A 72,089-nucleotide genomic window follows, 5' to 3' on the forward strand; every position below is an offset into this window, starting at 1 on the left:
ACATGAAAGTTCAATATCTTGAAACTTGCTCAGGATGACCTTTGGGGAATGTGGAGGGTAGGGACAACTGAAAAGTGAGAGATTAATAGTTGGAAAAGCTTGACTCAGGGCAGTGTTTTTCCAGGTGACGTTACTAGGTGTGATCATCACCGACCACATGGGAAAGGTGACTTCTCGTCATCAGGGCTTCTCAGAGCATTTAGAAGGCGAATGTGTGCTGTGAGACACCATGAGCACACAGACCACAAGGGCTCCCTAAATGTACTGGACACGGGACTAAGCTTCACAGGACCAGTAGTGTGCACAGTTCATTTAGAACAGTTATCCCACAAGAGTGATTTTCGTTTGGATCTATCTGGGGAGCCTTTAAACCAACTAACTCCTGAGCCCCTAACCAGATCAAGTTGTAATATAGGTGGTGGGAAGAACACTGGTGTTTTGTAAGAAACTCTAAGGATTCTGATGCACAGCCAGGACTGAGAACAAGTGGTCCCGGACCAGGTCTTCAGGAACGTGGAGATCTACAGAATCCTGGTTTGTTCTTGTTCTTCTTTTTTTCAATCCTCACCCAAGGATATTTTTACATTTATCTTCAGACAGAGTGGGAGAGAGAGAGAGAAAGAAACATCGATGTGAAAGAGACACATCCATTGGTTGCCACCCATATGACCCCCCACCCCGGGGCTGGGGACTAACTGCCACCGAGGTACGTGCCCTGGGCCTGAATTGAACCCCGGACTCTCTGGTCCGCAGATCGATGTTCTAACTGTTTTTGCCTCTGACAAGAGTGATGGGCTAGAAAGCTGATGTCAGTGTCTTTATCAACATGACTCTAGTTAACTTTGCCTCTTGTTCGCTTCCACTGCCCGTTTCCCCCTCCCCCAAGTCTCCAAAACTGAGTCTGCGCAGCCCGTCTGGAACAGCTCCTCGTCACTCCTGCGTCAAGAGAACTCTGGCTTTGTCCACTAATTTCCTCCACTCGGCGTTGATTAGCATCGAATAACCACCTGTCCAGGGCAAGCCCAAATAGTTAAAACTCTGGAACGTAATACATCTGAGGTTTATATTGCACTATTATAACTTCCATTGTACTGTGTATATCAAGTCCTTTTCTTATACATTCCTTCGTCACTTGCCCTGGTTTGGACATTAGTTAACACAATTTTATGAAGTTTTTTTTAGATATTTGCACATGTACATCATATATGTCTATCATCAATTGAGATTCTATTATTTTACTTCTGATCAAATATGTTCGACAGCTCCTTTTTACGACCATCTGGTTATCTACTTCTGAGCTGTTGTTTTTCACCAAGACCCCTACCAAGTTGATTGAGCACTAAAATATATTCTTAGGGAAAGTTCTGTTTCCCTAATGTATGAATAATATTATGCTAATGGTCATCTTTAAACAAAGTCTGGAGGATAAAGGCAGGACACAGTGGAAAACAGAAAAATTTTTTTAAATCCTCACCCAAGGATATTTTTCCAGTAATTCTTAGAGTGGAAGGGAGGGAGAGAGGAAGAGAGAGAGAAATATTGATGTGAGAGAGACACATCAATTGATTGCCACTTGACGGGGGGGCGGGGGCTGGGGATTGAACCTGCAATCAGGTACATTCCCTTGATTGGGAATTGAATCCATGACCCTTCAGTCTGAAGGCTGATGCTTCAACCACTGAGCCAAACCTGCCAGGACAAAACAGGGATTTTTTAATACACTGTGTTATGCCAGGAACACATATCTGGGTCTGGAAGAATAATTTCAACACAGGACCTAATTTGAACCTGAACATCATGGAAGAGAAGAAAAAGGTTATGAAGACATCTTACAAAGTGCACCCCAAATTTCAGGCTCCGAAACATTCACTATAACAACAGCTTATGAAACCAGAACCAGGCCAAGACAGCACCTAAAAAAGAAACCCAGAAATGCATGTGAACTGCATTTGGGGAGTATTCTGGGATAACAGGGAGCCTACCAGGGGCAAATTATCAAGCACACTATCTGCGATCTTTGACTTCACCCATGAATTCAAAAATACAGGACAACCAAAGCTGGGATTTTCCTAAACGTGCGACTGAAGAGGGAGAAGTGAGCAAATCATTGTGTTTGTTAGATTCAGTTTGTTACAAGAGCCTTGGAAGAAATAAATTGAGTTCCTGGGGTATGCAATCATGTCAACCATAGGGATTGGACTGATGTTGGCTTCTAATGTCTCAAATAACCTAGAGTCACAGCAATAGAGAGAAACAAGGAGAAAGCAGAAGGACCGTGGCGGGAAAGGGCCAATGCATCACCTGGGCTGAGAATGGAAGCCCAGCACGAGGGAGCTGAGCAGGGTCATGGGAATCATGATCTGAATGAGAATCGTCTGACCATCGCCAGCTTTGAGAAAGGGTTTGCCCTGTAAAGGCCAGTTAAGAGATGGCCGGTTGTCAAATAGTTGAAAGCAAACTGGACTCAACTGAAATAAGCCCCAATTGCCCGATGTTATTTTTTTTAAATTTATTTTTATTACAGATGTTTCTCCTTTTTCTCCCACTGACACCCTCATCCCCATTCCCCCCACCCGCCCCGTCCCCAGCTTTGTCTATGTCCATCAGTTATGCATACATGCATATAAGTTCTGTGGTTTACCTCATCCCTCCCCCCACCACCCCTCTTCTGAGGGTTGTCAGTCTGTATCCTACTTCCACGTCTCTGGGTCTACCCTGTTCTTCAGACGATTATGTTCATTATATTCCACAAATAAGTGAGATCATGTGGTATTTGTCTTTTTCTGCTTGGCTTCTTTCACTTAGGATAATACTTTCCAGGTCCCTCCATGTCATCTCAAAGGATAAGAGATCTTTCTTTCTTACAGCTGCATAGTACTCCATTGTGTGTATGTACCACAGCTTTTTTATCCATTCATCTACTGATGGACACTTCGGCTGTTTCCAGATCTTAGCTATTGTAAATAGTGCTGCTATGAACATGGGGGTACATATATTCTTTCTAATTGGTGTTTCAGGCTTCTTAGGCTATATTCCTAGAAGTAGGATCACTGGGTCAAATGGCAATTCAATTTTTTTTTTTTTTTAATCCTCACCCGAGGACATTTTTCCATTTTTTGTTCAGGTAGAGTGGGAGGGAGAGAGAGGAACAGAGAGAGAGAGAGAAACATCGATGTGAAAGGAACACATCGAGTGGCTGCCACTCGCACAACCAACCAGGGCCGGGGACAAACTGCAACCGAGGTACTTGCCCTTAGCGGGAACCGAACCCGGGTCTCTCAGGACCGCAGGCCAACGCTCCAACCGCTGAGCCAAACTGGCCAGGGCGGCAATTCAATTTTTAATGTTTTGAGGTAACACCATATTGTTTTCTATAGTGGCTGCACCAGTCTGCATTCCCACCAGCAGTGTATTAGAGTCCCCTTTTCTCCACACCCTCGCCAACACTTGTTTGATGCTTTGTTGGTGGCGGCCATTCTGACAGGTGTGAGGTGATACCTCATTGTTGTTTTAATTTGCATCTCTCTGATGATTAGTGATGATGAGCATTTCTTCATATGCCTCTTGGCTATTTGTATGTCCTATTTGGAGAGGTGTCTCTTTAGCTCCTCTGCCCATTTTTTAATTGGGTTCTTTGTCTTCCTTTTGTTGAGTTGTGTGAGCACTCTATACATTTTGGAAATTAACCCCTTATCTGATGTATCATTGGCAGTTATGCTCTCCCATGTAGTGGGTTGCCTTTCCATTTTGATGGTTGTTTCTTTTGCTGTGCAGAAGCTTTTGAGTTTGATGTAGTCCCATGTGTTCATTTTTTCCTTTGTTTCTCTTGCCTTAGGTGTTGTATTAGTGAAAATTCTGCTGCGTATGATGTCCAAAATTTTGTTGCCTACATTTTCTTCTAGGATTTTTATGAATTCATGAGTCACATTTAAATGTTTTATCCATTTTGAGTTTATTTTTGTGTATGGTGTAAGTTGGTGGTCTACTGATGTTATTCTTGAAAAGAATCAGTTAAAAAAAAGCTGACTTGGAGAAATGAAGTGCAGAAGATGACATATGAAGGCTAAGTTAAAGTGATACCAAACATTTTCTCCTGGCCCCTCCGGTTGGCTAGTAAATAGGGAGGTGAGTGCAGGGGTAGGAAGTGGCCTGGAGGATGGACAGTACAGGAATCAGGCCAGAGGACTGAGGGAATTTCTGGAATGTTATATGAGCAAGGAAGGGACTGACTTTTCCATCTGTGTCGAATGAGTTGAATAGCATTCAGAGTTTTCAGTTCTTTGGTTCTACTGGGTCAATTGTGTCCTCCAACATGTATAGGTTGAAGTCCTAATCTCCAGTGCCTCAGAACATGACCTTAATTGACAGAGGGTTGTGGAAGGTGTAATTAGTTAAGATGAGGTCAGACTGGGTAGATCCCAATCTTACATAACTGGTGTCCTTTAAGAGGAGAAATTTGGACACAGAGACAGGCACCCAGGAAAACTGCCATGAGAGGACTGGAGTTGTGTGGCCATAAGCCAAGGAACGACCAGAAGCTATGAGGGAAGCCTGGAATAGACCTTTCCCTGGAGGCTTCAGAGGAAGTCTGGCCCTGCTGTCGTCTTGCTCTTGGACAGCTGGCCTCCAGAATAGTGACACAATGGATTTCTGTTGTTAAGTTATCCAGTTGTGGCATTTGTCATGGAAGACCTAGGATGCACACAGGCTTGCATGGAGCCTCCTTTTTGAGCCCAGTTCAGGCTTTTCTGCCTCACTGAGCAGAGACAGAAGACAGCAGGGTTCTGGAGCAGATGCACATTGGCTGGGGAGCTTACAGGCATTGTGGGGAGAATAAAACTGGTCAGCAGGATGCTAGTTTGGGGCAAAGACGGAAAAGGTTGTGTATGATTCCCATCAACCACAGAGTCTTGGAAAAGCTCTTCTGCAGCAAAACCTGGGGTTAGAAGCAAGGGGTGGGCCTTTGGGAAGACAACCCATCACTCACTGCAATGTCTTAGTGATGTGGAATGGACAGGGACAGTGAGAACTCTTGTCAGGGGATGTGGGAGCTAAAATACTCTGAATGGATTTTGGAGTTTCTGGAGTATCTTATCTCATTATTATTTATTTAAGTTAATGAAAGTCACAGAACATGATGAAGAGGTTTGACAATTACACATCAAAACCAGGGTGATGATATAAATTGAATAGGGGGAGAAGACTCAAATACTGACCCCCTCCCCAACCGTTCCATGAATTGGATATTCTTTGGAGTGTGACCCCAGATTTACATTCAGACCCATCCCTCCCCCTCTTCAGATGGTTTTCCTCCCTTGTTTCCTCCACTCTCCACCTATGTTATGACTGAGTCATGGGGTTTGCTTATGGTCAGGGAAGCTCTGTTACCTCATGCTAGAGAAGCTAATTTCTCGGATTTCATACTTCTTGCTATTTTGGAGAAAATCTTGAGATTTCCTTGAGGAATTAAATCTTTGCATATAAAACATGCTCTTTTATTGTTTCATGGATACCTTAGTGGCACATATGCTAAGATGTCAGAGAAATCATGTAAAAAAGAAGTGATAAGTGATCCCAAAGTAAAGTCCTAGGGTAAATAATACAATGCCACATTTCAGCATGGCTGCAAAAATTTAACTGCAAGAGATAAGAAGCAAAGACACGGGTAATTGGACAATTGACTCGCGTATGAAATATGCAAGTTTGTTCCGGAGTCTTGATAGATTGGAACGTTACACCTATTGAAGATCAGGATAAAAGAGAAAGAAATAAAAGATTAAGTGGAACTCTTTCCCCAGACATGAAAACATCAGTCAGTAGGTTGAAGATTAAAGAAGAATAAAGACCCCTTAAAACAAAATAAGAAAAAAAGACTACCTAGCAAAAAACAAATGCAATACTGAATTTTAACATAGTTGTCACTCTTGTTATTCCTATCACATGTATTTTGCCTATATTTGAAGATAGTATCAAGAAAATATGCATTTCCAGCATACACTTCAATAGCAGCTTTTTAATACCCACATGACAAGCGATGGGACTTGGGTTCTGCTGGTGTAGGTTACAGGGATGAGATTAAAGGACTTACCGAGAGCTCCTGACTCGTTAGGAAGCCCAGTGGTGGAAGAGTCAGAACTCCTCTCTTCCTGCCCTCCACTTTCTGTCCCACTTCCCATTTCATAGCCACATGGTGTGCCACATTTCCGTATGTTGAGGAAATAGGTCTGTTAATCGCGACACACCACACAAAGACAGAAAGGGTGTGTTTCAGTTTATTGTAATGCTTCAGACCAAAGTGGGTATTAGGCCCAGCTTCCCCACTTACTAGAAGTGTAACGTTGAGAAGTTAATTAGCCTCTATTACACCCTGCTAAAATTGGGGGTAATAATATGCATTTCACAAGACTGGTGTAAGGATTAGATGAGATCGTGTATATAAATCACCTGGTGCGTAGATCCACGAGTGATTGCTACAATTCTTAACCTTTTAGGTCTAATGTTAAGAGGTCAAGTAGGCCCAATTATAAAACTTCAAAGGAATGAAAATTCTAAATGTTAACATCAGCTATCAAATAGTCCCTCTTTTCCTGGCTTGGTCTTTGGTCTTGGTTTTGGTTAAGCTTCATTTAAAGCTGTATTTCTTTTATTGATTTATTTTTAATTTTATTTTTGTTACAGATGTTTCTCCTTTTTTTCCCCATTGACACCCTCCTCCCCATCACCTCCACCCCATCCCCAGCTTTGTTGTCCATGTCCATTTGTTATGCATACATGCATATAAGTTCTGTGGTTTACCTCTTCCCTCCCCCCACCACCCTCTCTTCTGAGGGTTGTCAGTCTGTACCCTACTTCCACGTCTCTGGGTCTACCCTGTTCCTCAGACTGTTATGTTCATTATATTCCACAAATAAGTGAGATCATGTGGTATTTGTCTTTTTCTGCTTGGCTTGTTTTGCTTAGGATAATACTTTCCAGGTCCCTCCATGTCATCTCAAAGGATAAGAGATCTTTCTTTCTTACAGCTGAATAGTACTCCATTGTGTATCTGTACTACAACTTTTTTTTTTTTTTTTTTTTTTTTTTTTTATCCTCACCTGAGGACATTTTTCTATTTTTTGTTCAGGTAGAGTGGGAGGGAGAGAGAGGAACAGAGAGAGAGAGAAACATCGATATGAAAGGAACACATCGAGTGGCTGCCACCCACACGACCGACCAGGGCCGGGGACAAACTGCAACCGAGGTACGCGCCCTTAGCGGGAACCAAACCTGGGTCTCTCCGGACCACAGGCTGACGCTCTAACCGCTGAGCCAAACCGGCCAGGGCTGTACTACAACTTTTATATCCATTTGTCTACTGATGGACACTTGGGCTGTTCCCAGACCTTACCTATTGTAAATAGTGCTGCTATGAACATGGGGGTACTTATATTCTTTGTAATTGGTGTTTCAGGCTTCATAGGGTATATTCCTAGAAGTAGGATCACTGGGTCAAATGGCAATTCAATTTTTAATTTTTTGAGGTAACACCATATTGTTTTCCATAGTGGCTGCACCAGTCTGCATTCCCACCAGCAGTGTACTAGAGTCCCCTTTTCTTCACACCCTCGCCAACACTTGTTGTTTGATGCTTTGTTGGTGGCGGCCATTTTGACAGGTGTGAGGTGATACCTCATTGTTGTTTTAATTTGCATCTCTCTGATGATTAGTGATGATGAGCATTTCTTCATATGCCTCTTGGCCATTTGTATGTCCTGTTTGGAGAGGTGTCTCTTTAGCTCCTCTGCCCATTTTTTAATTGGGTTCTTTGTCTTCCTTTTGTTGAATTGTGTGATCACTCTATACATTTTGGAAATTAACCCCTTATCTGATGTATCATTGGCAATGATGCTCTCTCATATAGTGGGTTGCCTTTCCATTTTGATGGTTATTTCTTTTGCTGTGCAGAAGCTTTTTAGTTTGATGTGGTTCCATGTGTTCATTTTCTCTTTTGTTTCTCTTGCCTTAGGTGTTGTATCAGTGAAAATTCTGCTGAGTATGATGTCCAAAATTTTGTTGCCTACATTTTCTTCTAGGATTTTTATAGATTCACGGGTCACATTTAAGTCTTTTACTTATTTTGAGTTTATTTTTGTGTATAGTGTAAATTGATGGTCTAGTTTCATTTTTTTGCACGTAGTGGTCTAATTTTCCCAACACCATTTATTAAAGAGGCTGTCTTTACCCCATTGTATGCTCTTGCCATCTTTGTCAAATATTAATTGAGCATAATGTCTTGGGTCCATTTCTGGGTTTTCTGTTCTGTTCCACTGGTCTATATGCCTGTTCTATATGCCAGTACCAGGCTGTTCTGATTACAGTGGCTTTGTAGTATAACCTGATATCTGGTATTGTGATCCCTCCTACTTTGTCCTTCTTTTTTAAGATTGCTGTGGCTATTCGGGGTCTTTTTGGGTTCCATAGGAACTTTTGAAGTATTTGTTCTAGTTCTGTGAAATACGTTGTTGGTATTTTGATGGGCTGTATTTCATTAAACCAATGAAGAAAATATTGAAGGAAAGAAAACCAGAAGAGCAGTTCTCAATTCTAGTTGTACATTGGAATCACCAAAAGTAGAGTGAGACTTTCAGCACCGCTGAAACTTTGGGTTGGTACTCTGATTGGTGGTGGCTGTATGTATTGTCAGGTGGTCAGCAGCGTCCTGGCCTCTACCTACTAGCTGCCAGTAGCATAGCCCTCTTCCTCAATGGTGACAATAACAGTATCTTCAGATATTGCCAAATATGCCCCCCTTGAGGAACAGAATTATCTACAGCTGAGAAACATTAAGGGGTTGTGATTTACATGCTTTGGGCAGGACATAGGCTTTGGTATTTTTAGAAACTCCCTAGATGAGTTCAATATGGAATCAGAATCAAATTTGGAATCAAATTTAGAATAACTTGCCAGAGAATTTATATTGTATTTTATATTAAGATATAATTGACATATGATATTAGTTTTAGTGTATGACATAATGACTCAATATATGTATATATTGCAAAATAAATCACCACAGTAAGTCCATTTGGCATTGATAACCACCCAGTCACATTTTTTTTTTCTTGTGATGAGAACATTTAAGGTTTACTCTCTTAGCAACTTTCAAATGTACAATACACTATTATCTGTAGTCACCATGCTACACATTACGTTCTCAGGACTTATTACTATTATTTTTTATAACTGGAAGCTTGTACCTTTGACCATGTTCACCAGTTTCATCCCCCTCACCTTTGGCAACCACCAATCTGTTCTTTGTATCTATGAGCTCGTTTTTGTTTTTTTAATTCCGCATATAAGTGAGATAATATATTTGTCTTTCACTGTCTCATTTCACTTAGCATAATGCCCTTATGGTCCATCCATATTGTTGCAAATGGCAGAAATGCCTACTTTTATATAGCAAAATCATATTCTGTGTGTGTGTGTGTGTGTGTAATATTTCCTTATCCATTCATCCATCAATAGACACACAGGAGGTTTCCATGTTTTAGTTATAATAAATAATGCTGCAGTGAACATGGGGATGCATATATCTTTTGAGTCAGTGTTCTAGTTTTCTTTAAATAAATACCCAGAAATGGAATTGCTAGGTCATATAGTAGTTTCATTTTTACTTTTTAAAGAATCATTCATACTGTTTTCCATTGTGGCTGCACCAATTTTTATTACCACCCAGAGTACAGAGGGTTTCTGTTTCTTTACAGCCTCACCAACATTTGTCATGACTTGTCTTCTTCATAATGACCATTCTAACAGGGGTGAAGTTATATCTCTGAGGTTTTGATTTGCATTTTTTGATAATTAGTGATGTTGAGCACTTTTGCACGTACCTATTGGCTATCGGTACGTCTTCTTTGGAAAAGAGTCTATTCAGATCTTCTGTGCATTTTAAAATTAGATTATTTGTCCTAGCCTGTGTGGCTCTGTGGATTGAGCGCTGTCCCATGGACTGAGAGGTCCTGGTTTGATTCCTGGTCAGGACACATGCCCGGGTTGCAGGCTCTATCCCCAATAGGGGGTGTGCAAGAGGCAGCCGATCGATGTTTCTCTCTCCCCCTAAAAAATCAATAAAAACATAAAGATATTAGATTATTTGTTTTTTGTGCTATTGAGATGTATGATTTCTTCATATACTTGGGATATTAATCTCTTATCAGCTATGTATGATTTGCAAATATTTTCTCCCATCAGGTAGGTTGCCTTTTTATTTTGTTGATAATTTCCTTTGCTGTGCAGAGCTTTTTAGTTTGATATAGTCCCAGTTGTTTTTTTTTTTTTTTTTATTTTTTATTTTTTATCCTCACCCGAGGATATTTTTCCATTTTTTGTACAGATAGAATGGGAGGGAGAGAGAGGAAGGGAGAGAGAGAGAGAAACATCGACGTGAAGGGACACATCGAGTGGCTGCCACCCGCACGACCAACCAGGGCCGGGGACAAACTGCAACCGAAGTACGTGCCCTTAGCGGGAACCGAACCCGGGTCTCTCTGGACCGCAGGCCGACGCTCTAACTGCTGAGCCAAACTGGCCAGGGCCAGTTGTTTGTTTTTGCTTTTGTTGCCTTTGTTTTTGTTGTCAAGTCCAAGAAATCATTGCCAAGACCAATGTCAAGGATCTTCCTGTCCATGTTTTCTTCTAGAAGTTTTATTGTTTCAGGTCTTACATTCAAGTCTTTAATCCATTTTGAATTAATTTTTTGTGTGGTATAGAATGGTGCTCCAGTTTCATTCTTTTGCATTGGCTGTCCAGTTTTCCCAGTACCATTTATTGAAGAGACTGTACTTTCCCCATTGTATATTCTTGGGGAATTTATATTTTAATTAATATGGCAATTAACTTCTCTGAAATTTAGAATTAGTTATAATTCTTTATTAAATGAGTGAAATTCTTAGAATTGAACAAAAACTGCTGAAGGTAAGAGTGGCCTGGAACTATTTTCACTGCTCCTCCCATTTGGATAGAAAATTTTCAGAAAATGTATATGAATTAAAAACAACCAAGACAGGGAAGTTTGGATATGTGGCAATCACTCTTTACTTAAGGTTAGTTTTAATTACTGGCTTAGTCAGCATTGGCGGCCATAAAAAATAGGTGGCTTAAACAGTGTAAATTTATTTCCTCATCGTTCTGAAGGTCAGAAGTCCAAGACCAAGGTGCCAGCATGGTTGGTATCCAGTGAGAGCTATCTTCCTGCCTATAGATGGCCACCTTCTTGCTTGCTGGGTACTTGTATGACAGGAATTGAAGGAGGGAAGGAGGGAGGGAGGACTAAAGGGAGGAGACAAAGAGGGAGGGGTGGAGGGAGGAAGAAAGGGAATGAGGAAAGAAAGGGGAACAGAGAGAGAGAGAGAGAGGAAGAGAAAGAGAGAGAGAGGTTTCTTCCCCTAAGGGCACTAATCCCATCACGGGAGTCCCATGCTTATGACCTAATCTAAACCTAGGTACCTAGCAAAGCTCTATCTCCAAATACTACCACACAGGGGGTTTAAGTTTCAACATAGGAATATGTGAATTTGGGGTGTGGGACACAATTTGGTCTATAGAAATTACCAAGAATTTTTGCACTTCTGTATAAGCATAGAACCAGAATAATGTTACCCCCAAAGATAACGTCCTACTCCTCAGAAACTGTGAATGTTACCTTTCATGGCAAAAGAGACTTTGCAAATATAATTGAGCTATAGATCTTGATATGGGGAAATTATCTGGGTGGTCTCAGTTTAATCATAAATATCCTTAAAAATGGAAGAAAAAGGCAGAAGAGAGTCAGTCACTAGTGCACAGAAATAATAAAGACCTCAACATTTGCCCTGGCCAGTTTGGCTCAGCGGTTAGAGCGTCGGCCTGCGGTCTGGAGAGACCCGGGTTCAGTTCCCACTAAGGGCCCGTACTTCGGTTGCAGTTTGTCCCTGGCCCTGGTTGGTCATGCGGGTGGCAGCCACTCGATGTGTCCCTTCACGTCGATGTTTCTCTCTCTCTCTCCCTTCCTCTCTCTCCTTCCCACTCTATCTGTACAAAAAATGGAAAAATGTCCTCGGGTGAGGATTAAAAAAAAAGACCTCAACATTTATAATCATATGTTAACTTTCTATATATTGCATTTAAAATCAAATAGCAGGTGTCATTTTAAATTTTCTTGTATTTTTCTCTATTATCAACTCATAACATCTTATTCACAAATATCCTTTACTATTCTTTCCTAAAGCTTTGTAAACCCTTTCTTCATTGGTTTCTGAGTTCAGGACCTGTTCTGTCTCTCAGGTAGACCTCCATCTTGTGATTGGACCTGCAGAGCATCTAGGCCAACTACAGTGTTAGAGGGACCACAATAGTCAGTATAAATTAGTACTGTAGTACACTAGCAAGAACAAATACCCTTAAGCTAAGTCATAGAAGGTGATATAAACTCCACTTGGTACCTTGGGACACATACTCTTGGAGCCCAGGCATCAGGACATGAGGAAGCCATGCAACCATAGAGAGTCCACCTGCTTGAGTCCCAGTCCCAGGTAAGGTTCAGCCAATGGCTAGTACCACCTACCAGACACGGGATTGAGTGAGCCTTCAGATAATTCCAATCCCCAGCCTTTGATGTGTCCCTGTTTACATCAACTGGAGCTAAAATGACCTGTCCAAAAAGTCCTGACCAAATTGCAGATGGATGAGAAAAACAAATGTCATTGTTTTAAGCAACTCATTCGGTTTTGATGTTGGTTGTCACACCATATAGCAAGTGTAAACTGTAATAACCTCTGCATCTCTACCAAGCCCAATATACATTCCTTTATCTCTCAGCACTCACTGACACCAGGCTTTAACCGACCTTCCCAGTCTCATCTATGATGCCCCGTTACTCATATGCTGCTACAACCTATTTAGCAATTGTTCCTTATACCCGTCTAGATACAGAGAATAGTAGTATTTTGTTCTATCTATGCTCATTGAAATCCTGCCTATTCTTCAAAGTCCATCATTTAGTTCATGCAGTACTCATCTGTTGTCTTATTTTCACCATATCCAAGACCACAGGTCTGGTGCCAGTAGCCTAATTTTCCTTTGGGGGAAACCGCCTCTTCTTAATATCCTATCCGGAGGCTTTAGGTAAGGTGGACTTTAGTTTCCAGACTAAGGCAGGCGAGGGGGCCAGACTTAGTCAGTTGGCATAGTTCATCTTTCTCACCAGTGTGATTAGTTCAAGAGTGAGCACATGCCTGAGTTGGTCCAAGGAGACCGAATCCTGGACTTTTCCCAGAACAATCTTTCAATAGTGCCTGATGAACCATGAGGCTGTCAGCCAAGGGCTGCCAGTGGCCAAACAGAGTGAAAGCCTATCTGAGAATGAAGCCAACTAGGAGAGACCAGAGCCAAGTGTCAGCTTTCTCAGGGCATCATTGGAGGATCTGGCTTCAGCCATTGTCTAAAGATCAATCCTCCCTCCACCCATGGCTTCTTCGTTTTGTGAGCCAAATAATTCCCTTTTTAGCTAAAAGCCAGATTGAGTTAGATTTCCAACACTTGGTAACTGTAGAGCCCTGGATAGTACAGACCGCATCTTCCTACCCAATATGGCAATTCCTAAGTGCCAATTGCAAATGTGATTCTATTTTGGAGTTGAGACATGAACATTTTGTAAGACAAGGTCCATGAGGCTTAACTTTATCCACTACCCCTTCCATCCCTTCAGCAGAGTTCCTCATGATGCCATTTAGTTACAGCACTTCTCACATTCTTCCGTGTAATTAGCTGTATGCATGTCATTATCAGCTTTGCTGTGAAGACAGGAAATGTTCACTCATCTTATAAGTATGCATGTATGAAAGTGCGGACATATAATATCGACTCAGTAGATACTATTTTTTCTTTCTTTCACATTGCACCTAGCACGGGTCTTGTTCGTGTTTGATAAATGATATGTCTATTAACCAATGTCTCTATGTAATATTAGATAGCATTTATGGAACAATTATTAGAGACCAGGCATAAGTACCATCCCAATTCTCACAATAACATGAAGAGATAATACTATTCTTCTTCCTTTTGTACAGGTGGGATAAAACCCAGCAAATTAAAGCTTGTAGAGTGAAAATCTTGTCCATAGTCTCACAGCTAGTAAGTGGCAGAGTGAGGACTCCAAGTCATGATTCTCTCATACCAAACACTTAGCTGATAGCCAGTAAACTGCATAAAATGCATGGGATTTCCTGCTTGGAAAACATTCTAAATACTTGTTCTAAATGAAGGTAAACTGGCAGGGTTAAAAGGCCTCGAGGCATGGGAAATCAGCCCTCGAATTAGTGCAGTGGTGCAGCCCACGTTCGAGAGCACCTCGGCATCGTTTGGGAGGCAGACAGGGTAAGCAGAAACGTAGAAGGCATTGCCATAAGCCAGAGAGCAGGAGCAAATTGCCTGAGCTTTGTTCTTCCCACATCAGCCACAGATGTGAAGAAAACGACAAGAGTAAAAATCGCAAGAACCTTTTCTAAAAAGTGTTGCAAATTTGATGGCTGCCAGCCAAGAAATTGTCGTGTCCCTGGTTGTCACAAGTGTATAACAGAACAAAGACTCTCAGGCTGCAGGGAAACATGATAGGGCTGGAAATGAAGAGCTTATGAGGAAGCAAAATATAAAAATCTAACCATGGGTAAATGGGGATAAAAGGTCCTTGAAGATTTCAGGAAGACCTGTGTAGAGTTTGAATGAGGACATGCAGGGAAATAAGGTATTCCTAGAGCTGCAAGCTGAGTTTCCCACCCCCATTCAAGGACTAGAACAGGCTCACTATTAGCATTCTGGTGATTCTTTGGGAGAAGAAAATGCATTCGTAGGCAAATTGAAAAGGGTGACCATAATGTGTGTGTGTGTGTTTTTTTAAATAGTTCAATAAAAAATTAAATATTTATTATAGATTTAAAAATACTCATGAAAAAGGCAGATTTTTTCATCTTAATTTCCTAGTAGGTGCTCTGCAGAGCCCCTTAGGAGAACTGGTCCCCTAAGTCTCTGTCCCTTCCCCAGTCAGTCCTGTGGTCAAACTGGGAGTTGAAGAGCTAAGGGGCCGACTGGAGGCGCATTGCTGCACTTTGAACTGGGGGGAGTGGGACCAAAGATGAACTTCTGTTACATTTGCATTTTGGATCCTCAGCTTTGACATCTGAAAAATAGTCCGTGAAGACACCTTTCTCACTTGGTCATTTTCAGGACTGAGTGGGTAATGCATCTACAGGCTCTGCCACCCCATCTCCTTCACTCCCGCACTTTCCCACTGGTCTGAGCGCCCCAGAAGGGCAGAGACCAGCTCTCGCTCCTTCACTGCTCTGCCCCAGTGATTGGCACAGAGTCGGAGCTGGACAAGTGTGTGCTCTAGATTGAATGGATGCCTGTGGGCTGTGTAATCAGGAAGAGGCAAAACCAGTTTTCTCTCCATTATGCTTGTTCTAAAGTAATTTATGTCACTACACTAAATTTATCCCTAAGTAACCTAAGAGATCCTGGTGGTGAATTAAAGTGGCCAGTAGTGTTTAATGACAGAAAGGACGATGGGGGACAATGGGCAGAGAAATCCTCCTACATACTATGGTCCTCTAATGAGCAAAGCACTCTTATCTAGAGACTATTGTCTTAATCAAAATGTACCTTAATAAAAAAGCACAATTTGCACATGGCCTTTGAAAGATGTCAAACAGCAAGAACAAATTCTTTGGACATTCTTTTTTTGTATCTGTCTCCAGAAGGAAAGAAAGTGACATAGAGGTGAAATTTGTTAAGCTCTGCTTAAAACCATTTTGCTGAATGCATTCGAGTTCCAATTTACGGGTACCTTTTCCAAAAAGTCTTCTTGGGCATGAATGATGTATAAATATATTAGAGAGGTATGAATAAGAGATACTGAAAGTATTAATAGATTAAAAAGAGATAAACTATATTGAAGGCTGTGATAACACCTATGAGAGCTAGGTCACAGGGCTGGGAGAGAAGGTTGTCAGGGAATTAATGGTGTGCAGGCAGAATCTTAATTATAGGTGAGTTAATGAACTCATTTAATTCTTTCTAAAGTCTGGTAATGAAATTATTGTTCCTATTTCATAGGTTGTACTCTCCAAAATTCAAACTCTTTCTACTATACCATTTTATAATGCTTTTGTCTTTGGTTAAGATTAAGTATTTGTGAGGCTACTAAGTATTTGTGAGGCTACTAAGTATTATTTTAATCATTCTACTGTCATTAGTATGTCTTAATCCCATCCCTTTATTTCACTCTGTCCCCAACAACCCTCCCCTGTAGTCCTTATCAATTTGTTATCTATAAGCTTGTTTCAATTTTGTTTATTTTGCTCTTTAGATTCCACATATATATGATATGATAGGTTATATCTGTCTTTCTCTGTCTGCCTTATTTCACTTATAATACCCTTTAGGTCCATTCGTGTTGTCACAAATGGTATGATTTCCTTTTTTATGGTCAAGTAATATTCCATTCCATATATGTACCGCCAATTTTTTATCCACTCGTCTATTGATGGGTACTTAGTTGCTTCCATATCTTGACTATTGTAAATAACATTTCAATGAACATAGGAGTGCATATATTTTTGAATTAGTGTTTTGGGCTTCTTCAGATATATACCCAGAAGTAGAATCACTGGGTTGTAAGGCAGTTCCATTTTGAATTTTTTGAGGGCCCTCCACACTTTTCCATAGAGGTTGCAGTACCACCAACAGTACTAGGGTTCCCTTTTCTCCATGTCCTCGCCAAAACTTGTCATTTGTTGACTAATTGATGATAGCTTTTCTGACAGATGTGAGGTTCATTTTGGTTTTAATATGCATTTCTCTGATAATTAATGATGTTGAGCATCTTTTCATGTCTTTTGGCATCTGTATATCCTCTTTGGAGAATGTCTACTCAGGTCCTCTGCCCACTTTCAATTGGGTTGTTTGCTTTTTTGCTGTTGAGTTTCTGAGTTCTTTTTAAATTTTGGAAATTAACTCCTTTTCAGATGTATTGTTGGAGATTCTCCCATTCAGTAGGTTGTCTTTTCATTTTGTTGATGAGTTTCCTTGCTGCGCATAGGTGAGTGTATTATTAATGGCCATATTATAGTGTTTACCTTAAATGTAATTTTTATAATCTTTGATTATATTTATAATATATGATAAACATTTGTCCACTTAATAAATATTACACAGTGTTTAATTTACTTAAAAATAAGAAAAATATGATTTGGCCATAAATAAAATAATAAATATTAGATTATCTTTGATTTAGAAATATAAACCATAATAAAATATAAATTTAGTTTACAGATTATGGCATAAACAATGGCCCCAAAATGCCTTCATTTAATGTTCAGAAGGTTTAAATTTTACATTTAAAAATCAATCAGTTAATTTTGAAAATTTTCATGTTTTATTTCTAAATTATAGAGTAGTCTGGAAGACAGGCTGCTATTTGTAATCATTTTTCCATAAGTAAGGCATTCCAGATGTTGGTCGCCTTTATTCTCAGTAAATGAAAGCTAAATCAGTTATAGTGTCACAGTGCCTTCTCTTTGCAGTGTTTTCTTTATTAGCGGAGACATCTTGCTGGCCTATGTTGTGAGTATATGCACCTGACCTACAGAGCTGATAGGCAGCATCTTTAGGCACATGTCTCAGCCAGCTCAGGCTGCTATAACGAAATACCACAGGCTGGGTGGCTTAAGCACAGACATTTACTTCTTACAGTCCTGAGATCAGGGTGCCAGGCAATGGCCCACTCCTGGCTTGCAAAGGGCTCCTTCCCACTGTGTCTTCACACGGTGAAGAGCAAAAGAGCTCCTGTCTCTCTTCTTCTTATTCTAAGGACACTGATCTAATTATGGGGCCCCCACCCCCATGACCTTATCTCTAAATACTATCACACTATGGGTCAAGGCTTCAACATAGAAATTGGGGGAGGGGGACACATCTTCAGTTCATAACACCACGTTTGTAAAAATGCTGTGGCCCAGACAAGAGGGGCCCCGCCTCAGGCTTTGGGACCTGCTCCGGCCCTTCTCCTATAAGAGTGAAGGATCTTCAGGACCAAGAAGATACACACACTCAGAGCCCACACCATCCCTTCCAGGTGACTGAGTGCCCAGGATCCCAGAATTTCCAGCCCTGCAAGGCCCTTTCCCCAGGTCACCCCCTGCCACCCTCTTCTGTGAACTGCCCCAACACTGCGGAACTCCTCTACCCAGGATGGCTAAGGGGTGGCTGTTAGGATTCAGGGGAAAATGGCTGGAACTTTAAAAGTGCTGGCTGGGAGTGCATAGGTATGAATACAAGATGGAATTAGGATGGAAAGTGCCATAGTGTTCTCGCACCAAACTGTGATTAGTACAGGAATTCTACACTCAAGCCTCAACTTCCAGGTTACTAAGCAGATGTAGTTGTGAAGGTAGGAGGATAGAACATTTTATTTCAGATGGCTGGGCTGATCTATTACATTGATTGATTTGCAAATGGTAAACCATCCTTGCATCCCAGGGATCGATCCTACTTGACCACGGTGAATGATCATTTTAATGAGTATCTTACTTGGTTTTCCAGTTCTTTGTTGAGAATTTTTGCATCTATATTCCTCAGGGATATTGGCCTGTAGTTTTCTAGTGGTGTCCTATCTGGTTTTGGTAACAGGATAAAGTTGACCTTGTAAAATGAGTTTAGGAGTCTTTCTTCCTCTTCAGTTATTTGGAAGAGTTTGGTAATTCACCAGGACACATTTTGGTCCTGGGCTTTTCTCATTATGAGATTTTTTATTACTTATTCAATCTCCTTACTAGTAATTGGTCCATTCAGTTTCTATTTCTTCCTGATTCAGTCTTGGTACATTGTATGTTTATAGGTCATATGTTCACAGTGGCCTCTTGTAATCCTCTTGTATTTCTGTGGTATCAGCTGTAATGTCTCAGTTTCATTTATAATTTTGTTGATTTTGGTCCTCTCTCTTTTTTCCTTGGTTTTTCTAGCTAAGGTTTTGCCAATTTTGTTTGTATTTTCAAAAAGCTAATGCTGAGTTTGATTAATCCTTTCTATTGTTTTCCTGTTCTCTATTTCATTTATTTCTGCTCTAATCTGTATGATTTCCTTTCTTCTGCTAACTTTGGGCTCAGCTTGTTTTCTCATAGTTTTTTAAGGCATAGAGGTAGGTTGTTTATTTGGGATCTTTATTCTTAATGTAGGCATTTATTGCTATGAACTTCTCTTCTTAGAACTGCTTTTACTGCATTTCATAAATTCTGGTATGTTTATTCCTATTTTTGTTTGTTTCAAGAAAAGTTTTTATATCCCCTTTAATTTAATTCTTTGGTATATTGGTTTTTCAGGAGAGTGTTGTTTAATTTCCATATATTCCTGGATTTCCCACTTTTCCCTTTGTTACTGATTTCTAGCTTCATGCAATTGTGGCCAGAGAAGATACATGTTACAGTTTCAGTCTTCTTGTATTTTCTAAGACCTCTTTTGTGGCCTAACATATGGTCTATCCTAGATGTTTCATGTGTGCTTGAGACAAAGGTGTATTGCCTTGTTGCCAGGTAGAATGTTCTGTATATGTCTGTTTGGTTCATTTAGTCTATAGTATTGTCCAACTCCACTGTTTCCTTGCTTCTCTGTCTAGATGATCTACTAATTATTGAAAATGGGGTATTAAAATCCCCAGCTAGTATTGTACTACTGTTTATTTCTCCTTTTAGCTGTTAGTTTTTGCTCTCTGTATTTAGATGCTCTAATGTTGGATGCATAGATACTTTAAATAGTTATAGCTTCCTGATGGACTGACCTCTTTATCATTATATATTTCTTCCTCTTTATTCCACTTTTAGTTTATAATCCATTTGTCTGACATACTTTAGCTACCATGCCTTTTCATTTTTAGTTACCTTTGCTTGAAATGTCTTTTCCATACCTTCACTCTCAGTCTCTATATATCTTTAAGGTCAAAATGAGTCTCTATATATCTTTAAGGTCAAAATGAGTCTCCTGTAGGCAGCATATCTTTGGATCTTTTTACATTTTTATGCATTCAGCTATTATATGTGTCTTGATCAGATAGTTTAATCCATTTACCTTTAAAGTAATTATTGACAGGTAAGGACTTACTATTGCCATTTTGTTGTTTTCTGGTTGTTTTGTAGCTCCATCGCTCCTTGTTTCTTATCCTGCTGTCCTTTTTGTGTGTGTGCTTTGATGTCTTTTGGTATCAGTAAGCTTTGGCTTCTTAATGATGTTCTTTCGTGTAATTGCTAAGGGTTTTTTCCTTGTTGCCATGAGGCTTACATAAATATCTTAGTATTATAATACCATATTTTAAGGTGATAACTTAACTTCAATAGAATCCTAGAAATTTGACACTTTTTGCTCCCCTCTCATATTTTATGTTATTGCTGTTACTATATATATACACACACACACACACACATACACATGGTATATATACACACACAGAGATATATTATGTAACTAATAACATTGTAGTTACATTCATTTTTTAACTTCAGAGTTGTATGTATATTATGTATCATCATTACTATATTGCAGAATTTAACTTTGACTATACATGTACCATCACCAGTGAGTTCATACTACCTTTTCATGTTGTTATGATGTTGGTTGGTGTCCTTTTACTCCCACTAAAAAAAGTCCTTTAGCATTTCTTGTAAAGCAGGTCAAGTGGTGAGCGGTGATGAACTCCTTCATTTCTAAAGGACAGCTTTGCCAAGTACAGAGATTTGGGTTCACAGTTGTTTGTTTGTTTCAATATTTTGACCATGTGATCCTATTCTCTCCTCGCCTGAAAAGTTTCTGTTGGGAAATCCATCAATGTTCCTATGGAGGTTCCTTTATATGTAACTTCTCTCTTTTCTCTTGTTGCCCTTAACATTCTTTCTTTGTCTTTGGCTTTTGATCATTGTAGTATAATGTGTCTCAGCATAAAGCCTTTTTCAAATTTAACCTATTTGGAGTCTTTTGGGCCTCATGGAACTGAATGTTGATTTCTTTTCCCAGATTTGGGGAGTTTTCTGGATTATTGTTTTGGATATACTCTCTATCCCTTTCTTTTTCTTCTGAAATTACCACAATGCAATTACTGTTTCTTTTCACTGTGTCTCATAATCCCTTAGGATTTGTTTACTCTTTTTCATTCTTTTTCTTTTTGCTCCTCTGACTAGATGATTTCAAATGCCTATCCTCCAGGTCACTGATTTTTATTCATGGTTGAGTCTGCTTTTGAAACTCTCTATTGAATCTTTCAGTTCCGTTATTGTATTTTTAATTACAGGGTTTCTATTTGTTCAAGGGCTTTTTAAAAAATGATTTCTATTTCTTTGTCAAATTTCTCATTTTGTTCGTGCATTATTTTCCTTATGTTATTTGGTTGTTTTTGTTTGTGTTCTTAGACTTTGCTACATTTCCTTAAGAGGGTTATTTTGAATTCTTTGACCATTTATAGATCTCCATCTCTTTTTTTTTTTTATTTTATGAATTTTTATTTTATTTTTTGTTACAGATATTTTACCTTTTTACCCCATTGGCACCCCCCACCCTACCCCCCCTCCACCCTGTCCCCGGCTTAGTTGTCCATGTCCATTGGTCATGCATACATGCATATAAGTTCTGTGGTTTATCTCTTCCCACCCCCCCACGCCCCATCCCCTCTTCTGAGGGATGTCAGTCTGTGCCCTACTTCCATGTGTCTGGGTCTACTGTATTCCTCAGACTGTTATGTTCATTATATTCCGTATATAAGTGAGATCATGTGGTATTTGTCTTTTTCTGCTTGGCTTCTTTCACTTAGGATAATACTTTCCAGGTCCCTCCATGTCGTCTCAAAGGATAAGAGATCTTTCTTTCTTACTGCTGCATAGTACTCCATTGTGTATATGTACCACTGCTTTTTTATCCATTCGTCTACTGGTGGACACTTGGGCTGTTTCCAGATCTTAGCTATTGTAAATAGTGCTGCTACGAACATGGGGGTACATATATTCTTCCTGATTGGTGTTTCAGGCTTCTTAGGGTATATTCCCAGCAGTGGGATCACTGGGTGAAATGGAAGTTCAATTTTTAATTTTTTGAGGTAGCACCATATTGTTTTCCATAGCGGCTGCACCAGTCTGCATTCCCACCAGCAGTGTATTAGAGTCCCCTTTTCTCCACACCCTCGCCAACACTTGTTGTTTGATGATTTGTTGATGGCGGCCATTCTGACAGGTGTGAGGTGATACCTCATTGTTTTAATTTGCATCTCTCTGATGATGAGTGATGTTGAGCATTTCTTCATATGTCTCTTGGCCATTTGTATGTCCTGTTTGGACAGGTGTCTACTCAGCTCCTCTGCCCATTTTTTAATTGGGTTCTTTGTCTTCCTTTTGTGGAGTTGTATGAGCACTCTATATATATTGGAAATTAACCCCTTTAGATCTCCATCTCTTTAGAGTCAGTTATTGGAGCTTGATTCATTTCCTTTGGTGGTGTCATATTTAACTGGTTTTCATGTTGATATTTGTACATTTATTTGCTTAACTGAGCTACTCTTCTAGACTTTACAGCTTTGCTCTGGCAGAGACACATTATTGCCAGTCAGCTCCGTTTGGGCTTCTAGATGTGCCTGCTGATAATGTCCTTGGGGAGGTGGCACCTGCTGTTAGGCTCTATTTTTGTGTGAAGCAGCTGTTCAAGCTCTGAGGTTGGCGGTGGCAGGAGTGCGCTGGCTGAAGAGAGTTAGATAAACTGTTGTCTTGGATCCGTCCCCAAGAGAGGCTGTGCAGCGGCTCCCTGAACGTTATTATTTTAATTTGTTTTGCTTTGCACTAACATTATTGACATTAAAGAATAAGTATTGTTCAGAATCACGCTTTCCTTTTCCATCATCATATTTGCTTCTGTCTGTTTTTGTATTTTCTCGTTCTCAGTGGATAATGTAAAATTATTCATTCATCTATTAGGTGCTAAGTATATAAAAGTAATTTGGCAATCTTATAAAATAGGAAGTGGTGGTGGTCGGTGGTATGTGTGTGTATTTAATTTACAAAAAGGGCACTGATTTCCCTATATTCTCTTTCCTGTTGTTCTTATTCCTTTACTTTTCTCCTACTTCCCTTCTCTCCTCCTCTTCCTCTCCCTCCTTGTTTTCTTCCTATCCTTTTCATGTTCTACTTAACAATATTTATTTTTTAAAAATTCATGTTGCTATGTGTACAATTACACCTGATTAATTTTTCAATTTTAATTTGAGTTTTTAAGCATCGCTTGAACTTTGCCAATGAGAGATTCTGCAGTTTAATTCCTTAGGGAAAAGTGGACTTATTGAATAAAAGGAAGCACATTAAAGTTAGTGGTGAAACAGTTCTAGGACCATTTTCGTTTAAAGGGAGACTATTTGGATGGTACTACTAGGAAAAATGTGTCTACAACCTGGTCCGTCACTTCTCACAGATCGGTAATCTCTCTGACACAAAAGATCAGTTTGATCGCTACCACAGAGCTTCAAGGTCGCAGCAGCATCTCTCTACCTCGTTTGAGGTAACACTGCCCTGGCATGTTCCCCAGGAAAAGGTTTGATGTTGAGTTGGAGAACTTGATGATGCAGTCAAATTGCACATCTGTGTTCATTTATGGTCAACTCTGGTTTTTCTTTCTTAATGTCCATGCCATGGGCCTTTAATTTGTATAATAAATATACATGGCTTGTGTGTGAGCTCGCGTGTGCATGTGCTATCTGCCTTTTATACTACTGCTGAGCCAGATGACTTCTAAGCTGTGTTTAGTTCTGAGAGTGGGTAGAGAAAGGGGATTTCAAAATTTCGCCAAGTATTGATCCATTTGTGAGTGGGCATGATATTGAAACCTATGACTATTCTGCAAGGCAAGATCCCATCTGGGGATAATCAGGACTTTGTGGGGGATTTTTTTTTTTTAATTTGAAATTGTGCTGCTAGAATAACATTTGCTTTCTGGATGTTTATTTTTATTTTTATTTTTTTTTATCCTCACCCGAGGACATTTTTCCATTTTTTGTTCAGATAGAGCGGGAGGGAGAGAGAGAGAGAGAGAAACATCGATGTGAAGGGACACATCGAGTGGCTGCCACCCGCACGACCAACCAGGGCCGGGGACAAACTGCAACCGAGGTACGCGCCCTTAGCGGGAACCGAACCCGGGTCTCTCTGTACCGCAGGCCGACGCTCCAACCGCTGAGACAAACCGGCCAGGGCTGTTTTCTGGATGTTTATAGAGCTCCTCGACTTTGAGAACAAGGTCGATTAACTTGGAAGTATCGTCTCCATTTCTTACTACGTATAACTATCTTTTTGCAATTGATGTAAACAGCTCTTTTACTTGTGGCCTCTCTTTTGTGCATCTTAGGGCTGCAGGGAGTAGAGCTTCACTTTACAATAGAGACGGAATGGTGGTCCCCAAAGAGCTACACTAACACTGGTGAAGTGATTCATGTACCATGATACGGAACCTTGTCTGTGCTGGGTAAGTTTGACTCCTGTGCTAAGTACTCTGCTAATTTCTTACTGCTGAATGGTAGTGCTCCACTAATAAGCAGATTTCTCCTTTTTCCCAGCGTGAGAACCCCAAAGGGGCCAGCCAAATCTAGAAATGGAAAAGTCGTTCTCGTAGGCAGAGAAGAATCTTAATTACAGCTGACATCGTACTGGATTTAGCATATTGTTTTGGTAGTCTTGGGATAAATCATTTGACTTAATATTTCTTTATAACTAGTTTGAAGAACTTAGTGCTTGAATGAAAACCTGCACGCTGGTTTTCTACGGTAACATCCACTTGTTTCTTCCGCCTCCCAGGCTGCCCTCACCTACTGTGAGCTGGGTGAAAACAGACGTCAGGGTTGCTTCAACAAATGCTTGTTTTCTCAAAGCTCTGCTCGGTAATAAACACTTTTAGAGAACAAACGAAAAACAGCCAAAAGAAGCAAAAAGGATAGTCAGTGTAGGCTCATCTCAAATCCAGTAAAAGAATATTTTTAATGTTAAATGAACATTTAGTAACACCTAACTATGCCTGGGCACTGCGCTGGAAACTTACACACTGTTTCGTGTTTTCCTCCCAACAGGATCACAACATTTAAGAATTTTATTCTAAAGATAAGGAACCTGTCTGTGGTCCAGCTTAATTAAGTTAATTAAGCCAGATTCTTGTTGAGAAGAACAGATTTCCATGATTGAAGCTGTGGGTGTCTATAATTCACATATTTCTAGCAATGAGAGCTTGGGGGCGGTCAGTAGACAGACCTGCAGCCAGAGTGCCTGGGTTTGTGTTCCTTAAGCATTCCGGACCTCATTTTTCTCTTTCTAATTGCATTTATTGGGGTGACATTGGTTAATAAAATTATATAGGCTTCTGGTGTACAATCCTATAATAAATCATCTGTATATTATATTGTGTGTTCACCACCCTAAGTCTCCTTCCATCACTATTTATTCCCCCTTCGTCCCCTTTCTCTCTGGTAATCACCATACTCTTGTTTATGAGGTTTTTTTTTTTTTCATTTAATCTCTTCACTTTTTTCACCCAGTCCCTCAAACCCCTCCTTGCCTCCCCTCAGACAGCTGTTCTCTGCATCTATGAGTCTGTCTCCATTTTGCTCATTAGATTCCGCATAGAAGTAAAATCATGTCCTGTTTCTCTCTGACTGGCTTATTTCATTTAGCAGAATGCTCTCCAGGTCCATCCATGCTGTTGCAAAAGGTAAGATTTCCTTCTGTTTTCACAGCTGCGTAGCGTTCCATTGCGTACATGTACCACCGCTTTTTTAACTGCTCATCTCTTGATGGGCACTTGGGCTGCTTCCAAACCTTGGCTATTGTAAACAATGCTGCAAAGAACACAGGGGTGCATGCATTCTTTTGAACTAGTGTTGTGGGTTTCTTCAGATAAATTCCCAGGAGTGGAATCACTGGGTCATAAGGCAGTTCCATTTTAAAAAATATGTTTTTATTGATGTTTTTAGAGATAGAGGAAGGGAGAGAGAGGGAAACATCTCTCGGCTGCCTCCTGAATGCACCCCACTGGGGACCGAGCCTGCAACCCAGGCATGTGCCCTGACTGGGAATCGAACTGGGACCTCTCAGTCCATGGACAACGCTGAGCCATGCCGGGCAAGGCAGTTCCATTTTTAATTTTTTGAGGTAACTCCATCATCTATCTGTGAGTTTATCTGCATGACTACTATGAATATATGATTTATCTTTCTGTTGGTAAGTCATGGTAGAAGCTCTTGGGTGTCTGAATGAATTAAGCAGGGCTTACCTTACTTTGCCTAAGGAACTTGCCTTCAGGTTGAGACTCAGGCTTCCTGTCCCCATCTTGTTAGCTGCTACATGAGATTTAGCAATTACAGTTCTCCTTTAGTAGAAAGGTGTTTATTGGACATGTTTTTGAGGGTGAGAAGGGGAAAGAGGGAGTGTACTGTACCAGGAGGATGGCAGACAGTCCTGCCTGCAGCCGGCACTCCGCTCCCTAACGGCCTGACGCTCCAACCTGCTCCTTTCTTACCAGGGGGTCTTGCAGTGGCCGGAAAGAAAGGGGGTTTCGAGTTTTCAAGTCCTGAACTCGTCCTGGCTCCGTCTGATGTTTCCTCTCTAGAAAAATGCGAAGAATAATCTTTACCTCAGTGTAGCGAAAGGTAATACTAATTATTATTAAGTTCACAACAATATTCCCTATGTTTAAAGTTTTCTCTTGGAAATGGTAATATTTTTGGCATGACACTGTCAACACCTCCTTGCTCCTCGGGATGCACCACAAGCCTCCCCACCCCCTGTCGGTGTTTTGACATAACTGGTTTGCTGTCCGACAGCTGAGAGAGCTTTCTTCTGACCGCTTGGCATGTCCACAGCACATTCCTGGCCCACATTAGCTTGTATGCGTTATTATCTAGAAGTGAGTAAGACATTCTTTCACTAAAACACTATATTGAGATATACCATATTTAGATGGACTTCTAGGAATGTAGGAGCATAGACTTTTTTCAATCCAGTTACAATTTGCATTTATTTTTTTTAATCCTCACCCGAGGATATTTTTTCATTGATTTTATTTTTTAGATAGAGTGGGAGGGAGAGACAGATCGAACCCACAACCAAGGTGTATGCCCTTGACTGGAAATTGATCCGGTGACTCTTTGGTCCATGAGTCTGACACTGTAACTACTGAGCTAAATCGGGCCAGAGCCCAGCTGTAATTTTTAAATACATCCATAATACCAGAAATCAGAAGTTATTTTAGGTCTAACTGACTTCCTATGATGTCCCCTGAGGCACAACTGGGATTGTTAAAATACTGTTCGTGTTTATAGAAAAGTACTAGCAAAATTCTGTTTCTTAGATGAAAGGTTTGTTTACATGTGTGAGCAGTTTATTAATAGTGTGGAAACTTATATTGTTGGTTTGGGAAACTCACATCCTTTTGACTGTCTGGTATAACCAGAGGTGGGTAGCAGTAACTAGACTTCCTAAAAGACTGACTTTCCTATTCATTAGAAATGTTTATATGCCAGCACCTGCATCAAATTACAGCCTGGCTTGCCTTAGTCCCTCTCCATTTAATGTGGTTTGAAATGCAGAATCCCAGGCCCACCCCAGACCTAATCTGAAGCCACATTTTAACCAGATGTGTGCTGGCCGGACATTCAAGTTCAAGAATGCTGCCACGGGAGACCTTACACTGCGTTCTTGCCTCCTTTTTAAAACTACTTGCTGCTCTTGTCATAGAAAAAATTCGAATCAGCAAAGCAGCTTAATTAGTAACTTGCACATCTGCAGAGACCAACACTAACCTAAAGAAATACGTGAGCTACATGTATATTCAATACACCCAAAGTATTATCTAAGGAGGTAATCAGTGAAAAAATACTCTGACATGTTCAACTTTTCCCCATAATAATGATACAATCTCATAATAAATACTTACGTGTATATTACTTCCCGCACCTCTCCATTTGGACTAGCCACATGTGGTGAGCGGCTGTCCTACCGGGACAGCAGTTGCAGATGGCGATGTTTCTATCATCCAACTCCAGGGTGCCTTGAATTGCCATCCCTGTGGTGGTGAAAGGTGGGGAGGGAGCTATGTGAACATTCCGTGCTTAATTTGTTTGTCTGTTATTAGATGCCTACTATGTGTCAGACTGTGTACTAGGTTGGAAGGAAGACACAGTGTCTCGTGATAAATGCAACAGGAGAGCATGAACCATTGTCCAGGGCAGGAAGACAGCAGCAGGCTCGACACCTGCTGGAGACAAACTGACCGTTTTTAAGGACTCACCTCAGTAACTCTGGGCTCGCAACAGGAGCTAATGACAAAACCAAAACCTTCTCATAGTGTTGTTATAAGGGCAACATGTTAATTGGATATAAAGTATCTAAAACATATGGATTAATAGTTATTATTAAAAGGAAGGTGATGGCAAATTTAAATGTTTATTGATGAGTGCGTATCAGTCAGGGTTCACCAGTTATTAACATCTGCCTTCTCTCTCTATAGATGACAGATACACACACACACACAGGGTGGGCAAAAGTAGGTTTACAGATGTTCGTATGGAAAAAGACATGAAGGTTACGATTACTACAATAGCTTTATTAACTCTGTGTTTGGTGTACACACAACTGTAAACGTATTTTTCCTATCCCGCATATACACATGCATATACGTATACATGTACTATTCCTAAACCATTAGAGAGTAATTTGTAAACATCAAGTCTGTTTATCCCTAAATATGTCAGTTCATAGTTCCTGAGAATAAAAACATTTTGTTACATAATTAGGATATAATTATCAAATTAGGACCTTTAAAACACCTTTTTTTTTTTTTTTTTTTCCTAATCCACAGCTCGTATTCCGGATTCAGTAAGGATCATATCACCCTCCACTGTGCTAGCTCTGTGGTCTCTTGTGACCTGGAACTTCCTTGGGAAGAGGGTAGACTGTAAAAGACCTTGACATTTTTAGAAAGAAAAGGCTATTTTGTAGAATTACCTCAGCTTGGGTTTATCTGGTGTTTCCTCACAATTAGATTCAGGTTATATATATTTTGGAAGGTTGGTTAGGATTTATAGATACTGTTTTTTTTTTATCCTCACCTGAGGGCATTTCTGCACTTATCTTCAGACAGAGTGGGGAGGAGAGAGGGGGGAAGAGAGAGAGAGAAACATCAACGTGAGAGAGACACATTGAGTGGTTGCCACCTGCACAACCCCAACCGAGGCCGGGGACAAACTGCAACTGAGATACATGCCCTTAGCGGGAACCGAACCCGGACTCTCTGGTCCATGAGCCGATGCTCTAACTGCTGGGCCAAACCAGCCAGGGCTATAGATACTTTTTAATGAAGGAACCAGAAAATCAACACCAGCCCCAGGCTTGAAGGAGAGGGGCAGGAAGGGTGTGCTCGGGTCCTGCTGCAGGTGAGGGGCACCTGAGCGCAGCTGGAATTATTCAGGGTGCCACCATGGCAAAGAGGGGGGCGGGAAGGGAGAGGAAAAAACTTCCTGACCTTGCTCTCTTTTTGCCTTTGGATCCCCTCCAATTGCTCTTAGTGGCTGAACTCAGCAAGAAGTGGACAAGCAAGGCAATGCAGGTAATTTAGTCTTTAGCAGCCCACCTCCTAGAACAGGGAGGTTGGTGCAATAGTACAGAGAATAGATCTCAGTGGGATTAGATAGAAGAAACCATCACCATCACACCTGTTGAGGAACATCCAGAATGTACTCAATGCATTTGTAAAGTTATTGTGTATCAAACTAAGGGCTTTTAAGCATCTCCTGCTGACAAAGATTTTTAAGTTGGGAGTCACATAGAGACTTGTGTTTCAGGAGAAGTAGCTATGGTAGCAGTGGGGAGAACTGCAAAAGAAATGGAAGTCAGGGAGTTACTGCAACAGTTCAGGGCAGAGAGAAAAGGGTCAAAGATGCTTGAGGCTTAACTAGTATGTAGCACTATTGATAATGATGGCTAACAGGTAGTGGGTACCTTTAGTCATGCGTTGCATAACTCTTCAGTCAACAATGGGCCACATACATTACAGTGGTCCCATAAGAGTATGATGAAGCTGAAAAACTCCTATTGCCCAGGGACGTTGTAGCCATCACAACGTCGTAGCGCAATGTATCATTCACGTGTTTGTGATGATGCTGGACACAGTGTTTATAAAGTCTTCAGTAGTGTCCTTAATGTCCCAGATCTTCACATTCACTACCCAGAGCCACTTCCAGTCCTGCGAGCTCCATTCATGGTAAGTGCCCTACACAGGTGTACCATTTAGGACATCTTTTATACTGCATTTTCCCTGTACCTTTTCCATGTTTCGATATGCAAATACCATGGTGAACAACGGCCTGCAGGACAGCGACAGGCTAGGCGGGCTGGTAGCCTAGGTGTGTATATGTGCACTCTACAATGTTCACACAATGGCAAAATCACCTGACAATGCAATTCTCAGAACATATCCCTGTCGTTAACTATATAAGAAATAGAAATGTTGGGGTGGGTGATAATGCCATGAATCGAGGTAGAATAAAGTTGCCAGTGGGACATACAGTCAGTTCTAACCAGTAAGCTCTTGGAAAATGGGATCTGGACTGGAACATGGGAAACATCACATTGTAAATGTGAGACTTACAGTCATAGAAGATATGAGACTGACCGGGATAGTTACTGAACCAGAAGAAACACCACCATGTGATAAGGAGCATTACAAAACACGAGCTAGGAAATGTCAGGTGTTTGGAGGGAAAGGAGAATACTACCTGTAGTGATTTTGGTGTTGAGATAGTCGACCTCTCCAGCTTCGGTCTCATTGTCAGTCCAGCTGGCCTGGACTCGTAAAGGACACAGTTCACTACTTTGAAAATAGAAGTTCTGATTCAACAAAGCGATGAAACAAGATCCTGAACTTACCTCCTCCTACGAATACACCAAATCTACAGTCATATATGGAACAGTTTCCTCTGAAAATAACCCACTTCAAAGCAGGTAGGAGACACAGTCTTGTCATGTGACTAACAATCGGGAGGGAACTCAAAACCTGAAGTTTCTTCCAGATGAGCAAAGGGTTTGAACCCCACATCGGGCACCCTGACTTTTAAGACCTGCACCTGAGAGACAAGCCCTCAAAACATCAAGTTTTGAAACCCAGTGGGGCTTGTTTCCACGAGATAAGCAAAGCTATAGCAACCTGAGAAACAGCTCTGCAAAGGCTGACGTGCTCAGACTCCCCTGCCCCAGTGCCCCGCAGCAGCCTATTGAGAGGTGCCCAGGCTTTACGTGTAAGAGGCTCACTTATCTTAAAACATTGGCCTGAAGGGCAGGCATCTAACCTAACGTACACGTAGGGCCCTTGCTGGGGTGCTCTCGGGGTTAGGGTTAGCTCTATACCTCGCTCAAGCCGGCAGGTTCCACCTCTGTGCTCCGTGTCTGCCATGCTCCACAGTATGTGAGTCTGGTGCCCTGGTCTTCGTGGCTGCTGCCAAGGGGATGCCTGGCTCTGCAGGCCAGTGTTCCGAGTCCCACAGAACTGGAACCATCAGAGGAGAATTGGCTGGCTAACACCCCAGGATATTGCACAGATAGACTGAGACACACGCCTAGTCATTCTGCTCTGCCTCACTCCAGCTCACTGGTGTCTCCCAGGAAGGCATTTACACCCTTGTCTAGAGCCTTGATTTTTGAAGTTGCTGCCAGGGGACAACTTCATATTACACAGCCCACCTCCCCAGGTTCCATAGGATCGTAACAGAGAAAGGGTTCTTAAATGGCTTCCACCCGTAAGGCAGAGGAATAGGCCTACTGTTGAGGGCTAGGATCTCCTGGAAGGGAGCTTTCGTAGGGGACTCCCCTTCATAGCCTGGTGGCTGGTGTTTTTGGGTCCCATAGGACTGAACTAATCAGAGGTAGGTTTTGGTAAGCTACACCCCCCCCCAAGTCACTACCTAGACAGCAGACTAAAGCACACCCTCATTCTTCCTGTGAAAGAGGCCTGTTTGCCTGCAGCTTCATTCTGAGGGCAGGGGCCAGGTTTGGCATACATCTAGAAGCCCGCAGCAGTACTCTCACAGAACAGAGGCTGGTGAGCACCAGCTCTGGGCACTCCCTCATTCAAGCTCACCAGTGTCTCAGAAAGGAGCTGTACACTTGTCTGACACCCTGAATTCTGCAACTGCCACAACTGACACCCCCAGATAGCCTGGCTGTGATAGCCAGTGGCGCTCATGCCTGTGGTCCCGCTGGACTGTATACATTTGCATACAGTTCTCACCCTCTATCTGCAGGACAAACATTCCAAGACCCTGAGTGGTTGCCTGAAACCATGGATAGTACCAAACCCTAAACATACTGTGTTTTTTCCTATGCATGAATACCTATGATAAAGTCTAATTTATAAGTTAGGGGCAGTAAGAGAAACAAGGGTTACTTGAACATAAATACTGTGATACCCTGATGGTCAATCATATAACTGAGGTGGCTACTAAGTGACTAATCGGCTGATGGAATATACAATGTGGATGTGCCAGACAAAGTGATGGTTCACATCCTGGGCAGGATGGAGTGTGATTTCATCACACTGTTCAGAATGGTGTGCAATTTAAAACTTATAAATGGAAAATTCCAGAAATAAGTAATATTTCCAGACTGCTGTTGACCACAGGTGACTGAGAAAGTGAAACCACAGATAAGGAGGGACAACTGTAGTTGAAAGTACAGTAAACCTGAGGGTCTGTCTACCAATCCACCTGAATCTAGGTGCTGACTGAGATCCACCCTATTTAGACACTAACAAGTGTTTTAACACCCTCAACAATTGGGAGCAACTGATAATAAAATTGGCTACTGGGACAATCGCAAAGGTTTGAGAGAGAGGGCAAAAATAATAAGGCTCATTTCCTCCTACACAAGGGCATTCCTTCAAGACAGGAAGAGTTGGCTGCTTTGTCTAGTGCATAGAAACCAACACAGAGTCACACAAAATGCAGACAAGTATGTTCCAACTAAAGATGAAAGTAAAACCTCAGAAAAAAAACTCTTCATGAAATGGAGATGACTGATTTTCTTGATCAAGGGTCCCAAATAATGGTGATAACTGAACTTGAGGAAAGAATGAATAAACACATGCGAACTTCAACAAAGAGAAAAGTATAAGAAAGTACCAAACAGAAGTCACAGAGCTAAAGAATACAATAACTGAACCTAAAAATTACACTACAGGGTTCAACAGCAGACTAAATGAAGCAGAAGAAAGACCAGCGAGGTTGAAGATAGGGCACAGGACTCAACCAGTTGGAGCAGCAAAAAGTTAAGACATACTAAGTGGCTTATGCAAAACATCAAGTGAACCAATACAGTCCTCCCTCATTTATCATGGTTAATCTGTTCCAGACTCTAGTGGTTGCATCTGGCGTTGAAGGATTCCTGGGGTGCTCGAATACATAGGCCTATAGTTCATACGTATAATAATTTTAATTATAATTGTAACACAGAGGTGTATAATTGACTAGACAACCAAGCACAGGCAGTATCATTTTCACTGTCTCGATCAACCTTTTAGTGAATATATTTTAAAAAACTGAGATAGAGTGAAGCCGCGAACGTGGAAGAGTGAAGTGACCAGGGATGACTGTATTTGCATTAGAGGTTCCAAAAAGAAAAGAGGGGGAGAAAAGAGAAGAAAACGTCTCTGATTTGGTAACAGATATCCATTCAGGAAGCCCATAGCATTCCAAATAAGATAAACTCAAAGACATACCAAGACTACTTAAAATGACAAGTTAAAGACAATGAGAGAAACAAAAAAGTGGCAAAAACACAAAAAACTTATCACGGATAAGGGAACCCCCATAGGAGTATTCACATGTATTTTCAGCAGAAACTTTTGCAGGACAGAAGGGCTTGGTATGATATATTTAAAGCTTTGAAAGGAAAAGGCTTCCAACCAAAGACACTCTACCCAGCAAAGTTGTCACTCAGAATCGAAGGATAGAGTTTTCCAGGCAAGCAAAATCTAAAAAAGTTGCTCACCACCAAACAAATGTTAAAGAGACTTCTTTAAACTTAAAAAAGTGAAATAATTGCTAACATAAGATGTAAAAGTATAATCTAACTGTTCAAGGTAAAAATATATTAAAGGTAGTGGATTAATCATTTGTAAGCTAGTCTAAAGGTTAAGAGACAAAGTAGTAAAAAATAAAAAATAAAAAAACTGTAAATATAAGAATTAGCTAAGGGATACAGAAGATAAAACTATGTAAAATATGACATCAAACGAGGGGGATAAAAATGTAGAGCTTTAGAATGTGTTCAAACCTAAGTTATCAACTTAAAATAGACTGTTATAATTGTTTTATGTAAGCTTCCTAGTAACCACAAAGCAAAAATGAGAAAAGAATCTAAGCATACCACCACAGAAAATCACCAAACCACAAAGGAAGAGAAAGTACCAGGCAAGTTACAACACATCCAGAAAATAATAAGTACATACCTATCAATAATTACTTTAAATATAATAGACTTAATTCTCCTAAGAGTGGCTGGATTATCTAGGCCCATCTATATGCTGTCAGCAAGAGACTTGCTTCAGATGTAAAAACATATAATACTGGCCCTGGCCAGTTTGGCTCAGCGGTTAGAGCATTGGCCTGTGGTCCCGAGAGACCCGGGTTCGGTTTCTGCTAAGGGCATGTACCTTGGTTGCAGTTTGTCCCTGGTGCTGGTTGGGTCGTGCGGGTGGCAGCCACTCGATGTGTCCCTTTCGCATCGACGTTTCTCTCTCTCTTCCTCTCTCTCTTCCTCTCTTTCCTTCCCACTCTATCTGAACAAAAAAATGGAAAAATGTCCTCAGGTGAGGATAAAAAACAAACAAACAAAAAACAACATATAAGACTGTTAGTGAAAGAATGGAAAAGTTGTTCAATGTAAACTGAAAGAAAGGTTGTTTTACCTATAACACACAAAATGGACTTTAAAACAAAGATCATAATAATAAAGGGGTTCACTCAAGATAGTATATAACATTTGTTAATATTTACGCACCAAACATAGGAGCAACTAAATGGACAAATAGATAGTTGTACAATAAGAGTAGGAGACTTGAGCCCTGGCCAGTTTGGCTCAGCGGTTAGAGCATCAGCCTGCGATCTGGAGAGACCTGGGTTTGGTTCCCGCTAAGGGCATGTACCTTGGTTGCAGTTTGTACCCAACCCTGGTTGGGTCATGTGGGAGGCAGCCACTTGATGTGTCCCTTTCACGTCGATGTTTCTCTCTCTCCCTCCCACTCTCTCTGAACGAAAAATAGAAAAATGTCCTCAGGTGAGGATAAAAAAAAAGAGTATGAGACTTGAATATCCAATTTTCACTGATAGGTTATCTAGACAGAAAAACAACAAGCAAACACTGGACTTAAATGACATGTCTGAGCAGATGGACTTAGACATATATAGAACATTTCTTCTGAAAGTATCACAATACTTGTTCTCAAGTGCACATGAAAGGCCACAAACAATATTTTCATCTTCCCAATTTTAAGACTTAAGTATCTTTTCTAACTAGGATAGTGTGGAGAAAAACAATAAGCTACTGTAAACTACTGGGTCAACAAAGAAATCAAATAGGAAATAAAATATACTAAAACTTAGTGAAACAACTAACATAGTTCATTCACTCAGGGAAGTTCGTAACAACCTAAATTTATAACTCAAGAAACTAGAAAAAAAAGAGACTAGCTCAAAGGTAGTAGAATGAAGAAAATATCAAATATTGGAACAGAAATAAATAAAATTGAGAAAAGAGACAGCAGAAAAGAACAATAAAACCAAGAGCTTATTCTTGTAAAATATAAATAAAATTGACAAACCTTTAGCTAGACTCACCAAGATAAAAAAAAGGGGGGGGGGGGTGGCTCAATTACATTAGAAATGAAAGAGGAAATGTTATGACAGCTACAGCAGAAATACAAAGGATGTAAGACACTCCTATGAAAAATTATATACTAACAAATTTGACAACTTAGAAGAAATAAATCAACTCCTAGAAACATCCAACCTATCAAAACTGAATCATGAAGAAATAAAAATCTAAACCAGTTCACTAGTAAGGAGATTAAATTAGTAATCAAATACCTTCTCAGAACAAAAGTTCAGGGCCAGAAAGCTTTACTGGTGAATTCTATCAAACATTCAAAGAATTGTTAACACTAGTCCTTCTCAAACTCTTCCCAAAATAGACAAGGGGGAAGATTTCCCAACAAAATTTCTTATCCTAGCATTACCCTGACACCAAAATTAGACAATGATGCCACACAAAATACAGGCCAATATTCTTGATGAACACAGATGTAAAAGTCTTCAAGAAAATATTAACAAAGGGAATTCAACAATACATTAAAATGATCATACACCTTGGTGCAGAAAAAACATTTGACAAAATTCAACACCCATTTAATATAAAAATAACTTTTGGCAATGTGGGTATAGAGCAAACATATCTCAACATAATAATGGCCATATGTAACAAGCCACAGCTAACGTCATACATAATGGGGAAAGTACAAAAGCTTTGCCTCCAAGACCAGAAAAAAGACAAGGATGCTCACTCTAACACTACTCCTCAGAATAGTACTGGGAGTCCTAGATAGGCCAATCAGGCAAGAATAAAGAACAAAAAAAGGCATTCAAATCAGAAAGAAACAAATAAAACTTGTTTGCAAATGGCATAATTTTACATACAAAAATCCCCCCAATGACCACCAAAAAACTATTAGAACTAATAAATTCAGTAAGTTGCAGAATACAAAAATCAACATATCAAAATATGTTGTTTCTATATATTTATAACAAATATCAGAAAGAGAAAATAAGAAAAAAATGCCACTTACAGTTGCATCGGAAACAATAAAATACACAGGAATAAATTTAACCAAGGAGGTGAAACACCTATCTACTGGAAACTATAAGACAATGATGAAGTAAACTGAAGAAGACAAATAAATGGAAAGATATTGTGTGTTCATGTATTGGAAGAATTAATACTGTTCAAATGTTCGTACTATCCAAAGCAATAGACAGATTCATTGTCATTCGTATCAACATTCCAAAAGCATTTAATCAACAAAAATAGAATAAACAATTTTAAAATTTGTATGGAACATGGAAGATTCCAAACAGCCAAAGAATCTTTGGAAAGAAAAAAGTGAAGGCATCATGCTCCCTGATTTTAAATTATATTATAAAGGGACAGTAGTTAAGAGTATGTTATTGTATGTATCTAAAAACAGATCCATAGATTAATAGAACAGAATAGAGAAACCAGAAATAAACACATGCATGAAGGTCAATAAATTTATGACAAAGAAGCCAGGATGTACAATGGGTACAACACAGTCTCTTCAGTAAATAATATTGGGAAAACTGGACACCCACCTGCAGAAGAATGAAACTAGATCACTCTCTTACACCATACACAAAAATTAATTGAAAATGGATAAAAGACCTGAATGTTAGACCTAAAACCAGAACTGCTGGAAGAAAACACAGGGTAAGCTCTTTGGCAATGATTGTCTGGATTTGACACCAAAAGCAAAGGCAACCCAAGGACACCATAAAACTAAAATGCTTCTGCACAGCAAAGGAAACAATAAAAATACATAAAAAAAAGAAAGAAAAGGCAACCTACTGAATGGGAGAAAATATCTGCAAATCAAATAGCTGATAAGGGGTTAATTTTCAAAATATATAAAAAAGATTAAAAATGAGTAGAGTATCTGAATGGACATTTTCTTAGAGAAGACATAGAGGGCCGACAGGTACACAAGAAGGTGCTCAACATTAATAATTATCAGGAAAATGCAAATCAAAACCCCAATGAGGCATCACCTCACACCTGTTAGAATGGTTATTATAAAAAAAGATAAGCAATTACAAATATTGGTGAGGATGTGGATAAAATGGAACGCTGTGTACTGTTAATGAGAATGTAAATTAGTTCAGCCACGATGGAAAACAGCATAGAGGTTCCTCAAAAAATTTAAAAAAGAACCTATGATTCAGCAATTCCGCTTCTGGGTATTTATCCAATAAAGTCACTAATTCAAAAATATCTTTGTAGTATTTATAATTGGCAAGATATAAACACACACACATAAGAATGTTATTCGTCCATAGAGAAGAAGGCAATTTTGTCGTATGCAATAGCATGCGTGGACCCTGAGGGCATTATGCTAAGTGAAACAAGTCAGACAGAAAGACAAACACTGTATGATCTCACCTATATCTGGAGTCTAAACAAAGAACAACAAAAACTGAGCCACAGATACAGAGAACAGATGCTAGTCGTCAGAGACGGGGCGGGTGTGTTGAGGACAAGCAAAATGGATGAGGGAGTCAAGTCTCAAACTCCCAGTTGTAAAATAAACCATGGAAAGGTAATGTTCAGCATGGTGACTATATTCCATTTTTGAAAATTGTTAATAGATTAGATCTCAAATGTTCTCATCAGAAGAAAAAAAGTCTGGAACTAGATATGGTGACAGATGTTAACTAGATTTATTGTGGGTTTCATTTCTCAATATGTACAAATGTTGAATAATTATAATGTACACCTAAAACTAATATCATGTTATAGTTCAATTACACCTCAATTACAAAAAAGGAAACTAGCTACTGTGACAAGATTTTTTCTCTGGGACTTGACGATAACTTGAGCTCATTACTCAAGGGTAAACTTGCCTTGAGGGAAGTATCCTGGTTTGTTCTCGACTCCACCACTACTTCATTTTGTTTTGTGATGTCTCCTATGCCCTTGAACTTCTACCTGGGAATTAGTGATTTCTGAGCTCCTAAATAGAGGATGATAATTGCACATTGGAAAAGTATTTGATCAAAATATTCCAAAGTCCTTGAAATATAATGCATACATTTTTAAAATGTTAATTTTACACAGGATTACGGCTAGATCTTAATCAAAATGCAAAGTCCCTTACATTAACTAGATCCTAAATGAGTGTTCCTTAATAGTCTGCAGTAGATGTATTCTGTGTTTTTCATTTTGAGGAATCAAGTTGAAAATATTTTCCATGTGCAATAGGAATGATGAAAACTAGTAATGTAGCTGGACGCTCTCTATTACTTTGGAATCCTTGATTTTATTCCTTGGTTACTGGCAGTTCTATGATAGTTTAGAGACAACAATAAGAAATTTTATGTGTTATGCTTCATTGGGAAAAAAAAATTCAGGTATTTAACCTCAGATAATTGTGACCCCCACTGTAGATGTGTTGCATATTTTCAGAGGCTATGTGTTCTTAAGCCATAAGAAAGTATAGAACACAATTTATCCTGGGAGAGCTCCTTTAGGATCTGTAATATCTTTTTTGTGGATTGTTAATATATACTATATATGGCTGTATTGTATATTATATCTCTTATTAACTCTAGTGCCATCACTAATGTTTTAATATATAACTGTATGTGCCCCGAGAGAGCCGTTTTTGTGTTTTACTGGCAAGGAGCACACACAAAAAATTCTCCCTGCTGCTCCCCTCTATTATAAATTAATATCCACTACCAGGGGACCTCTTACGATATAAAATTGTCATCCTGTGAGGGGTTTGGATGAAATCACCACGGAGGGAAACTCAGCAGCAACCAGAGTATGAGCAGGCAGCGCCCCTCCGCTATATGCGGGGACCCCCAGTATGTTACGTTGATTTATGATAAATAATTTACATTGCTAATCTCAGAGTTTAATACTCTCTATTATCTTTTTAGTCACAATCTTTTCTTAATGTAAGTGTATTTTCTATACTGAAATAAAATATTCTAATAACATGGCATCATTTTTACCAGCTCTAGAGTATTCTGCAATTTCTAGAAGAGAAGGTTGTAGCCCGTAAGAGGACCTGGGGGATGGATCCTTTCAAATGACATTGCTGCCTACATTGCTTTTCATTTTAGCAGTAAAGGAGTTTTGGGAGAAGGCGGCTGATCCACAATGGCAGTCCTGTGGGTTGTAGCCGGGTGGTTGCCTGGCAACTCTACCTGTAGAAACCAAATATTAGACTTATATCTATATTAATCCCCTCTTGTTGTCAAGGTGTGTGGATATTCAATATACTAAGTTCAGAAAAGGTTTAAAAGCAAAAAGGCTTGCTCATTTGTTGATCCTTTGGAAGTATATAAAATTGTTGGATGTCAACAAATAAGGTCTTGGGGGAGTAAGTGGTATAAATGCTGTAATTAGGTCTTTTTTTTGAGAGAGAGGGAGAAACGGAAAGGGAGACAGAAATATCAATGAGAGAGAACATTGACTGGCTGCCTCCTGTATGTTCCACACCAGGGATTTGGCCCACAACCTGGGCACATGCCCTGACTGGGAATTGAACCAGTGACCTCTTGGTGCGTGGGTCGACACTCAACCATTAAGCCACACCGGCCGGGCTGAATAGGTCTTGATTGTATTTGGGGATCTCTCTTAAATGAGTCTGAACCTAACCTTGGCGTCTCACATCGTTTACTTTTATCTCTTCCATGGATATCTCTCTACACTTGAGGAACTTTTCTGGACTGTCATTAATGTGTTGGCTTCTACACTAGATATGGGCTAGAAAATAAATGTAAGAAAAATGGAGTCCATGACCTTCCCGTTTGGGGTGGACACTTTGTCATCTAGTAGAGCGTATAGCCGGAGAGGAATGTTCTCACTGTCACACTCAGAGTACACGCCCATCGTATCAGCTATTCTTTTTCTGCACATGCGGAGATCAAGGTAAGCTGTGGATTATGCTCCATACTAGAAGCTCCAATCCGAGCTCCCCTCCTCCACCCACTCTCGGAGTGTGTGTGCTACCACATCAGTCATTATCCTCGTCTCGCAGTCCCTCAGCCTCCACTCCACGTTTTCATGCCTCAGACTTCACTTTCCGAGTCGATCCTCTTTTTAACTTCGATGTAACTTACCTTGATGCCCTCACTGATCTCCCCTCGGTTTAAATCAGAGCCTCACAGAAAGGTTGTGAGGGGAAACAGGCTAAAAGATGACATCTTTTACTAATAGAAAACTCTCCTTAGGGATAGCAAAGTACCTCCAAGTTCTAGAAATGGACAAGGTCTCAGGATCAAATGTACCGTTTTCAATGCATTCCACACTGTTTTAAATCATTCCAAATGGGGACATTTGGTCATTGATCTTCCACAGAGCCATTATCTTAGTTGTCTGAAGAAGCTGAAAAGTAGTTACTGCTTTGATTCTTGTTGTAATCATATGAAGGGTACGCTTTTTTGTTTGTTTGTTTCTTTTTCCTGGCCACCAAAACACTTATGACTTCTATTAGCTAATTTTTATCCCAGGTCAGTACATCTGATCATGAGGAACAGAGCTGAATAAAAATTATCGCTCTCCACCACCTCTGTCACTGGCTAAGACAGCACCACGTTCTCGGCCACAGCTCATCCAGAAAGGGCACATTTATTAGGTGTGCTCCTGAAGCCATCGGCTTCAGCTGGAGAAACTGAAGCAGTGTGTGACGGAATAAAGAAAAGATTCATTACATTAACGAGCCCTTACACAACTGTCAGAGAAGTTAGTAAGTATCCAGAAGGGAGAAAAGAAGGATCAGAGAAAAGCCACCAACCAGCATTGCTAAAGCAGGGGGGCTGGGGGGCGAGTGGGAACTTGCAGGGGAGTCTGGGAAGCAGGCGTGCTCAGCTGCCAGGGCAGGGCCGTGGAGGGCCCGGGGCTGCTGCTGCTCAGCAGCACTGCCGGTCACAAGGAAGAGCTGGGGAGAGTCAGGACAAGCTGGTACCCACGGACCCCCCTGAGTTGCTCCCAAGTCTTCGGGGTTTTCTCATTTGCCACCTTCTCCAACAACCTTTCACCTGCCGCACTGACCCACAGTGATTCCCCTCTGCGAATGTGGCATTTGTGAAGATCTAATTTTTATTTTCTATTCCTATTAATATTTAACCTTCCATGACTTTATCACCCTTCTCCCACTGGATTGCTGCGCCCTTAAATGCCTTAAATGCCACAACCACCTGCAGAAAATAATGGCCGCTGCTTCACTTCTGTCTCCCCAAATCCCTGCCAGTTTTAAGCCTGGGACCATACGGGGAGGAGGATTCCAGGCAATGTGGCATTATAACCGGTCTGCATAGTCACATCCACCACAGACTTTGTGTTGAGGGGGGGTGAGGAATGCTTCCGTCACCCCCGACAGGGCAGAGCCTTCAGGGCGTGTCAGTGAGCTCGCTGAGGACATGGACTCTGTGTCTCGTTCATCTTTTTTATCCCGATGCTCAGTTCAGAAGAGCATGTAGGAGAGGTTAGCTAGAGCTACAGCTTTGTAATGCCTGCTTTGGTCATGCTGCAGGTGGAGAGCTAGCTGGTCGTGCTCCTGCAGCACATGCTTCTCTGCTTCTTCTCTTCCCTCAGCTGCTGCACAGCTCCCAGCAGAGGGGTGACCAGTTAGCCTTTTCATGGCCACTCGAAAGTTACACTCACAGGTTCCACTGTGCTAGTCATTAGGAACGCAGAGACAGATGTAAGTTGCTCACTTTTAAGGCATTTAAGGGAGCAGCAATCCAGTGGGAGAAGGGTGATAAAGTCATGGAAGGTTAAATATTAATAGGAATAGAAAATAAAAATTAGATCTTCACAAATGCCACATTCGCAGAGGGGCATCACTGTGGGTCAGCGCGGCAGGTGAAAGGTTGTTGGAGGAGGTGGCAAATGAGAAAACCCCGAAGACTTGGGAGTGACACAGTGAGCTCAGCACCTGCCACTATTGTCAGTCAGCCTTGGGAACCAGAGAAGCATATGTGACCTCAGATGTTAGGGCTAGCAGAGGTTAAACGAGTCAAAGTATTTAATTCTACGGTACAAGGAGAAAAAAATCATAAGGACTAAGATCAGAATGATTGAGGAAGAAAAAACAGGACAAGTTATACAACGAGAAAATGGAGTCGGATAAAATATATATCAACTTTGCATCTATTTAGAAATTCAATTAAAATGATAACATAGATGCCTGAAAATGGCTGTGTATCGTGGTAGAAACAGTTTTTCCTGTGCTGGAGACTTTTGCCTTTGAATGATTAATGGGTCAAGTTGTAGGTTCCCGCTCAGAATAAAATTGTAATATTGGGTCAGCAGTACCATTTCTTGGCTCAGAATATAATTTGCATCAGAATGACATTAAAAATTCTGTAGCTTAATTGCCATTTCAGGAACAAAATAAGCTTTAGAAGCGACCCAGGAGAGTAAAGTAGGCCAAGAGTTACAATGAGATCAAAATCCGTGAAGTAGGTCATCTTTTGAGAATAACAGTACCTTTCTTTCACCAGCATTTCCTTAAGAATCATCCTGACTCTTAAGCTGTCTTTAATTTCTCCCTAATTTTACTTTTCTTCTCTTTGTAATAAGGCCCAGATAATTTCCACAATAAAACAGCAAATTGACTACTATTCTCTCTCTATCAAAGCTGATATGATAAATGCTCTGTTTTTCTCTGTAATAATTCAATTTGGTTTATAGTTTAAATTTACATAGAGACTACTGTTATGAGCTGAACTGCGCCCCCCCCCATTAGCATGTCACAACCTGACCCTCAGTACCTCAGAAAATGATTGACAATATCCGTCTTTAAAGCAACGATTAAATAAAAACGAGGTCTTGTAGTGGGCTCTGGTGTCCTTGTAGGAAGATATTTGTACACAGACACACAGCAGGGAGATCCTGTGAAGACACAGGGCGATGACAACCCAAGAAGAGAAGGATCAGAAAAACAACAGTCTTTCTGACACCTTGATCTTGGACTTCTAGCCTTCAGGAATGTGGGAAAATAAATTCTGGGTTCCCAGCTATCTGTTATGGCAGCCCTAGAAAACAAATACAACCACTGTTTTCAAACTGAAGGCAATAAATATACCAAAATTACTTAAAAGCACCATCATTCTATCCTCCGAGATAAGGCAAATGGATGCTGTCAGTTCCATCGTATTTGGCCTCAAGAAGATCACAGGGAAGACATCCCTATTTAGGGGCCAAGGTCATTATCAGAGTTAGGGTGGTTTAATGAAACATTCAGGGAATTCAGAGCCAAAGTTGTATGTTTAACACTCCTCCTTCTGTAACTTAATTCTTCTTGTGTGATATAACTATTAAGCCCAGTTTCTTTGCTTGGCAAATATGGATAAGAATCATCTGACGGGGTTTCTGTTCAACACGGTGACATAAAGAAGATCCTGAACTCATCTCCTCCTAGGAACACACGGAATTCATAGCTACTTATGGAACAATTTCCTTTGAAGGCACCCACAAACAGGCTGAGTGCCTCCTCCTCAATGGGTGGGCAAGAAAACCCACATCAGAGCAGGTGGGAGAGGCTGAGACACAATCTCACAATAAACCCCACCCAGGGCGTCACTACCCTCAATCGAGGGGGAATTCAAAGCTCCAAGCTTCTCTCTGATGTGTGAAGGGTCTGAACACCACATCAGGCAGCCCAACTTTTAAGACTTGCACCTGAGAGGTGAGCCCTGAAACATCTAGCTTTGGAAACCAATGGGGCTTGCATTCATGAGACTAACAAGACTGCAGTGAACAGGAAAATGGTTCTCAAAAGGACTGGCATGTAGACTCATCCACCCCAGAGCCCCGTGCAGAGGCAGCCAACTGAAAAGCACCAGAATTGCTCTGAAAGCAGATTATTTGCTTATTTTAAAGTGTAAGCCTGAGGGGCAAGCATTTACTTTACACACAGCTAGGAGCCTACAGACTTACGCTCTGGGGAATGGAGGTCAGTGAGTACCCTATTTTTGCTCCCCCTCTGCCTTTCTCACTGGTATTTCCTAGATATGAGCTTCTACCCTTCTTTTGTAGCTTGATTTTTATGGCTGCTTCCCAGGGGGCACCTACAGATGCTCTGTGGCCAGTGAGGCTGATACTTGCAGGTGCCACAAGACTCTAAGAAATGGAGAAAAAGTTCTTAACCAGCTATCACCTGCAGGGCACAGCAAAGAGGCAGCAAACAGAAAAGCTCAGTCTTTCCATGAAAGAGGCCTATTAGCTTATCTTCACAGGTGTGGCCTGAGAGGCAGCTTCTAACAAACACACATCTGAGGGCAGACTTTAATCCGCTCCAGTGATCTCAGAAGGTGGCACCGTTTTTATGCTTTCTCTTTGCTGTGCTCCAAAGCACCAGTAACTCCCATTTGGGGGGGGGGGGGGTGTGTCTTAGACATATTTAATGCCCTGGTTCTTATGTCCGATTCTCTGTTTTTGGTGGATACTTCCCAGAGGCATGACCCTTGATTGCCTGGCTCTGGTGGGCAACAGGAGCTTACCCATATGGGCCCCATGGGCCAGTAACAGTGAAGACACAGTTCTTTACTGGGCATCACTCCAAGGGCACAGAACAGGCAGTGGACTAAAACACACTCCCAGTCTTTCTTTAAAAGAGGCCTATTTGCTTGTCCTGGAGCTTTGCCTGAGAAGTAGGTTTGTGGTTTATCACATAAGAAAAGGGCTCATGAGGTTCTCTCTGGGATGCAGGCTGATGAACACCATCTTTGTGTTGCTCTCCGCCTCAATTCCAGGTCACCGATATCTCCTGGAAAACAGTTTGTACACTTGTCTGGCACCCCAATTTTTGTGGCTACAACCTAGGGGATACCTTTAGATCCCTTGGCTCTGGTGGCCCACAGGGCTGACACCTGTAGTCTCACAGGACTATTTTGCATACTTTAAAAGCTTCTCCCTGAGGATCTGGTTTCCACGCAGCCTGTATCCAGGTGCTGACTGAGATTCTTCATGTTGGGACACTGACAGGTGCTAGCAAACCCTCAACTACTGGGAGCCACTAACAATGAAATGGGCTGCTTGGCTGTGCCCTAATGTTTGAGAGACAACAAAGAGCTAGGGCAAGGTTGAACAGTAAGGTTCATCTCCTACACAAGGGCACTTTTTCAAAACTGGGAGTGGTGGCTGGTTTTTCTAATGCATTGAAACCAACAGAGTGCCAAACAAAATAATGAAACAAGGAAATATGTTCCAAACAAAAGAATAAAATAAAACCTCAAAAAAAGAGTCCTTAATGAAATAGAGGTAAATGATTGACCTGATAAAGGGCTCCAAATAATGGTCTTAAAGTAGATCACTGAAGTCAAGGGAAGGATGAACAGAGTAAAAACTTCAACAAAGAGAGAAAACATAAAAAGAACCAAATAAAAGTTACTGAACTGAAGAATACAACAACTGCACTGAACAATCCTCTAGAGGGACTCAACATAAGACTAGGTGCGTCAGAAGAAAAGATCAATGAACTCAAAGACAGGGTAGTGGAACTTACCTGATCAGACCATCAAAAAGAAAAAAAAAGTAGTGAAAAAAAGTAAAGATGGCTTATGGGAGTTGGGAGACAACATCAAGTAAACCAACATTCACATTTAAGGGGTCCCAGAAGGAGAAGAGAAGGGGAAGAGAAGATATATTTGAGAAACAAACAAACAAACAAAAAACAATTGCTGACTACTTCCCTAACCTGGGGGAGGAAAGAAATCCAGGTCCAGGAAGCCCAGAGAGTCTCAAATAAAATAAACCCAAAGACACCCATACCAAGATATGTTATTTAAAAAAGTGTAAACATTTAAAGACCCAGAGGGAATCTTAAAAGCAAGCAAGAGAAAAACCAACTTGTTATGTACAAGGGAACCTCCACAAGACAGTAAATAAATTATTCTTAACAGACACTACAGGGGAAAAGGGAGTGGCACAATATATTCAAAATGCTGAAAGAAAATTTTAAAACATTTACACCAAGACGACTCTACCCAGCAAAGATGTCATTCAGAATTGAACAAGAGAGTTTTCCACAGAAGCAAAAGCTAAAGGAGTTCATCACCATTACATTAACCATACAAGAAATGTTAAAGGGAGTTCTTTAAGCTGAAGTGAAAGGGCACTACTTAGTAAATGGAAAATATATGTAAGTACAAAATATACTGGCACAGGTAAATATATATTAAAGTTAGAAATAATCTAATATTATAAAAGTGGTGGGTTGAACACATTTAAAGCTAAGATGAAGGTAAAAGCTGAAAATAGTAAAATAATTATATATAACTACAGTAATTTGTTAAGGGATACCTAAGATAAAAATGTAAATTGTGACATCAAAAATATAAAATGGGAGGGGAATAAAAATGTAGAGTTTTAGCATATGTTTAAAATTAAATTATCAACTTAAAATAGACTTATTAATATGTTGTTTTATGCATGCCTCATAGCAGCCACAAAGTAAAAATCTATAGAGTAGATGTACAACATATAAGAAAAAAGGAATATAAGCATACCACTGAAGACAATCATTAAATCATAAAAGAGAGTGCAACAGAAGAAAAAACAAGGGAATTATAAAACAGCCATAATACAATAACCAAAGTGGTATAGGTACATACCTGTCAGTAATTTCTTCAAGTGTAAAAGAACTATTTCTCCAATCAAAAGATAGAGTCACTAGATGGATAAAAATAATAAAAATAGACCCATCTATATGCTGCCTATAAGAAACTAATTTCAGATGTAAGGACACACACACACTGAAAGTGAGAGGATAAAAAAAATATTCCATGCAAATAAAAACAAACCACCACCAACAACAAACAGCTGGAGTACCTATACTTCTATCAGACAAAATAAACTTAAAGACAAAGACTATAATAAGAGACAAAGACAGACATCACAAAATGATAATGGGACCAATCAAAGAAGAGGATATAACATTCGTTAATAATTTGCCCTCAACATAGGAGCACCTAATTATATGAAGCAAGTATTACCAGACCTAGAGGGAGAGAAAAACAGCAATACAATAATGATAGGGTGCTTTAATACTCCACCTTCACCAATGGATAGATCATTTAGACAGAAAATCAATGAAGAAACATTGGCCTTAAATGACACAGAAGACAGTATGGTCTTAGACATATACAGAACATTCCATCCAAAAGCAACAGAATATACATTCTTCTCTAGAATACGTGGAACATTTTTTAGAATAGATTTCTAAAACAAGTCTTAATAAACTTAATAACAAAAATTAAATCATATCAAGTTTCTTTTAAATTATATTGAGTTTCTTTTCCATGAAGGTATTAAATGAGAACTTAACAAAAAGAAAACTTGAAAATTCACAAAAAGTCGAGAAAGATAACATGCAACTGAACAACCATCAAGTCAAAAAGGAATTAAAAAAATTAAAAATTCCCTTGACACAAATGAAAATGAAAATAAAAATAAACCAAAACTTATGGAATGCAGCAGAAGCAGACCTAGGACAGAAGCTCATAGCATTAAATATCTACATCAGGAAATAAGATAAATCTTAAATAAACAACCTAACTTTATACTTCAAAGAACTGGAAAAATACGAACAAGCGAAGCAAAGATAGTGGAAGGGAGGAAATAAAGATCAGAGTGGAAATAAATGAAGTTGAAACTAAAAAGACAATGCAAAAGATCAATGAAATGAAGAACTGGTTTTTTGAATAAACAAAATTGAGAAACCTTTAGCTAGACACACCAAGAAAAAAAGAAAGTGATCTCAAATAAATAAAATAAAAACTGAAAAAAGATTTTAAAACTGATACCACAGAAACGCAAACTCATAAGAGACTGCTATGAGCAATTATTTGCCAAAAAAATTTGACACTCTAGATAAAATGGATACATTCCTGGAAACATACAACCTACCAAGACTGAATCATGAAGAAATAGAAAACCTAAACAGACTGATACTAGTAAGAAGATTGAATCAGTAATCAAAAAGTACATGACTAGATGGCTTCACTTGTATGCTACTAAACATTCAGAGAATTAATGCCAAAACTCAAACTCTTTAAAAAAAATAGTACAGGAACAACTCCCAAACTAATTTTATGAGCCCAGCATTAACCTGACCAAAATCTGACAGGATGCCACAAGAAATTGACAGGCCAATATACCTAATGAAATATAGATGCAAAACTTCTCAAGAAAACCTCAGCAAACCAAAGTCAACAATAGAGTAAAAGGATCACAGACCAGGGTCAAGTGGGATTTATTTCAGGGCTGCAAGGATAGTTCAACATAAGCAAACCAGTAAATATGATACAGCACTTGAACAAAATGAAGGGTAAAAATCATACGATCATCTAAATAGATACAAAAAAGCATCGGACAAAATTAAACAGCCATTCCTGAAAAAAATTCTTAACAAATTGGGTATAGAAGGAATGCACCTCAACATAATTAAGGTGATATATCACAAGCCAACAACTAACAACGTACTCAATGCTGAAAGGTTAAAGCTTTTCCTCAAAAACCAAGAATAAGGCAAGAATGCCAACTCTCACCACTCCTACTGAGTGTAGTCCTAGCCAGAACAATCAGGCCAGAATAAGAAAAAAAGGCATTGAAATCAAGAAGGAAAAAAAATTGTCCTTGTTTTCAGATGGCATGATTTTATATACAGAAAACTTTAAAGACTACACCAAAAAAATTTAAAACTAGTAAACAAACTCAGGAAAATTGCAGGATACAAACCAACACACAAAAATGTGTTGTTTCTATGTATTAAACAATGAACTATCAGAAAAAGAAATAAAGAAAATCCCATTTACAGCGGTATCAAAAACAATACAATAGCTCTGTTTGATTTGGCTCAGCGGTTAGAGCGTCAGCCCGTGGTCCAGAGAAATCCAGGTTTGGTTCCCGCTAAGGGCACGTACCTCAGTTGCAGTTTGTCCCCGGCCCTGGTTGGGGTTTTGCGGGAGGCAGCCACTCGATGTGTCCCTTTCACATCGATGTTTCTCCCTCTCTCTCTCACTTACTCTCTCTTCCTCCTACTCTATCTGAACAAAAATGGAAAAATGTCCTCGGGTGAGGATAAAAAGAAACAAAAACAATACAATACCAAACTATAAATTTAACCAAGGAGTTTATAAAAGACCTGTACCCTAAATCTATAACACATTGTCAAAAGAAATTGAAGAGGACACAAATAAATAAAAATGTATTCCATGTTCATGAATTGGAAAAAAAGAATATTGTTAATATTTTCATACGACCCTAAGCCATTTATAGATTCATTGCAATTCCTATCCAAATTCGACTGCATTTTTTACAGAACTAGAAAAAATACAATCCTAAAATTTGTATGAAACTATAAATATACCCCATAGTCAAAGCTATCCTGTGAAAGAACAAATCTAGAGACATCATACTTTCTCATTTCAAATTATATTACAAACCTTTAATAATCAAAACAGTAGATATGGTACTGACTCAAAAACAGACAGATAAACCAATGGAACATACTTAAGTGTCCAGAAATAAACCCTCACTTACATGGTAAAACTAACATTGGACAAAGGAGCTCAGATACTTAATAGAGAAAAGACAGTCTCTTCAATAAATAGTGCTGAAAAAACTGAATTCTTATCTTATACTACTCACAGAAATTAACTTGAAATTAATTAAAGACCAAAATGTATGAACTGAAACCCTAATACTGCTAGAAGAAAACAGGGTAAAAGCTCCTTGACATCAGTCTTGGAGATGATTTTTGGTTTTGACACCAAAGGCAAAGACAACACAAGAAAAATAAAAGAACCCTTGTGCATTGTTGGTGGGAATTTATATTATTGCAAGCACTATGGAAAACAATATACAGTTTCCTAAAATAATTAAAAATTGAACTTCCTTTTGACCCAGTGATCCCACTTCTAGGAATATACCCTAAGAAGCCTGAAACACCAATCAGAAAGAATATATGTACCCCCATCTTTGTAGCAGCACTATTTACAATAGCTAAGATCTGGAAACAGCCCAAGTGTCCATCAGTAGACGAATGGATAAAAAGCTGTGGTACATATACACAATAGAGTACTATGCAGCCGTAAGAAAGAAAGACCTCTGATCCTTTGAGACGACATGGAGGAACCTGGAAAGCATCGTCCTAAGTGAAACAAGCCAAACAGAGAAAGACAAGTATCATATGATCTCACTTATTTGTGGAATATAATGAACATAACAGTCTGAGGAATGGGGTAGTCCCAGAGATGTGGAAGTGGGGTTAAGACTGACAATCCCCAGAAGAGGGGGTGGTGGGGGAGAGATAAACCACAGAACTTATATGCATGTATGCATGACCAATGGACATGGACAACAAAGCTGGGGATAGGGCAGGGAGGGAGGGGGAGGGGGGAATCAGTGGGGGAAAAAGGAGCAACATCTGTAACAAAAATTAATTAATTAATAAAAAAAATTTAAAAATGGAACTACCACATGATCTAAAAATTTCACTTTTGTACATCTGAAGAAAAAACACTAATTTGAAAAGATCTGTGCAACCTGCATGTTAACTGCAGCATTATTTACAAGCCAAGATATAGAAGCAACCTAGGTGTCCATTGATGAAGAAATGGATAATAAAAATAAGGAAAATGTGATACACACACACACACACACACACACACACACTGGACTATTACTCGGCCATAAAAAAAGAAGAAAACTTGACATTTGCAACAACATGGATGGACCTCAAGAGCAGGCAAATACCATATAATATCACTTATATGTGGAATCTTAAAAAACAAAACAAAACTGAGCTCATAGATACAGAGACTAGATTGGTTCAGGAATAGAGTTTTGGGGAAATGAGTGAAGTGGAACAAAAGGTACAAACTTCCTTTGATAAAATAAAGAAGTTTTGGGAACATAATATACAGTATATTATCCATAGCTAATAATACTGTATTTATTATTTGAATCTTGCTAAGAGTAAATCTTAAACGCTCTCCCCACAAAAATATAATTTATAACTATGGCTGGTTATGAGTGTTAACTAGACATCCTGGTAATCGTTTCATAATATATATAAATATGGAAGCATTGTTATATACCTGAAACTGATATAATGTCATATCTCAATTTTAAAAATCATAAGATTCTTCTGACAGAATATAAACAAGTGAGGTAATATTGATGAAAGCATTTTGTATACTGTAAAGCTCCAAACAAATATTAGTTATTAATATGAGTGACAACCAAAAATACTGTATGGTAACATCAGATGTAAGGAGTACATTTATTATTGGATAAAAATCCTCAATAACTATTTATTGATAACTAGATAGATGGTCATGTGGAATCACAATACCACAATGTAACTGTATTGTAGAATCTTGCAGCTTCAGAAATATAAAAATGTGTGTAAGAAATGATTGCTTGAATTCCTACCCATTATCAGGCCCTCCATGATTATTAGCCAACCAAAGTAATGCTTCAATTTTCTTTTCTTGGTGTTTTTTTCCTGCACTTCATTTCTTCAGCTTAAAACCATGACCTCGGACTCTCTGAGCGGCTATGTGTATTTTCTAAGATCAATCATGGGAAAATGTCATGAGTGATGGCCAGTGGATGGGACAATTCTGCACAGTGTAAATGATGGCGAGTGACAAGCTACAGGTTGACAAAAGGCAGCCACCAGTTCAGTTCACTGCTGGGTAACAAATGGCTCAGTTGCTAAGCTACTCCAGAGGGTATTCTGGCAAAAATACTCCCACTTTTTTTTTTTTTTTCTAAATTTATGATGGTGATATGAAAGGGGGTAGGCAGGGTGGAAAGCCTAAATACGCGTTCCTATGTCAGAGATGGTCAGCTAAGAGAATTGTTTTATTAGAGAGAGTAAACCCCTAACCATTGCATTGACCACAGAGGCCAGAGGTGTTGGTTGGTGTTTGTTCGAAGACACAGAGTCCCAAGCTGCAGTCTGGCTCGTTGCTGGTGACTGATGAAGAGGGGGGGATTTGGCTTCTGGCAGAACATAAAGCCAAGCTGACAACAAAGCTTCCCTTTCAAGCTATCCAAATGAACACATTTCTAATCTGAAATTCAAATACTTGACAACAGAGAGCCTGTGAGCTGGGCTTTGAACAGGAAATTGCTTCATGGTTTTAGCATAATGAATTAGGCAGTTAGACTAAATCCATTTAGTAGGAAAAGAATGCTTTCACATGCTTTCTGAAAGAAACGCGGGGAGGAGGGGGACCTTCTTAATTTACCCAATTTTTCAGGATTTATAAACACAAATGTTCCATGTAAATTTCATCTGTTGTGTTCTATGATTGGTGTGTAAAAAGTCCTGCTAGCCCGGAACCTGGGAATCATCTTTGTTAGAAAATGCTATGCCTTTTCAAGTTGGGGAAACCAAAGGTGATTAAGCATTAGGAGGGTCTCATGCGTCCGTGTCCTGGACTTTCCCTGACAGTGGTGAATGCATTTGAATTCTGGAACCTGTCTTTTTGTTGTTGTTAATCCTCACCAGAGGATATTTTTTCCATTGAATTTGAGGGAGTGGAAGGGAGGGAGAGAAGGAGGGGGAGGGAGAGAGAAAACATCAATGTGAGAGAGACACATTGGTTAGTTGCCTTCCCCATGACCCCAAGGTGTGGCCGGGGATGGAACCACTCTAACCTCTGAGCCAAACCCGCCAGGGCTGGAAACCACTCAGTCACTGGCAGTGTGAAGTTCAACAGGCACAGCACTAGTCCAGGGGGTGGCGGGGGTAGGGGGTGGAGGGCAAGCAAGAGCAAGCTTGGAAACCAGATAAAGGTCCGTGCCCGTGGGCCCTGGGCAGGCTCTCCCGAAGTCCCGGCCTGTGCTCAGAATCCCTCCTCTCGCCCTCACACCTGAACACAGAGGCAGGCCATCCCCTGAGCTGGCTTTGTCACAAAGACAAGCAGGGAGACTTTCAGTGTGGGCAGGAGGAGGATGCTATTAGGTAGGGGGGAAGGGGAGCGAAGTTCACCTGAGTCAGGTCCATGTAACAAGGCTAACCTTGAGAGAGCGATGATGGACATCCCTCAGGAAGGAGAATGAGAGAAAAAATTTTTCATATATATTTTTATTGATTTTTAGAGGGAAAGAGAGAAATATCAATGAGAGAGACACACATCGATTGGCTGCCTCCTACATGCCCCCCACTGGGGATCGGCCTGAAACCCGGGCATGTGCCCTGACCAGGAATTAAACCAGTGACCTTTTGGTCAATGGGTCAATGCTCAACCACTGAGCCACACCAGCTGGGCGAGAGAAAATTTTTAAAAAAGCAGGAGTGATAAAAGCATAAACAAGAAGACAGAAACCTTGGGAGAGGAGCGGGTTAAATCTCGTCCTGGGCAAGTTTGCCAGAGGAGGGCTGACCTAGCCGAATAGGGACACAGTTGCGTGGGCACAGCCTCTGAGCTTGGCCCAGACGGCTAAGGGGCCAGCACTCTGCAATCACTTCTCCCAGAGCAGACAAACACATAACGAGGTCTGACATCTTTGCATTCACAACTTGCTAGGTAATACACCCAAAGTGTTCCCTGCTCCCCACTGCTATGGAAACAAGATGTCAATAAATATGGTTTCTTTTTAGTCGTTGTTTTCAACTTTCCTATCAGAGGGAACATCGAGTCCTTCCAGTTGGCATGGTGATGAAGACACTATGACAGATTACATTACAAAGAGATGACTTTAAAACCATTAATGTGTGCCAAGCATCTAATTCATGTTTGTAGTTAAAAATAAAATGGACTGTATCCCAGTTTCCTCATTTCTAAGGAAGCATCTTTCTTGGTGGGGGATGGGGGACCTTGGCACCTACCCAGACTGGCTATATGATCACCTACCTGAGTGGATGCGTGATGAATTAAGCTGAGAAATACTGATGTGTAAGTGCGTCAGGGCAGTTCTGATCTGGAATAGTAATGATCACCCCAGGAGCAGAATATGAATATTTAATGGATACTATGCCGCCTGAGTGGTGCTGAGGTACCGACCAGAGCTGGTCAAATTCATTCAGGATAGTACCTCAGCCCAAGGAGTGAGAGATGGGCAGAGAGGAGAGTTTAATAGTCAAGTAGCTTGATTTATCTAGGTAAAGCTGTGCAGAATTCTAAATTTACGCCTGCTGCCAGACGGGGAGCTTTCCTGCAGATACTGTTCTTCCCGAGCCCGGGGCGGGGCGCTGGGTGGGCCAGCAAAGGGGCCTTGCGGGAAGGGGCCTGGACTTAGCAGCCGGTCCTCTCTTTTGCCTACAGAAGCCCAAATCCCCTTAATTCTATGATAAGAAATAAAGTGTAAATGATATCTGAACTTTATTATAGGGTGGAGAGGAAGTTCCAAGGAGGGATTTCTTAAATACAGATTCTTGCAGATGCTGATGATATCTTTGTGTACCCCCAAAGGCTTTGTGAATTCCAGTTTGAGGCCAAGTGTGCAAGGCTGCAAGGAGCCGAGAGATGTGCACAGAGGAGGGTGGTGGGAAGCGATGGGCATTTTCACTCAAATCCTTGTGAGGGAGGAATTGAAGAAAGGGGTATGTGTCCCCCTGGGAAGAATTTAGCTTAGAGACCTGTTAAAAGCTCAATATTTCTTTCAATTTGGTGGTTTATCTTAAACTTTTTTGAGTAATTTATTTTCAATTCCAAGATGCTTGTTTTGATCCACAAATGATTTAAAGTGACTTACTAAGAAGCGAATTTGAGCTTCAGGAAGGGGTGCCTGGCTGCCTGCCCCTGGGCCACCCGAGTTGAGGAACGTGGACCTGGGGCCGGTTCCGACATAATGACTGTTACAAAGCGAGTTGCTAAAAGCTCCGACTGTTGTTTTCTTATTCAGCCCTAATTCAAGATTACTCAAGACAGGCAAAGTGATCTACGGAGAGAATCCCCCTACTTCCAGCCCTTCAAAGCTGCCTTTTAAAATGATCTCACTTATTTGTGGAACATAATAAACACAATAAGCTGTCGACCAAAAAAGATACAGAATCATGGAAGTAGGGAGCAGACAGATAAACCTCAGAGGGGTGGGGGTGGGGGATGGGAAGAGATAAACCAAAGAACTTACATGCGTATACGCACAACCAGTCGACAGGGGCACTAGGCTGGGGAAGGCAGGAGGGGAGTGGGAGCGGGAAGGAGGGGGTCAATGGGGAAAAAGGGGGGACATCTGTAATAATTTCAACAATTAAACAAATAATTAACTCAAAGAAAAACTTGAGGATTTCAATCTTTGTCCCTACCCCAACTACTAGAGAGATTCACCATCTTCTTTGGGATGACCCCCCCCCCCCAGTCAAGTATATAAAATGCAGTTTAAAAAAATCACTAATAAGAAATACAAATTGATTGCAAATGCAAATTGACCCCACCCACCGAGGTTGTCTTTTTCTCCACCGCACTGGAAACAACAGGTTTTAGTTAAGTGTAAGTAGAGGCACAGGGCAGCCTCACACATACCGAGGAAGACCCTCCAGTGTTGGCCTGTCTGTTGAACAGGACGTTTTCCTGCTGGGCTCCCCCACGTGGCCCCTTAGCACAGGGACTGCAGAGTGGTGTCAGGTCTGTGTGACAGAGCCTTACTTGGTGGGCTGATGGGGCTTTTCCCACTTTGCAACAAATCATTCCCCTTTAAAAGTGATGACAAAACATCAAACGACAAATCTGTAAAAACATTAGGTATCTATTTGTATCATTTCATTAGTGTTCAAGTTTTTTTTTTTTTTCATTCAAGTTTTTATTTTATTTATTTATTTTTTTTATCCTCACCCGAGGACATTTTTCGATATTTTGTTCAGATAGAGTGAGAGGGAGAGAGAGAGAGAGAAACATCGACGTGAAAGCGACACATCGAGTGGTTGCCACCCACACGACCCAACCAGGGCCGGGGACAAACTACAACCAAGGTACGTGCCCTTAGCGGGAACCGAACCCGGGTCTCTCCGGACCGCAGGCCAATGCTCTAACCGCTGAGCCAAACCGGCCAGGGCTCATTCAAGTTTTTAATGAAATAGCTAATGTTTAATATTCACATATGAGCATTATTAGAAGTCACTTCTTCCTTTCCTTAATTATTTTCTTCAGCTATAAAATAGGAAGAATAATACCCTTATTCTTAGCCAGCACCTTGAGTCCACCATATATTCAGGGTAGGAAAACAGCCTCAAACGCCTCATTCATTTGTGTACTATCTTCATATGTATCGCCTGTACAAATGTATTTTACCTTTCATTGTCTAACTTCAACTTATGTTTGTTTTCTTGGGGTTACTCTAAGCAAAAATATCTATGAAATTATAGTTTTGATAAGCTGATGTGTTTCTAAGTATATTAAAATAGATAAGTACACAACTATTAAAATACAAGATAGAAAAAAGCAATTTCCACCTGCCATCTGAATCATCCTGCGAAATCCCCGTAATACACATAAAACAGGTGACACCCAAAAAACAACATCAGGTCCTACAGTGGCCAGGAAATATTCAACGCAGAGGAAAGAGGTGAGTGAGATGGCCTATAATCTACAGGTGGTAGCAACTCCTGGGATGAAACTGGGCATTGGGTTCCAAAGAGAAGGATTTGGGGCTGTGGGTAGGCCAGGAAGAGAATAAACTGCAGTCTCCTCTCAGAATTCCTAGGAAAGGTGGGGGCTACACAGGCGCACTGCTGAATGCACAGGTATGCAGAGCTGGTGTTGAAGCTCTGTGGTCCAACCTTTCTGCTGTTCATACTGGGTCGTGGCTACTGCAGGAATTGAAAGAGAGAATGAATTGCTTTTGGAGGATGAAGCAGAAAGTACCTACTGGAGAATATGCCACGTTGAGTCAGGAATATTTTGAGCTGAAGACAACTGAGAAGCAGCAGATGTAAGTCCAGCCCTCTATCCTTCCCCTATTTACCTAAATGCACAACATAAATTTATGAAGGTCTCCCTCCCACACACTCTCTATTATTATTTGTTAAGATACTATATAAGCCCCAGTTTTAGCCACCCCTTTGAGTTAGTCATCACTGGGTGCTCCCAGGTGTGTGTGAGATGCACGTTCTAATAAACTTCTGTTTTTCTCTTGTTAATCTGTCATTTGTCAGTCTAATTTATAGGGCCACAACCAAGGAACCTAAAATGAGAAATGAATAGAAGAACAGATTTTTTCTTTCCCTACACTTCTGTTAGTTCCTTTTGCATTTGTGAGTAATCATAGATTATTTTCTTCTTGCCACTACTGTGGCAATAGAATGAGATCGGTTGATCAAGAAAAAAAAGTTTTTTTTCTTTTTAAGCAAACCAGTATACATCGCTTCTCGGCCTTTTGGCTAAGATCAAGTGCAAACCAGTATTAAAGGTCAGGTAAATGATCCCCGTTTATGTACCTACAAGCACGGCGTGCGAGAGGTGTTTTCCTGGGGGAAGGTGCAGATCCTGCAAGTCTAACGTTAACAGGTGTGGCGACAAGACCGGCTGCTGCCATGGTGCTGGCCAGGTGGGGGAGCACATGAAGTCCAGAGTGACTCTGGAGGCCCCGGGAACTGGGCTGCTCATTTATAATTCTTATTTTGAGCTATATTCCCCTTGGGGTACAAGTAGTGCTCGGGAAAATTAAAGAAAGGATGTGACAGTGTGGGATCAAGGACTATGTCTTGCTATTGCTGTTTGTTAGTTTTTCAGCAAATCACTAAGTGGATAATGTAATATGACTATGAGGGCCTAGCCCAACCTAGGATTCCGCTCTGCTTCTACAGTGACACAAGGTCAGTAACACTTAGGTATTGTGCTTACGATGTATGAGCACATAGAGGGCCACTCTTCTGAGTCCTTTACCTCAACATAAATTATTTTCAATATATATTATCTTCATTTCACAGATGGAGAGATTAAGCCCAGAGTGGCTGATTTGCCCAAGGTCATGTAGTTAGTGTGAGGCAGAGCCTTTGAGAATCGGGGCAGCCTGGCTTCAGAGTCCATGCTCAGAACTACTGTGCTTATCTTCTTTGCTTACTAAATGTGGGATGGATGGGTGGATGATGGATGGGTGGATGATGGATGGGTGGATGATGGATGGATGGATGGGAGAGAGAGTGGAACAGCAGCTTATGTGACTTACTGAGCTTCATGTGGCTGCTCCCGGGTGGGACCACAACCTCAGTGGCCCTGACTCCTCTGCTTGTGCTGGACAGATGACGTGTTTCCTTTTCCCCGTATTCACAGCTGAAATACACGGGTGGAAGGATGAATTCAGGATTGCCTTTGAAGTGTCTGGGGAAACGCTTTCCAGGTTCCTTTAACAACATCAAACACTGTGCACAAAAATACTCTGTTTCCTGACGTTAACATTTGTATTTAATGCATCAGTGGTAAATCAGCAAATTCAGGATCATCTGGGTTTTTACATTGTTATTTGTCTGTTTTAGAAGGACAGACAAGATCCTTCATCTGTTTTCCTTGTTGTATCTCCTGATAGAAATCCACACATAATCGGCAAGCTCCTTGATAAAGAGTATGTGCACATAAACTTTCTTTAATGCTATAATCAGGTTGGAGTTATTTTGAATTTTAGAAACAGTTGTCACAATTAGAACTTCAAATGAAAGCTCTGGACAAGTACCTGGATATTAATATGTTAAAAGCATAATATGGCCTGATCTTTCTTTTAGTGATATTCAGGATTTATTATTGAAATACATCCCATAGGGTATTGCCCAGTGTTATCATATACCCTGAGTTGGAAATCCACTTGCAGGCTCTTTGACCTGAGGCAAATTACTAGCCCTCTCTGTGCCTCTGTCTCTTCATGTGTCAACTGGGCTAATATGACTCCATGATCGTGAGATGGTCTGTGTAATTAGCTCGTAGTACAGTGCCCAATCCATTGTAAGCACTCAATAAACTTTAGGCAAAAATGAATAAATAAGCACACACTGTGCGATATTCATTTACGGTGTAATAGGAATTTCATTCAATAAAAATATTTATATTAAAAAAAGGTCTGGCTCCAGGTCTCTCACAGAATGCAAGCTCACCAGGTGTTAAATTTGCATCTTAATTACCCAATTGATGGTATGTCAGAAAAAGCGGACACCACGTGGCTACCTATGAAATAGGCCCCCTTCAGGCATTTCATTGCATAGAGCTGGCCAATAATCTGAGCATGCCTCCTCTACAATAAGCACAACTGTGGTTTAGAAATAGCCTTCCAGTAACACAACGTTATTTTTTTTCTTAACTGTTTTACCCCTGCAGTCATCTAATAACTCTGAAGCAGATTAATCTATTAAAAGGTGTACACCTAGTGTTCAGTAATTGCCGGTAGTCTAATCGGATAGTGTCTGCAACAGAAGAGCCTTCAAGAAATACTATAAGATAATTAAAACATAAAGGTTATGCAAAAGTAGCAAATCAATAGAGACAGTAAACATGGTTTATCAACAGTCCTGAGAACATTTTTTCAATTCTGAAATGTAAATGGACCTGGGATGGAGCACACGGCTAGGATGACAGATAGGATCCCCCATAACGGTTTAATTAACTCCAGTTTCTTGCATGTTAAAGGTTGCTTCAGCCCACTGGCTCATGTAACAAACTCTCTTAGGATTTCGTTAGCTGGTGTCTGATCTGAGGACCCAGCCGCCTTCCTTTCTTGCAGGGTAACATTTTGCCCTCCTTCTCTGGAGTCCTTATCAAAACACAGCCCTCTGTTTTCTCTAGAAATACACAGATATTTTTAATTTCAGTTAAAATGGTTTGACTTTGTAATCAAGGTAAAAGAAACACACAGATACACTGCCGAAGTAATGAGAAGAGTTCACTAGGAAGAATTGCGTAATTAAAAGGATACATTAAAATTCACGCGTGTATGTAGAATTTTAGAAAAATCATGGCAGCGCTCCAGATGATTCAATTGCTGTTTTTAATTCCTCTATAATATAGGCTATTTTATAATTAGCTGCAGAATTGTGCCACTTGGTTAGTTCAATCCAATGAAAGGGATAATAAGGAATATTTACTATTAATGGATATTTGAAACTACTACTCTGAGCAGTCCCAGTAGAGATCAGTTATTTACTGTTCTTAGCTCGTCATTGTAAAGGGGATGTATCCAGTGTTTTGCTTGCAATCATGAGTTAGGTGAAACTATAGCAGAGAATGAAGGTAAGCTTCCTTTGAAGAATTAAAATATTAAAAAAATATCGCTGTGAAGGCCAAGTGTGAGTTAAAAAAACATCTTTTCCCAACCTGGTAGAATGAGGTTTCACACAATTAACTTTATCATTAGTAAATAAAGGAGTTACTTAACCTCTGCCCTTGCAGAAGCTCTTGATATTTTGCTTAGTAAAAGGCAAGGAACCTATTATGGTTTATTTATTCATTTTGTTAAAAGGCGATTCTTGAAGATTGTGATATAGAAACACGTAATACATAATCATTGTGTTTTCTTCAGAAAGTTTAAAAAATGTATTGCATTTATTGAGGTGACTGGTTAATAAAAGTATATGGGTTTCAGGTGTACAGTTCTATAATACATCATCTGTATATTGCATTCTGTGTTTACCACCTCAAGTAAGTCTCCTTCCATCACCCTTTATGCTCCTTTTACCCTCTTCTCCCTGCCCCAATCCCTTTCCCTCTGGGAATCACCATACTGTTTTCTGTTGTCTGTGTGCTGCCAAATTTTTTTCCTTAATCCCTTCACCTTTTTTCACCCAGCCCCCCAACCCCTCCCATCTGACAGCTGTCAGTCTGTTCTGTGTATCTATGATCTGTTTCTATTTTGTTTGTTAGTTTATTTTGTTCATTAGATTGCACATACAAATGAAACCACATGGTACTTGTCTTTCTCTGACTGGCTTATTTCACTTAGCATAATGATCTCCAGGTCCATCCACGCTGTCGCAAAAGGTAAGTTAATAAAGATCTATTTACTCCACCATTAAAGAAGCTGCTTATTATTATATGATGCTCATTAGTGTCATGAACAGGAGATTTTTTCTGTTGCCCATGGGAAGCGTTAACAAGCTGTTGGTAAAGGACTCATTTTCTTTAAATCAGAAATCACCGACGTGGAGGATATTAAAAGCAAGTGTCGTCATGCTATCTTATTACAAGATGAGCTAGAGGTAAGCAGACCGCTCATCTTTGAAATAAAATGTTGAAAACACCAACGACCTGTGATTTTTAATATTTCTCTTTCTTGCAACACTTAGGGGTTCATCCTGAAGCAGGAATCTAAGCTTGTCCTTTTAGACAATGATTTAGAGGAAGAAATTTAACACCCTCTGCTTGTAACATCCATTTTTCAATAAATCCATACTTTCTCTGCCCTCCACCACATTATCAGTCATTCCCATCCAGAGGAGACGCTTCAGGCTGGGGTTACATTAAGGTCCTATCTCTACTGATGGTGGAGAGCTGTCTACATTCACAAACAAACTTATCTGCACCATGTACAGCCATGAATACTTCCTGCCAAGCAGAGACGCTGTTTTTTACTCCACGGATGCAAATGGTAAGGTTACTACGTGCCAGTTGAAAATTAAAAGAAAAGCCACAATTTTGCCTCATTATAAATTGTCAATAGGTTGAACTTAAATCAGCCTAACTCTCTGATGCTGAAATCAGCATGGGATATGGTTGCTCTATATTCTTTCTTTAAAAAGAAAAATTGATCTAATGTGATGCACTGTCTTCACATTTCTCAAAATAATATTTCAAATTATACTGCTTCATATGCTTTTTTGTCAATTTGGTTATACCTTTTCTATTCTTCTGGGATAAGTATAGCATCTGAAAAGACCATTGTTTCATAACTTCTTGACAAATAGAAAATAGAAAAACAAATCCAATATAAATTAGTTTTTTTACTAAACAGAAGAATTGTCTCAGACCTCAGGGTTAGTGAAGGCCAAAGATAACTAGACTTTCTGATAAGAAGCATATAAAATATACACATTCTTTTTAAAAAACTATTTAAACCAAACCCATTTCAATGAACTTTGTAGATAAATATTGTAAACTACATTTGACTTTATCACTTTTAGTCAGCCAGTATGGTTAGAAACTAAACAAAGCCCAGTTTCCAATATAAGAGGGGTCAACAATAATTTGCCATAAAATCTCTCAGCTGAGGAGTAGACAGTATAACAGAGAAGTATCTGACCGGCATGAGGTTAGCTGATCCTAACACACCAGCAAACCACAGTGGAAGGGGGAGGAGAGGTGGGGAAGGATCCATTATATTGTATGATTAGCTGCCAAATTCACCAACTCATTCATTCAAAAAATATGTCTTAGGTAGCTACTATGTGGTAAGCACAGTTGTAGGCCCTGGGGGTATATGAGTTAACAAAGTCGATGTCCTCACAGAGTTTATATTCTATTGGGAGAGGCAGATAAATATGTGACTATATATATGCCTGATGATGGTTAGTACTATGAAGAAAAAGGAGGTAGGGAAGGGCACGGTTTTGTTTAAGAGACAAGGAAAGTTCTCACAGGTAAGGTGACATGTGAGCAGGGATTTGAAGGGAGTAGGCCATGGGCATATACGGGGGAAAAGCAGTGTAAACAGAGAAAACAGCAAGTACAAAGGCCCTGGGGTGAGTGCTCAGAAGAGCAGAGATGTCAAAGTGGCGGAGTTAGGGGATACATGATAGAAGATGAAGGCAGAAAGGTGGTGATGGGTTGTAAGGTGATCTGTTGGTATGCTTGGGGTACATCATATACCCCATGTGCCTTGGAGGCCATTCTAAGTACTTGAGCATTATGAACAGAGAAGTACTGTGATCTGATAAAGATTTTTAGAAAACGAATATGTCTGCTATGCGGAGAACAGACTAAGGGAACAGGGGTGGAAGCAGGAGGAATAATCAAGGGACAATTGCAACTATCTAGAGAAGAGATGCTTGTGGCTTGGACAAGAGAGTTGGCAACAGAGAGGGTGAGAAGCAGTTCCATTTTAGATATATTTTGAAGGAGCCTAAAGAATTTACTCTCAGACTGGATGCAGGGTTGTGAGAAAGATGGTTATAAGGTTTGTGGCTGACAAACATAAAAAAATACAACTGCCATATAGAGATGGGGTGACTCCCAGAGGAGCAAGCTTGCAGGGATGGAAGTGGCTGGTGCGAGAGCTTGCGAGTGGACTTGGGTCTGAGATATCTATTAGACATCCAAGGCGATAGGAGCCTAAAGTCAGGAAAGAAGTCCAGGCTGAAGACACCAATTTGAAGTCATCTAGATAGAGATGCACTTACATCCAGGAGAATGGATGAACTCACCCAAGGAGCGGATGTGGACAGAGGAGAATTCTGAATGCTGAGCTTGGGATACTCTGTGGTTTAGACGGCTGCGTGGTAGGGGAAGAACCAGCAAAGAAAACCAAGAAAAATGGCTGGTGAGATAAGATAATGAAGAAAGAGAGTTGTTCCAGGAGCCAAGTGAAAATGCTTCAAGGGGTAACCTTATGTCAATGCTGCCAATATAGAAAGTAAGGGCGGAACAGAGAAATGACCATTGGGTTTGGCTGTATAAAGGTCATTAGTGATCATGCCAAAGGTAATGTTGGTAGAGTGATGCGAACTAATACCTGATGGGAGGAAAGGATCTAGCAAGTGTCTTATAGGAGTTTTGCTGTCAAGATGAGTAGAAAAATAGGGCAGTACCTGGAGAGGGACCTATGTAGGGTTACTGAAATGAGAGACATTAGAGTGCATTTGTATATTGATGAAAATGATCTAGGAGAAAGGAAAATACTGATGACACAGAGGGGACATAATGACCCACATGTATTAGATAAGCGCTGAAATATATTAGTAAATGTCACTCTATAGATTACAAATCACTTGTGGTCTTACAGGTTCATATAAGTTTGTACAGAGAAAAAAAAGGGTTTGGGGTAGAACTAGACAACTTCAAAGATCCTTAAACAGCTGATACAATGATTGTCTATGTTCACAAATCTAATTTTACATATCCAAAATAGGGATAATTGTAACTGTAAAGGAGAAACATGAAAATATGTCAAAAGCATCAAAAGATCCATTCTCCTACTTTAATTGGATAAAAGTCATTTTAAACTAGAAAGGATAAATGGTAGAGTTTGTATTACATTAAAAATATATGTAACTATTTCAGGTCACTTGTCTTTGTGTATGGTTGGTTCAGATTGAACTCAGAACCCTGAAGACATGAAGAAGGATGTTTTTCCATGGCAGTACTGTAGCGTAGTTTTGTTTCACAATATCTTTGTGAAATTGACACGATGCAAAATTGCATACAAAGTGTTTAAATGAAGAAAATTTTGGGGACCAGCGTTGTGCCAGCCTATAACTGATGCCACATGCTAAATCCCTCTCTATGTGCCTCCCTCCTCAACCTCTGTCTAACCCATACTTAAAGTTATGGCCCATTTTTGTGACCACCTACTGAGGCCATCTGATATAACCCATTACGCCTAGACTTGTCCCACAGTAATATTATACACTCTTAAAAGGTTCTTCCATAGATTTTTAAACTGTTTATTTTTTAGCTCAACTAGATCAAAGACTTAATGGCAAGAACAATCTGTAGTTCTGTACCCTGAGGAGCTAGCACTTGATTTTATTAAACATACTTTCTAAATGTGCAAGTTGGGTCCCTTCAAGTTGCTAGAAAATAGATAAACTGCCAGGCTGGTGTGGCTCAGCAGTTGAGCATCGACCCATGCACCAAGAGGTCACCAGTTTGATTCCCAGTCAGGGCACATGCCCAGGTTGTGGGCCCAATCCCCAGTAGGGGGCATGCAGGAGGCGGCCAATCGATGTTCTCTCATCGATGTTTCTCTTCCTCTCCCTCCCCGTTCCTCTCTCTCAAATCATAAAGAAAAAAAATTTTAAAAAGAAAATAGGGATATAGAAAAAATGGCGGCGGAGTGAACGGAGCTACACAGACCATCTCCCAGAACCAAACTGGAATTACAACTATAACACAGACAAATCGACGGGAAAAACCAACAGAAAAGCAGCTTGGGGGACCATACAACGAGGGACACCGACTCGATCCCAATAGGCTTGCGAAGGCGCGAGACGGGGCTGGGAGCCCACGGTCGGCAGCTCGGCAGCGGCCTTAGCTGTAAGCGGCGCCCTCGGGTTACACTCCCAGGCGGCCCCACAGCGCAGCCGGGACAGAGGCTGAAACAGCCACAGCCACTCACCTTGGGCACCGGCGGAGGGAGGGCGGACTGCACTGGAACTGTGTCGGGACACGTGGGGTTTGGAGGGCGCTCAGAGCTTTGGCTGAGTGCAGCCACTCAGGACGGTGGCCACATTGCTCCTTCCCAGGGCTCTGAGGAGAGGCAGCAGCCCCTCCCTCGGAGATCCAACCCCAACCCCAACCTGTGGGCCATTGAAATGCTAATTGAGGCTCACTAACAACCAGCATCTGCCCCACCCACATGAAAGCCCCTTGGCTGAGCACCAGAAGGAGTTTTTCAATCAACTGACAACCAAAACTCATCAATTAACCTAGACTGCTAGCCTCCAGGCAAAAAGCTAGAGGATAACAGTACGTTTCCTGGGCTGGCAACTTTAACCAGGAAAGGAAGAATTGACAGTGGTGTTCAACGTGGGTCCTCCCTCGCTCATCTAAACACAGGAGAGGGAGCCACAAACAGCAGAACACCAACACCCACAGGGAGAACTTGACAGGCTCCAAAGCCCACAGTGATAGCCAAAATGGTGAAACACAGAAACAGAAGCCAAATGAAAGAGCAAGACACCTCCACCAAAGATGAGGTCAATGCGGAGCAATTAGGCATGTTAACAGAGCTAGAATTCAGAGCCATGATCTTGAGGAAGCTGAACAGCATGAGTAAGGACATAGAGACACTGAAAATAAGCCAATTGGAAATTAAAAACCAACAAGAAGAGATAAAAAATGACATATCAGAAATGAAAAACACATTGGAAGGTTTAAAAAGCAGAGTAGGGGAAGCTGAGGACCGGATCAGTGAATTAGAAGACAGGGTAGAAAAAATCAACCAATCAGAAAAACAAAAGGAAAAAACTATTAAAAAACAGGAAGACAGCTTAAGAGAACTATGGGACAACTGGAAACGTAATAATATTCGCATCATAGGAGTCCCCGAAGAAGAAGAAAAGGAGCAAGGGATAGAGAATATATTCAAAAAAATAGTGAGAGAAAACTTCCCTAATTTGGTGAAGGAAGAAGGCATTCAAGTTCAAGAAGCTCAGAGAGCCCCAAGTAAGAAGAACCCAAACAGGCCCACACCAAGACACATAGTAATTAAAATGCCACAAATTAAAGACAAAGAGAGAATCCTAAAAGCAGCAAGAGATAAGCAACAGGTTACCTACAAAGGGAACCCCATAAGGCTTTCAGCTGACTTCTCACAAGAAACACTACAGGCTAGAAGAGAATGGCATGAAGTAATCAAAGTCATGAAAAACAAGAATCTGAATCCAAGACTACTCTACCCAGCAAGGCTATCATTCAAAATAGAAGGTCAAATAAAGAGCTTCCCAGACAAAAAAAGGCTAAGGGAATACATTAGCACCAAACCAGCACTGCAAGAAATGTTAAAAGGACTGCTGTAAATAGCAGTAGAAATGGGAAGAAAAATAGAACCACACTAAACAAAAATGGCAATAAATAAGTACATATCAATAATCACCTTAAACGTTAATGGATTGAATGCTCCCATAAAGAGACACAGAGTAGCTGATTGGATAAGAAAGCATGACTCATCTATATGTTGTTTACAAGAGACCCACCTCTCAACAAAAGACTCACATAGGTTGAAAGTGAAGGGATGGAAAAAAATTTTCCAAGCAAATGGAAAGCAAAAAAAAGCTGGAGTAGCAATTCTCATATCTGATAAAATAGATTTCAAAATGAAGACCATAACTAGAGACAAAGACGGCCACTGCATAATATTGAAAGGATCTATCCAACAGGAAGATATAACCTTGATAAACATATATGCACCCAATATAGGAGCACCAAAATATATTAAAAATCTTCTGGAGGACTTCCAAGGAGAAATCGACAACAATACAATCATAGCAGGGGACTTCAACACCCCGTTGACAGCACTGGATAGATCCTCTAGGCAAAAAATTAGCAAGGAAACAGAGACTCTAAATGAAGCACTAGACCAAATGGACTTAATAGATATCTACAGAGAATTACACCCCAAAACTACAGAATACACATTCTTCTCAAGTACACATGGGACATTCTCAAAGATAGACCACATGATAGGACACAAACTAAATCTCTACAAGTTCAAGAAGATTGAAATCATATCAAGCATCTTCTCAGATCACAATGGCATGAAACTAGAAATCAATTGCAATAAGAACATGCAAAGACATTTCAACACATGGAGGCTAAATAGCATGTTATTAAACAATGAATGGGTCACCAAGCAGATCAAGGAAGAAATTAAAAACTTCCTGGAAACCAATGAAAATGAACACACGACAACACAAAATCTATGGGATGCAGCAAAAGCAGTTCTGAGAGGGAAGTTCATAGCACTACAGGCCTACGTCAAAAAACAAGAAAAATTTCTAATTGACTGTCTAACCTCACAACTTAAAGAATTAGAAAGCAAACAAAAAGAAAACCCCAGAGCAAGTAGAAGGAAGGAAATAGTAAAGATCAGAGCAGAAATAAATGACATAGAGACCAAAAAAACAATTCAAAGGATCAATGAAACAAAGAGCTGGTTTTTCGAAAAGATAAACAAGATTGACGGACCCTTAGCTAGACTCACCAAGAAACAAAGAGAGAGAACCCAAATACACAAAATCAGAAATGAAAGAGGAGAAGTAACAACCAACACCACGGAAATACAAAAGATCGTTAACAACTACTATGAACAACTATATGGCAACAAATTCGAAAATCTAAGCGAAATGGACAAATTTCTAGAAACACACAGTCTCCCAAAACTATTCCCGGAAGAGATAGAAAACTTGAACAGACCAATAACAACCAAGGAAATTGAAGAGGTAATCAAGACTCTCCCAGCAAACAAAAGCCCAGGCCCAGATGGTTTCACGGGGGAGTTTTACCGAACATTCAAAAAAGAACTAACACCCATTCTCCTCAAACTATTTCAAAAAATTCAAGAAGAAGGAAGACTTCCAAACACGTTCTATGAGGCCAGCATAATTCTAATTCCAAAACCAGAAAAAGACACTACGAAGAAAGAAAATACAGGCCAATATCCCTGATGAACATAGACGCCAAAATCCTGAACAAAATATTAGCAAATCGGATCCAGAAGTACATCAAAAAAATTATTCACCATGACCAAGTGGGATTCATTCCAGGGATGCAAGGCTGGTACAATATTCGCAAATCAATAAACGTGATACACCACATAAACAAAATGAAGAATAAAAACCACATGATCATATCAATAGATGCTGAAAAAGCATTCGACAAAATCCAGCATCCATTTCTGATAAAAATGCTCAGCAATGTAGGAATAGAGGGATCATATCTCGACATAATAAAGGCCATATATGAAAGACCTACAGCCAACATCATACTCAATGGACAGAAACTAAAAGCATTTCCATTAAGAACAGGAACAAGACAGGGATGTCCACTTTCGCCACTCTTATTTAACATTGTACTGGAAGTCTTAGCCACAGCAATCAGACATGAAGAAAAAATAAAAGGGATCCAAATTGGAAAGGAGGAAGTGAAACTGTCATTATTTGCAGATGACATGATATTGTAGAAAACCCTAAAGACTCCATCAAAAATCTATTAGACTTAATAAATGAATTTGGCAAAGTAGCAGGATACAAAATTAATGTCAAGAAATCGACAGCATTCTTGTACATCAATGATGAACTCACAGAAAGAGAAACTGAAAAAACAATCCCATTTACCATTGCCAAAAAAATTACGATACCTAGGAATAAACTTAACCAAAGAAGTAAAGGACCTATTTGCAGAAAACTACAGGTCATTGAAAAAAGAAATAGAGGAAGATATAAAAAAGTGGAAGCACATACCCTGTTCATGGATTGGAAGAATTAACATAATTAAAATGTCCATACTACCCAAAGCAATCTATAGATTCAATGCAATCCCCATCAAAATACCAACGACATATTTCATAGAACTAGAACAAATACTTCAAAAGTTCATATGGAACCAAAAAAGACCCCGAACAGCCACAGCAATCTTGAAAAAGAAGAACAAAGTAGGTGGGATCACAATACCAGATATCAGGTTATACTACAAAGCGACTGTAACCAAAATAGCCTGGTACTGGCACAAGAACAGGCATATAGACCAGTGGAACAGAACTGAAAACCCAGAAATGGACCCAAGGCAATACGCTCAATTAATATTTGACAAAGGTGGCAAGAGCATACAGTGGAGTCAAGACAGCCTCTTTAATAAATGGTGTTGGGAAAATTGGACAGCTACATGCAAAAAAATGAAACTAGACCATCAACTTACACCACACACAAAAATAAACTCAAAATGGATAAAAGACTTAAATGTGACCCGTGAATCCATAAAAATTCTAGAAGAAAATGTAGGCAACAAAATTTCGGACATCATACGGAGCAGAATTTTCACTGATACATCACCTAAGGCAACAGAAATAAAGGAGAAAATGAACACATGGGACTACATCAAACTAAAAAGCTTCTGCACAGCAAAAGAAACAGTCATCAAAATGGAAAGGCAACCCACTGTATGGGAGAACATCATTGCCAATGATGTATCAGTTAAGGGGTTAATTTCCAATATATATAGAGTGCTCATACAACTCCACAAAAGGAAGACAAAGAACCCAATTAAAAAATGGGCAGAGGAGCTGAATAGACACCTCTCCAAACAGGACATACAAATGGCCAAGAGACATATGAAGAAATGCTCAACATCACTAATCATCAGAGAGATGCAAATTAAAACAACAATGAGGTATCACCTCACACCTGTCAGAATGGCTGCCATCAACAAATCATCAAACAACAAGTGTTGGCGAGGGTGTGGAGAAAAGGGGACTCTAATACACTGCTGGTGGGAATGCAGACTGGTGCAGCTGCTATGGAAAACAATATGGTGCTACCTCAAAAAATTAAAAATTGAACTCCCATTTGACCCAGTGATCCCACTGCTGGGAATATACCCTAAGAAGCCTGAAACACCAATCAGGAAGAATATATGTACCCGCATGTTCATAGCAACACTATTTACAATAGCTAAGATCTGGAAACAGCCCAAGTGTCCACCAGTAGACGAATGGATAAAAAAGCTGTAGTACATATACACAATGGAGTACTATGCAGCGGTAAGAAAGAAAAATCTCTTATCCTTTGAGACGACATGGAGGGACCTGGAAAGTATTATCCTAAGTGAAAGAAGCCAAGCAGAAAAAGACAAATACCACATGATCTCACTTATATACGGAATATAATGAACATAACAGTCTGAGGAATACAGTAGACCCAGACACATGGAAGTAGGGCACAGACTGACATCCCTCAGAAGAGGGGATGGGGGGTGGGGGGGTGGGAAGAGATAAACCACAGAACTTATATGCAGGTATGCATGACCAATGGACATGGACAACTAAGCCGGGGACAGGGTGGAGGGGGGGTAGGGTGGGGGGTGCCAATGGGGTAAAAAGGTAAAATATCTGTAACAAAAAAATAAATAAAAATTCATAATAAAAAAAAAAAATAGGTAAACTTGTATGACTTCAATTGAAAGGTATTTATTATAAGGATACACATGAAAGTAAGAAGGACCAGAAATGATTGCAACTAACATGTGTCCAAGTATTATGTGACTGCAATGCTGTTCATAAACTAGGACTTTGTTTAAAATACATTATATCCCCCAAGAAAGTATAGCGCCATTGACTCTACAGCAGCAAACATTCGTTGCCCTGATCTTTGGGTGACTTTATCTCTGTCTTTGTTTCAGTTATTTACAACAAAAGCTTCTCTGTTATTCCCTCCACTTTATAGCTTGTGCTTATGCATGGTTTTCCAACCAGGGAGATTTATTTATTACTGTATCTATGTATTTTGGCCTCTAACTCTTCTAACAACTATCCATTCTCCCCAAGAGAAAGGCTATGATTGATTTAATCATTTTCCTGGGT

The sequence above is a fragment of the Molossus molossus genome, unplaced genomic scaffold, assembly GCF_014108415.1.
Source record: "Molossus molossus isolate mMolMol1 unplaced genomic scaffold, mMolMol1.p scaffold_m16_p_3, whole genome shotgun sequence".
Taxonomy (NCBI): Eukaryota; Metazoa; Chordata; class Mammalia; order Chiroptera; family Molossidae; genus Molossus; species Molossus molossus.